At 30.0% G+C, this 72,089-nt stretch overlaps 4 protein-coding genes and 1 long non-coding RNA gene across 5 annotated transcripts; 3 read left to right on the top strand and 2 right to left on the bottom strand.

Moving 5' to 3' along the window:
* The first annotated feature begins 14,197 nt into the window (after positions 1–14,197).
* On the top strand, positions 14,198–16,176 carry LOC126679926 (uncharacterized). Its single transcript, XR_007641005.2, has 4 exons — positions 14,198–14,362; positions 14,571–14,703; positions 15,306–15,380; positions 15,942–16,176. It is a non-coding gene; the product is annotated as an uncharacterized LOC126679926 (long non-coding RNA).
* Positions 16,177–23,765: 7,589 nt separating this feature from the next.
* On the top strand, positions 23,766–26,566 carry LOC126682917 (probable inositol transporter 2). The gene is made up of 5 exons (XM_050378695.2): positions 23,766–24,088; positions 24,179–24,249; positions 24,620–24,955; positions 25,061–25,762; positions 25,858–26,566. The coding sequence occupies exons 1-5, from the start codon at positions 23,953–23,955 to the stop codon at positions 26,350–26,352; spliced, it is 1,740 nt and encodes a 579-aa protein (XP_050234652.1). The 5' UTR covers positions 23,766–23,952; the 3' UTR covers positions 26,353–26,566.
* A 552-nt stretch (positions 26,567–27,118) lies between these two features.
* Positions 27,119–28,383, bottom strand: LOC126679843 (50S ribosomal protein HLP, mitochondrial). The gene is made up of 3 exons (XM_050374849.2): positions 28,263–28,383; positions 28,028–28,119; positions 27,119–27,782 (listed from the first exon to the last, which is right to left on the bottom strand). The coding sequence occupies exons 1-3, from the start codon at positions 28,294–28,296 to the stop codon at positions 27,408–27,410; spliced, it is 501 nt and encodes a 166-aa protein (XP_050230806.1). The 5' UTR covers positions 28,297–28,383; the 3' UTR covers positions 27,119–27,407.
* Positions 28,384–45,276: 16,893 nt separating this feature from the next.
* On the top strand, positions 45,277–52,939 carry LOC126680957 (transcription factor TCP2). The gene is made up of 3 exons (XM_050376277.2): positions 45,277–45,487; positions 46,465–48,369; positions 52,652–52,939. Exon 2 carries the CDS (start codon positions 46,801–46,803, stop codon positions 48,346–48,348), a length of 1,548 nt encoding a protein of 515 aa, XP_050232234.1. The 5' UTR covers positions 45,277–45,487; positions 46,465–46,800; the 3' UTR covers positions 48,349–48,369; positions 52,652–52,939.
* Positions 52,940–57,605: 4,666 nt separating this feature from the next.
* On the bottom strand, positions 57,606–60,529 carry LOC126681295 (F-box protein At5g46170). The gene is made up of 2 exons (XM_050376812.2): positions 58,985–60,529; positions 57,606–58,028 (listed from the first exon to the last, which is right to left on the bottom strand). Exon 1 carries the CDS (start codon positions 60,300–60,302, stop codon positions 59,004–59,006), a length of 1,299 nt encoding a protein of 432 aa, XP_050232769.1. The 5' UTR covers positions 60,303–60,529; the 3' UTR covers positions 57,606–58,028; positions 58,985–59,003.
* Between the last annotated feature and the right edge of the window lie 11,560 nt (positions 60,530–72,089).

The raw sequence follows: 72,089 nt of genomic DNA on the forward strand, positions 1-72,089 counted from the left end.
AGGGATTGACAGGACAAGATCACACTTTCAAGAGACATCTGGGACGAATCAAGGCGATTAAATAGACAAGTGACTAGTATGAAGAAAAGATATAAAAAGTGTTACAAAAGTTAAGTATAAGAATTAACATGGATTTTTCACGAAGAATCAAGAAGTCTTAAAGAATGCGATAATAGGAGATTGAAGTTAGTTTCACTGACATAACAAATGTCAGTAATGGATGTATCTCATAAGTATAAGTGAATACAAATATATTGGATGGTAACGCGATTTAGAGGAAGTAACGTTTAAGGTTTTCATTAATGATTGGAAATGTAACAGCGAAAAGTGAAAAGTGAGAACGACGACAAAGGAGTATGTGAAAGAAATTACTAAAGTTACAAGAAAGATAGTACTAATGAATGAAATTAAGGGATATGAAAAGATGTAATGAGTTGCAATAAGAATAAATCGTGAATAAAAGTATTTATAAAGAGTTCAAGTACAAGGAAAAGTGTAAGAAGGAAACCAAGAATTCATATAGAGTGAAGCGAATGGTTTTAACAAAGGACGTGAATAGAAAAGAGGTAAATTACCTATCGAAAGTAATAGAGAGATGAATAACTAGATTAACTAATTAAGTTTAACACCTTCTTAGAACCAAAAAGTTAATGAAGGATCGAACCAGGAATGTTTAAGAATTTACAAGATCAGTAACGACATAAGAATATAGCAATGTGAAGATTAGGATCGGATTAACGTTAAGTGTCATTAGATAAGGAACGTCTAATGAAAACAAGAAGTGATTAAGATAAGAAACTGTTGAAAGAATATGAAAGAATAACGATACCTCGAGAGGTAGATCAAAGAAGCATGAAGAATGCTTGTAACTATTTACAAGAATAAGCTACCAAACTAATACACAAAGTTGGAAAATTGAAATAGAATCTCAAATGAAGGCAAAAGCTAAACATATCAAGTAATGCTAAGAGAGCACTCAACTTCATGAGATTAAGAAATCATGAAGTGTAAAAAGGAAATAAAGATTTAGATGATACAAGTTTGAGAAAAAGTATACGGACAGCACGATAAAGACAAACGTTCAAAAGAAATTTGACTTATGATATAAGATCATGAAGTCAATAAGCTAACCAAGCAGAGTGTTGATAAGAAATAAGGACATAGTATCATTTTCTCTCTACGAGCAACTAGAGTGAAATTGTGTATCATAAGAAGATAGATGGTAATAAAATAACAAACATAAGATTGAGAGTAGTAGAGCTACAAGTGAAACAATTACTGTGGATAAGTAATTTGAGTAATGCAAGCAAGGAACCTTGCTACAGAAAAGTAAGTAGAAAGCCGTCAAGAAATGACGATATACGGGACTTTAAAGAACACAATGGATTGCAAAGACGATAATGAATGGTAGTTGCGCAAGTCAATGTTATCAGAAAACTGTGATCAAAGTAGTAAGAGAGCGACCACGGTACGTTCTAAATGGAACACTTATTTCCAATAAGTGATCGGAACTACGCAAGTAAAAGGATCTACTGCCAAAAAGTTAGGAGGATAAGTGACAGTTGTATCCAAACAACGTCAAGTAAATGGAAAAGGAGTAGGCGTGCAATGCAACGGATTACATAACATTTGAACATATTTCCGCTAATAACAGATCATTAGAATGGCTAGCTAAGGACAGGTGATTCCGAGAAAGAGGTATTAAATTCTTCTCGCATAATTTAACCGCAAGCGATGGAAGTGACCAAAGAGCCTGTCATATGAAGAAAAATCAATAAAGATCATCAGTATGCAAGTATGAAAGTTGCGGATAAAGAAGGTACCTACGGTAAGAGCTCCTAGAAGAAGCTAGCCCGTAAGAAGAGTACACATGAGCAGCAGAAAAAGATATGAGTTAGAAATATTCGTGTTAGTTTATCTTAGATACGTGGCAAAAGTTTTAAATTCGAGGACGAATTTATTTTAAGGGGGGGTGAATGTAATACCCCAAATATTTTAGAATAATTAAGTCGTGCCACGTGTCGTGAATTTCGATAAATTAAGTCAAGATGGATTTAATTTAATGATATCGGGAATTTAAAGTAATTTTTATTGAACGGATTAGCGGGATTAAAGGAAAAAGGATTAGAAAATTAATATAAAATAAATTATATATCCCGAGATAAGAATTATTTCGCCAATGTCCGCGAAATATTTTATAATGTTTGTGATAAAAGTTTCGGGTCAATCGGAGACCTTTTAAAATTTGGACGCGGATGCGTTTAGGACTAAATTGTAAACTTTGAAAAGTTTAAGGGCTAAAATATAAATTAGCCAATTGAGCCTCGAGAATATAAATTAGAGGATTATTGACGGGAAATAATAATTTTAGAGTTGTATTATTTATTTGGATATAAATAATACGTATGTAATTGAGTTAAAGAAATAATTAATCGTTAAGTTAAAATAGAAAGTTTAATAGAGAATTGGTTTAAGTTAAAGAGTTCAAGGACTAAAAGTGACAATTGGCCAAGTATATATATAAAACCTTCAAGATGAAGGATTGTCCAGAACCTTCAAATCCTTTATCAGACATATTTCATTTCTCTCGCCATTTCCTACGGTTCCGTCGCACGATCTCCGTTTCTCGTCCGTTTCCGACGTTCTATAGCTCGAATTGATCGTATTCCAGAGGCGAATCACGGTAAGCTTGACGTATTCTCGTTTAAACGGATATATTTTGAGTTATATCGAGTTAAAGTTTTAGGCCACGAAACGACTTAATCGTTTTAATGGTTTTAGGATTGAGATATAGCGTTTTGATTATAGAGTAAGCGTTTTGGATGAGTTTAGGGCGTTTTTACGCTAATAGCACGTCGGAACGCCCCGGAAAACGATTCCGGGGATCGTGCACGAAACGTGCACACGAGGTGCACGAACGTGCACCATCAATGGTGCACGAACGTGCACCAAGGTGCACGAACGTGCACCTATGTGTGGTGCACGACCGTGCACCAAGGTGCACGAACGTGCACCAGCTGGACGTGCACGATCGTGCACCCCAATGCACGAACGTGCCCCGGACTTTGATACCTCAGCGATTCCGTTTTGATACTCCATTTATATTTACGTATCGAGACTTAAAATCAATAGATTATCGATTAATTTAAGACGTTAACCTAATGAGGTTAAAAAGGGAATTGATTTAGAAATGATGTTCGATCTATAAACGAGTTAAAAACCGTTTATCGGGATATACGTGGAAAGCACGACGGTTAATGAATTTAGCGTGTAATATCCCGAGTCTAGAGTCAATCTTAGAATAGGATTCTGGCGTGAGTCAATTACTTTTTTTAAAAATAGTTTTAGATCCGGCGAGGCAAGGAGCCGCTGGACCAGGAGCTCAGGAAGCTAGGCGTTTTTGAGTACCAGAGTATTTTTGGATAAGCGGTCACTGTGAGTTTATACGATTTGCTTTTAAAGTATTTATTTAAGCAATTATTTTATATTGCTTTATATTTGAATTGCATGTTTTATATGCGAATTCTTTTTATGAATTGCATATGGTTGATTTGAAACCAGTATTGATCCGATGGAACGTGCTACCTATTGGGCGACAATAGGACTGTGTGATCACCAGTTTTGATATAACTCAGCTGGGAGCTGATGATGAATATGAAATTTACGATTGGGTTATGATTTCGATACGCAGAGTGAACTCGGCTACGGTGTAGCCTGGAAGTCCCCATATCTAGTGGCTGGGCCACCAGCGAGTTGGACTCGCAATTGATATTTATGATTGGGTTGCTTGATTGATTATTAGTATGTTTGAGGATTAAGGTTTCATTCGGATCCTGTACTTGGCTGCACGAGGTTTGAACGTTATTGCATTGTTTTACGCTTTATGTTTTATATGGATACTTATTAGTAAATGTATAAACTCACTCAGTATATTCCCATATACTGACCCCTCACAGTCTTCCTTTCAGGTTAAAGCATTTTGAAGGACGGACTTCCTCCTTCTTGTTCTGGAAGTCCACAATAGTGAAAGGTCATGTTAAAGAACGTTTTCTTCGTAGAGCTGCAGTAGTCGGTAGATGTCTGTATGGGATGTAAGATTTATATTCAAACGGTTTATTTAAATGGGCAACTCTGATTTGAGATAAAAGTATATATACATTATAATTGTTTATAAAGAACGTATTTTAACCGTTGATTTCGTAACCAATTTCCATGAGTGGAATTGGTCAAGATGTTGATTAGAGATAGGGCAGAGCTGGACATGAGGTGTCGCTCGGAAAGACCCTAGTCTATAATAATGATTCGCGATGCTTTTCAGAAAGTAGTAAAGATGTTTTAGTATTTATAATAATAAAGTTTAAAAGGGTTTTCTGAAAATAATTTATATAATATATTTAATTCGCGAAAAATTCATAGTGGTTTTAGGCTTGCTACGGGTTCCGGAGCTACCACTCCCGTTCCCTAGCGCCGGTCTCGGCTCAATAAATTGGGTCGTGACAAAAGACGATTCAAAAACTTTAGAAATGCTTGCAGAATTAAAGTTTCTGTTATAAGTTAACTAACATGAATACTGACAGTAATTATTTTTAAAAAATGCAGGAATGACAACATTGAAGGTTGTTGTTTATTATAAGATCAAAGGAATTTTAATTAAAGACGATCCGGAATTCTGAACTCTAAAAGCAGTAACATATAAGGAGTTTTTAGAACAATTACCTTGACATCAACGGATTTCTTGACATTTTTGTCGTCTCCTCCGTGGCTTCATATCTGCAATTTTTGGACGTACGGCGGCAGCTTGGCAGCGGCGGACTTGAGACAAATAGTGGCTGACGGCTGCAGCAAAAGACGAACTCGGTGGCAGCCGCGATGGTGGAGGGCTTGCGTCGGAGGCAGGCTGAGAGAGATGAAGAGATTTCTCGGTTGGAGGTGGTTTTTTGGCAGCCCTTGTTTTTGCCATTTTCAGAAGATATTCAACCTAATTTCTAAACAAAATGGGAAATATTTTGTTAATTTATAGGAGTTACAGATTGAAGGCAAGAATTTAGGGAAAATATATGAGGAAAAGGAAAGTGCATAAAGATTGTGGGTGTTACTAGAAATAACAGCTATGTATTTATCAAATTTCAAAATCTTATTTGTGAGATAAATAACTTGTTAAATCAAAAAAAAAGTTTCCAACCGTAAAAAACTACATTAAATTTGCTGGCAGTATAAAATTAATTATTTTGACCCAAAACAGTATATGAGCTAATTTTCTCAATTTTCATCCTCTAAGAGATGGGTCTAAACTCCTCTTTGGGTAATACATGCAAGCCTATTATAACACATTACCTTGACATCAACGGATTTTTTGACATTTTTGTCGTCTCCTCCTTGGCTTCATATCTGCAATTTTTGAACGTACGGCGGCAGCTTGGCAGCGGCGGACTTGAGACAAATAGTGGCTGACGGCTGCAGCAAAAGACGAACTCGATGGCGGCCGCGATGGTGGAGGGCTTGCGTCGGAGGCGGGCTGAGAGAGATGAAGAGATTTCTCGGTTGGAGGTGGTCTTTTGGCAGCCCTTGGTTTTGCCATTTTCAGAAGATATTCAACCTAATTTCTAAACAAAATGGGAAATATTTTGTTAATTTATAGGAGTTACAGATTGAAGGCAAGAATTTAGGGAAAATATATGAGGAAAAGGAAAGTGCATAAAGATTGTGGGTGTTACTAGAAATAACAGCTATGTATTTATCAAATTTCAAAATCTTATTTGTGAGATAAATAACTTGTTAAATCAAAAAAAAAAGTTTCCAACAGTAAAAAACTACATTAAATTTGCTGGCAGTATAAAATTAATTATTTTGACCTAAAACAGTATATGAGCTAATTTTCTCAATTTTCATCCTCTAAGAGATGGGTCTAAACTCCTCTTTGGGTAGTACATGCAAGCCTATTATAACACATTACCTTGACATCAACGGATTTCTTGACATTTTTGTCGTCTCCTCCGTGGCTTCATATCTGCGATTTTTGGACGTACGGCGGCAGCTTGGCAGCGGCGGACTTGAGACAAATAGTGGCTGACGGCTGCAGCAAAAGACGAACTCGTTGGCGGCCGCGATGGTGGAGGGCTTGCGTCGGAGGCGGGCTAAGAGAGATGAAGAGATTTCTCGGTTGGAGGTGGTTTTTTGGCAGCTCTTGTTTTTGCCATTTTCAGAAGATATTCAACCTAATTTCTAAACAAAATTGGAAATATTTTGTTAATTTATAGGAGTTACAGATTGAAGGCAAGAATTTAGGGAAAATATATGAGGAAAAGGAAAGTGCATAAAGATTGTGGGTGTTACTAGAAATAACAGCTATGTATTTATCAAATTTCAAAATCTTATTTGTGAGATAAATAACTTGTTAAATCAAAAAAAAAAAAGTTTCCAACCGTAAAAAACTACATTAAATTTGCTGGCAGTATAAAATTAATTATTTTGACCTAAAACAGTATATGAGCTAATTTTCTCAATTTTCATCCTCTAAGAGATGGGTCTAAACTCCTCTTTGGGTAGTACATGCAAGCCTATTATAACACATTACCTTAACATCAACGGATTTCTTGACATTTTTGTCGTCTCCTCCGTGGCTTCATATCTGCGATTTTTGGACGTACGGCGGCAGCTTGGCAGCGGCGGACTTGAGACAAATAGTGGCTGACGGCTGCAACAAAAGACGAACTCGATGGCGGCCGCGATGGTGGAGGGCTTGCGTCGGAGGCGGGCTGAGAGAGATGAAGAGATTTCTCGGTTGGAGGTGGTTTTTTGGCAGCCCTTGTTTTTGCCATTTTCAGAAGATATTCAACCTAATTTCTAAACAAAATTGGAAATATTTTGTTAATTTATAGGAGTTACAGATTGAAGGCAAGAATTTAGGAAAAATATATGAGGAAAAGGAAAGTGCATAAAAATTGTGGGTGTTACTAGAAATAACAGCTATGTATTTATCAAATTTCAAAATCTTATTTGTGAGATAAATAACTTGTTCAATCAAAAAAAAAAGTTTCCAACCGTAAAAAATTACATTAAATTTGCTGGCAGTATAAATTAATTATTTTGACCCAAAACAGTATATGAGCTAATTTTCTCGATTTTCATCCTCTAAGAGATGGGTCTAAACTCCTCTTTGGGTAGTATATGCAAGCCTATTATAACACATTAATGAGCTCCGAAGCCCATGAGTAAACACAAATCAAATGGGCTGAATGGAATAATGCTGTCATCATTTTTGTTGTGTAATCTGGCTTTAGCCTCTAGTAAATCTGAATTTTCAATAAACGGAATAAATTTTCAATTTTAAAAAAATATAGATAAATTTATATAAATTAACTATTGAATTAAATTAAAAAAAATAAAAAAAATCTATTTTCGGATTGAGACTGAACTTGAAAAGGCTTATTCAAATGGGAATCTTTTTTCATTGAATCAAAAACTCTTGAGAGCTTTTAGCAAAAAGCAAAGTGGAAGAAGTAATCAAGAAAAATTGAAGAAAGAAAAAGAATGCCCCATGAGCCTTGACAATGACCCATTAGTGGGTAGTTGAAAAAAATATTATTTATATTTTAGACTTGATTAGTAAACATTTTATTATTTTATTATGATAAGGTCATCATAATTAGATGAAGTTATGAATGTTAATATTACACGTGTTATGTAGAAATTTACATTTTCTGTTGCATGTGATGTGATTAGATATTTAATTTTTATTATTAAGAATAATTAAAAAATTATGTATTCGAATTATGCATTTATACTGCTAGCTATATCTGAGACTACATTTATATAGTAACGTGGATTGTTTGACCATTTTAATAACTTGTATTATATGGCAAATCCCAAGTAAAACAACTAATTTGTGAATTGTTTATTTCAAAATTTTAAGGTTGTGAGAAATGAATTTGAAGATGTCACTTGTCATTTTAATTTTATAAAAATACAAAAACTATTGTCATTTTCTAAAATCTTAAATACAAAGACACAACACACAAAAAAAAATTAAAAATTAAAAATCCAATTTAATTATATTGCATATTTTAACATTTAAATATGTAACATAATACAAATAAATTGATAAAATAGCATTCTTTATTTCCAAGAAAATAATATTATATAGATATTGTTTGATTTCTCTCTTTTTAAAATTCAAGCTAAATTAAAAATAAATAAGAAAATCATTTTTAATTTAGTTTTTTTTTTTATAATTGAGGAGGGGGAGCGCTCGTGGGAGGAATCGAACCCACGATCTAGCAGTTTGCCGTCTAGCGCTTATACCATTTGAGCTAGAGCTAGAGCTCATTAGAATCCACAAAAAAATTTATAAACTAACTCTAAACTTAGTGCTTTACAGCTGAACACCAACTATGAGATTTTTCAAAGTGAATCTCTAACTTATAAGGGTTGAGTTTTTTCAAAATTAAACTCTAACTTAAAATGGTTAGGAGTTTACAAGCTTGCTCCAAAACAATAACAAATAAAATAATTAAATAAGAGTCTTGTTGTTTCAAGATTTTTAATCATTAACCTTGAAACACTGCAAATTGATTTATATTTATACCCAAATAACACTATAAGTAAAGCACCAACAAACAAAAGTTACTTTGCAAGAAACAGAAGCTTTGCGTCGCTACAGCTCCTTCGCGCCCACGACCTACTGAAACTTAAGTCAGACTCTTCGACGGCTAGTGCCACATGTTGACACTTTGGGTCTTCAAAAATATATCTGCTGGACCTTCAACGGTCATAAGATCGCGTCCGTGAAAAGCCTCTAAAAAGTTAGGGTCCATGGGAAGTATCGCGCTTGTAATGTGCAAAGGTCGCGCCCGTGACTATGGTTTTGCAGGTGCAAAATCCTATTGAACAGCTTGGAAAATCGACAACTCAATTTTTGCTAGAAGGCTTCAAATTGACCCCCGAGCATTCATATGTGTCCCTACACATTTATAAATAAGATTAGAACACTCATAATTAATTGTTAAAGTCAAAATAAAGGAGTATGAAAAGACAAAGGTCCAACATTCTCTCTCTTTTTGAATTTGACAATCAACATGCTAAAATGGCTAAATTAAGTAAGAGACCAACCGATTTTGTCTCCCCCCTCACTTTATGCACATAAGATAAAAATAAATTTAAGACATAAGTAAGAAATTTTCGAAAATACTTAGCAATTTAAGCATAGAGACTAATCCCCCTTTGTTAAGCACAAAAATAATAAAAGGAAAATGTTTGACATGAAAAGATGAGCTAATTGAAAGAAATTTTAAGACCAACTAAATCAAATATAAATTTCTCATTTAATGGAATCGCAAGACACCATTTTAATATGCATATTAAGGCTAAAATTCAATAAATTGAACTTATTGATTGAAATGATCGAAACTTTTAAACACTAATTCATGAAATTATACCAAAATAAAGTCCAATCATCAAACGGTTTTAAAGCATATTAAAATTTTAGGCGAATAAAAATAAAAATTTGATTCTCCCCCTTAAAACAACAATTTGTGAAAACATGGCATAAAAAAGAATCAATGTAATAAAAGATTGAAACTATTTTAAAAACAGATAAATTAACTTGCCATTTTCAAATAATTTTTTTTGGATGTTCATATAATGCATTCATGTTCTTTGACCATCCATCATATGATATTGAATTTAGTTTATTGGACATCAAATGAACCTATAAAGCAAATCAATTAGGTATCCAAGCAACTTTGCGTCCTCGAAAGTTAATGCTTGAATAGTTTCAAAGGGATTAAACTTAATTGTTTTTCTCACATAGCAATGATCTTTTTGTGACCATACTTCATGCAATAAAAATATTAAATTTTATATGGTTCATATGTGACTGCACTTGAGGTGGTTTGGCGCTAATGGTCTTATGAGAACAAGCACAAGCATGTGCACAAGTAGGAGCATGTGAAAAAGTATGAATATGTGAGTTCCTTTTGGCTTTTTTGTTCCATTTGCGACTATATGAAGAAGTATAGCCATATCTAAAGGGTCTTGTACCCTTTTTGCTCTTAGCCTTTTGAACAAAAAATGGCTTAGTCTTTCTAGCATGCACATGAGCCTTCTTTGCCTCAATTGATTTGACCAATTTAGGAGAAATTTCTATAAATAAAGTTTGACGCAAAGATACATTGGCAAATAATGTCACGTTTGAACTAGAAGCATTTTGATTATAGCTAAATCCACATTTAATGGTTGGACATTTTTAAAATATAAGAATTGTATCCAAAGTTTTCTTTCTTTTTTGAAATCTTGAAAATGAATTTTTTAATTCAAGAATTATATTATTTAGTTTGTCATTTTCATTAAACAAGTCATTAATATTTAAACCTTGTTTAGGGTGGATTTTAAAAATAACTTGAGATTTTCATTAGTTAATTTAAGCTCATAAAATTATATAGTTAAAACAAGCATTTCATTTTTAACTTTAGAGGCTTCATTTAAAAAAAACATCTTGGCATTATAATCATCATATTTAATGACCAATTCATTAATCATGTTATAAACATCATCATCATGTGATTAGTATTAAAGGCCTACTAATTAGACTCAATTAATCAATAACCTACATTGATTGATAACTTGAGAATGAGTTATGCATGCTAGGTTTCTTAAGAGTGTATTATTAGGCTATTAACATTGATTAAGTTGATTAGTAATAACATGAGAGTGAGTTACTTAATTAATTCAATTAGTTTTGATTAGTATTTGCTATTTGATAATTCAAGAGAGCGAAAATAGTGCTTGGAAATAGTGCGTGGAGATAGTGCGGATCACACACTATCATTGTACTCGTATATCATAAGTATTTAAGTATTGTCATACCCCAATTTTATCATCATTATTGAATCTTCTTGTTTATGTGAATCCATATCTTTAATTGGTAGTTTTAATATAGTTGATTATTTGTTGTTAGTTGATTGTTTTTATGCCAATTATTTTTAATTTACCAAACACAAAACCTTTCAATTGCTATTCAAATTTAGATTGATTAAATCTAGTGATTAGTATGTGTTTTTCTCGTGAGATCGATAATTTAAACTTCATATTTGTGAATCGTATATTTACAGAAATCGACCAACAACACACTCTCGCCTGACGATGAGTGAAACTCTCTTTCCAAATTCCATCAATCTGAAGATTTTTTAGTGCTATTTTTATAGTAAAATGAAAAAGAATCGAATTGAGACGGAGTATAAAAAATATATAAAATACAGAAAATTTAAGATCAACAAACTTTGTGATATCAAATACTAAATTGAAAATGTAATGAGTTTTGGTAATGAGTTTCTAGAACTCTAAATTTGACGGGATTAAGGATTCATCCAACCCATAAAAGCCAAGTTGTTCATAAGATATGCAAAAAAGGAGGGCACTTTTAGTTTTGGTATGTCTGCTAGAAAATACCATACCAAACCATGACATAATAATAAATGTAATGTAAGAAAGCATATTTAGCACATAGTCCCATAGAGAAATGTCCTAACATTTTGGTGCATCCTTTTTGGCCAAACGCATATTTGGATCCCTGCACTATACTATTTTTCCAACTTAGATCCCTGCATTCATAAACATTTATAGTAAATCCCTGCACTATGCAAAGTGATCATTATAAGTCCTTTCGTCTCATTCCGTTAGAGATTGAGACACACATGCTTATTTCTGAAACTGGTGGTTGTTTACACTATAAAATTTTGCCAATAAAATCCTTATATTATACATTTTTGCCAATTGAGTCCCTAAAATTAAAAATCTTAAAAATATTACCAAAAAATCCAATATTATGTCATTCACATTTTAAAATTAATTCAATTAGTTACATTAATTTTGTAACTCAAATAAAAAAAAATCTAATTCTACACTAGTTATTTTATGTATTGAATCAAATTATAAAAAAAAACACTAATTAACATTTAATAATGATTAAAGCCAACCTGCTCCCAACTTAATTCTACCCTAATTCTTACTGCTCCACCCGCCGCCCTCAACCCAGGAAGTTCAATTCTCAACCCAACCTAGATAATTGAGTACTAACTAACTAATTACCAAAAATAAATTAAACCCAAATTCACCAATGAATTGAAGAAAATGTAAACAAAAACTTAACTCTACTTATAACAACAAACAGAGGTATTAATTAGTGCACCCGATTTCTTAATTTTGATTTTGTTTCATTTTTGCTATGGCGATGTTCGTGGCTTTCAAGGCCCGGCAGGAGCAGCATCAGCGTGAGGCAGAAGCAGCATTGACTTGAGGTAGGAGCATCAGGCGGTGTACGGTGTTCGGCGTTGAGTAGGCGGCGTCTGGCAGAGCAGAAGACGGCGTTTTCTCGTTGATCCGGCGCCATTCGTCGTTCAAAAGGGCAGGCTTCGTTCGTCATTCCGCCGGCGCCGTTCGTCGTTCAAAGGGAGCTGACGACGTTCGACGGAAACAGCAGGCGGAGGGAGGGAAGGCGGCAGTAGTGGACTTCCTCCATCCCATATAATTTTATTTTGCTTTCATTCAAAAATTAGTGATTTGTAATATTGATTTGTATATCACTTAACGTCTGTTTGGTGCCTGTTTGCTGTCTGTTAACTCGCCTAGTCAGAGGGATTTATTTTAGCCGTTTTGGATACTCACTACAAGAAAGGGGATTTTTAACGACCAGTATATTGCGAGGGGCTACTATCCCGGTCGTAATTTGGGTATCAATTAGGACCGTGCGACTGGCCGGTCCTCAAATTAAATTTACACTTTATTTTGCGACCACTTTTATAATCCTTTCCTAAAAAGAAAATAATTCCCGTCCCAATTGTTAAAAACTAAGCCTAATCACTAACTTAATATTTCCAAATGCTTAAAAATAACAAAAAAATCGTATGAATCCTAAACGCTGCAGCCAAACCTAAACAATTGCTATCAACTGAAATCTAAACGCTGTTTCTAAACAATTGCTATCAACAGAAACCTAAACGATTGCTATCAGCGGAAACCTAAACGATGTAGCTAAACGAATTCGCTGCTGCTATCGACTGAAACCTAAACGATGACGATGCTGCTATCGCCTGAAGCCTTAACGTTGTCATCGACTGAAATATCTGCTAGTATGGATTTGCTTTGTTATTCTTTATTGTAATTAAATTCTAACTTCACTGTGAATTTTTGATTTCTTCTCAACCTAGGGTTTTGATTTTTGATTTCTTCTCAACTGCAGCAAATCCTCATCTCATTTTATTACCTGATTTCTAATTTCACTGTGAATTTTTGATTGAATTTTGGGAGAGAATGAGAGTTTGATGCAAATTGTTGATTAATTTCCCTAACATGCTCATTGATTTTCGTTTTACTTTTCTGTTTGTTATTTTAATATCTGTCATTTTCCACCGCAGACAACACTTCTCATTGTGACTATTCACTTACGTCTCCTGGCTGCAATCATCCTTACAATTTGGTAAATTACTTCTCTCAATTTGATTTTTTTAGATAATGTTTATCCATATTTTAGTTACTATTTTTCATTTTATTTTTGAAATGTTATGTTGTAATTGTTGGAGATCCAAAATGAGCTATACGCTTGAATATATAGAGACTATTATGATTAGGTGGAATCAAATTATGATTTATCAAATGAAGTAGTAGTGTTTCCATCATGCTCACTTGTTTCTAGGACATCTATAGAATAACATTTTCTTTAGTATTTTGGCCATAATATGTTGCTATTTTCTTCTATTAATGGTTATATATCAGTTACTAGATCATTTTCTATGATCCAGTGCCTGATATATGCAGCTTATGGAACCTTTGGTTATTTGCACATTATGGAACTTTCAGTGGTAGGGAAGTGTTCGCAGGTTTAATTCTATCTCGGTATGGTGTTTCTTATCGTTTTTACTTTGCTTCATTTGGTTTCCATTTTACTGTCATTTGAGGTTCACATTTCTTGTTTGACTACAGCTACCATGAGTCAACTTAACATTTAAATTTGCCTTTAACGTTACTTATGGAACCTTAATGTTATTTATGCTTGATCACTCAATTTGAGTCTACTTGCTTTTGTACTTTCATTGTTTTAGAAGTTCATATTTTATAATTTTGACTGATGTGAGAAATGACTACTACTATTGCATTTCTAGTAGGATTGACACGTGCTGTAGATACTGGTAAGACTCAAAGCCTTCCTGAAATGAATTTCATGTCAAGTTCTTTTATCATTGTTTTAACCCGATTTGATGACAGCAAAGGAAATTCTAGGATTGATGATTCAGACAAATGCAATGGTCATTCTTCTAACTTGATATATATTCAGGGCAGCTAGCAAAGGTCCCAATTTTGGCTTTCTAAGGTCATCTTTTATGCAGTGGAATTGTTCGTATTGTCGTGTTTATGTTAAATCTTCATAATCATTTATTTCAAAATTTAAGTCTTAGTTTAATTTCTATTTGTTTGATTTTATGTCCCCTTTTAGGTAAACTCTTATGTGATGGATAATGGAATTAAAGTGAGCTCAAATGTTGTTTTGCTTGCATATGATCACCTTCGCTTATTTGCAGTCAAAGGAACTGATGCTGAAAAGACCAACTCTAGCGGGGCTTTCATAGAAAATGGTGCACACTACAAGAAAACTAACAATTCTCATCGCAAAATCCAGCAGCAGAAGCAAGAAGATTTCGACCGAAACCTCAGGTAGAGTTTTCATTAACTGAATCTTCTCAATTTATGATTTTGATTTCTTCTCAAATTAGGATTTTGATTTCATAAACTGGAAGTGTACAAGCAAAATAATTTTTGATTTCTTCTCAACTTAGAGTTTTGATTTTTTCTTAAATTAGTACAAACTGATTTTCCTTCATTTTTCTCTGTTTCCAATCAGAATTAGCACATTAGAACTCAAAATTTTCTCGAAAAAATTTAGTTTGGATTAGTTTAAACATCAAGAATCAGATAGAAATAGCTAGAACCTCACTTGGAAGTAGGAACTAAAGATTCTAATTAGCACCTTCTCTTCTCAAATCTGTATAGAAAATAGTTCAAAACTTGGGGAATCAGTTTAAATATCTAGGTCGTTACGGTTTTGACATGCTAGAATATAAAAATATGTAATGCGGCACGAATTCTGTTTGATTTCAGTTTGAAGAATTGCCAAGGCTGTTCTGTTAAACTTAGCTGTTTTTGACATGTTATATTTTTTATCCTTTTAAGAATCGCCAAGGCTGTTCTGTTAATCAATTCAGATGGATTATCTTCTCCTTTTATGTACTTGTGCTTTGTTCTGTTTTTATTTCCAGGAACGAATTCAGGTCAGAGGAGTTCAAGTTCATTTTATAACTAGACTGATCAGACAAACATCAGCCATAGAATAGGTAATGTTCTGAGTATTTTAAACAAGAAACATGACTTAATGGGTGGATTTATTATTATTATTATTATTTGTTATTTTTTTTCCTGCTATCTTAATTTAAATATGCTACCAAAATAAATTTGAAAACATTAAACTTAAAATTTGAATGTTTACATGTTTACACTGTTAAGTTCATTATGTTCGTTAATATTTTTATATATTTTCTTTAGTATATATCATAATGCTCTACGATCTTACATAAGTGTTTTTTGTTTTAAACATATTTGTTTTCATGTTCTGATCTGAACCAATTTTCTTTGATTTCATGTGCTGATCTGAACCAATTTTCTTTGATTTCATGTGCTAATTTGATGCTTTAAAAGCAGAGAGCTTTTATTCATAAGTAGTTAAAGTGCATCCATGTGCTAATAGATTAACTATCTAAAATTTGCTATGACATCTGAAAATTATGTTTAAGAATGTAGGTTTTTCTTGCTATGACTTCTCTATGTGATCTGTATCGTGTAATATCTCTGCATTTTGCTCACAAGGTAAATTCTTAAATTAAATATCATTGTTTTAGCTATGAGAAGCTGTACATGGAGGAGGCAATGCAGAAATTTGATGAGCAACTAATAGATGTCAAAGTAGAGGAACTTACAGAAGCGATGACAACTTCTAATCCACAAACGAAGAAGCCAATCAAGCTAAGTAAAATATCAGCTGAGCAAAATTTGAATGTATTTCTTTTGTAGACAATGATAATAGTCCCTTTTTATATGAATATAATCCCTTTTATGAAAGAAATTCAGATTCAAATTATTACTGCTTATATTTTTGTTGCATATTTCTGCTTATAATTACATTATGTGGGAACTGTTGCTGTTTGTGTATTGAATAGTTATATTTTTTTGCGAAGGAGTTTTGGTCGCAATTGGTATATAGATTGTGGTCGCAATTGCTTTATTGATTAAACTACGACCGGATTTTTGGTCGCTATTAATGTTTATTTTAGCGACCGGAAATTTTCCCTTCGCAAATATATTACGACCGGATGCTTTATTACCGTCTCAAATACTTTTTACGGCGGAGCCTATTGCGACAACATACGACCGGATTTTTACCGTCCCTATAGACATATTACGACCGTAATTAATGAATTTACGGCCACTTTTCCCTTCGCTAATGAAGCAGTTTCTTGTAGTGACTGTAGGGACTTATTATGGGTGTTTTTGAGTGTAGGGATCTAAGTTGGAAAAGAGGACAAGTGCAGGGATCCAAATATGTGTTTGGCCATCCTTTTTCGCAACAACAACACATACATCCTGTTTGAATGCCAACTTTTGTTTTAGTACAAATATTGCACCTCATCACAATCGCTTACCCAATGTCATAATTATACGTTTTATTTTATTTGGATGTATAAATATAAAAATTGTGTACTTGATTCAAAAGAGTCAAGATTGATAAATCTCTAAAATCGTATTAATTTTTTAAAAAAAAACATATGAAATTTTCGAAACTGTATCGCAAATCAATTTGGTTCTTTGAAGATTAATTTTTTAGTTTTCTTTGAAGATTAACTTTTTTAAAACATATAGATACATAGATTCAATTCTAATAGTTTGGTATGGTTTGACACAAAAATCACTAGATCTACAAATATTATTTTATAAACCTATATATATATATATATATATATATATATATATATATATATATATAAATTAAAAAATAAAAAATAAAAAATAAACAAAAGATAAACACATTCAATAGATCGAAGAAGACGGTCGAAAAAAAATTCTGTTCGTGTAAGCGGGGTGTGGCAGATGATGGCGGCCGAGAATAGTGGCCAGAAAACGGTGAAGTGGTCAGTGGCGGTTAGAGGTGAAGTGGTTTGGTTGGATTTATTCGTATTTTTTTAATTTAATTTTTGGGATATTTTTTATTTATTGTGAGATTTTAGTTGACACTTGATATGGAGGCAGATTTTTGTTGGATGTAACATTAAAAAATTGCTGCCACGTCATTATTTTTTAAAAAAAAATTGACAATTTTTAAGTTCAGAGAATTAAACGAGTGTCGTCACAAAATTCAGGACGTCCAATAATCATTTAAAAAAAAATTATTGATCAGAGATCTAAATTTCAGGAGTTATGAGTGATTATCAGGCCACAAACCACCAAAAGGAATCTTTAAACGTAAATAGAGTTGAAGCAGATAGGATTCACATTAATTTCTATAACAGTCCACATTATATATCTTTTATTTTCAACATTGGCATATTATAATAAGTGACCAATGAAGTGTTGAATTTTGAAACAACCACTACTAGAAAATTGCATTTTAGCAACGGATTTTTCCGTCGCTAAAGGCTAAAATTCGTCGGTAAATTAAGTTTTCCGTTGGTAAAAGGCTAAAATCCGTCGTTAAATCAAAACATTTCCGTCGGTGATTCTCTGTTTTCTAGTAGTGAACCGCAACAACTATCCTTACACTAATTAAGAAATTGTTTATCTTAATTAATCTGTATTTATGTCCAAATGTAACTCTCTAGAGTTTGGACTTTTCTATGATTTTTTTAAACTATATATTATAAAAGTGACTAGGTGATGTCATTGATTTAATAATAATTTCAATACATTTGTCGTCATCAATAATGGATTATAGCACATTAATAAAGTCACACGCAAATTTGACTCTTAATATTAATTAATTAATGTTTATGTTTCTAGCTTATCTGCATGTCACACTTGTCCAGTCCAAGATTTCATTTTCTTCCTTTTTATTTTTGTTTTCATTGTTTACTTTTCATGGCCCACAATGTTTATCTTTCTAAAAAAACATTGTTTCACTTTTTTTAATATATGACCTATAAAATTTTCTAATCAGATTGATAATTTTAAATTTTTTATATTCAGATTAACTTTCATTCAAGCAGTATAGATTTTTTTGTGAGAAATAGATTTTAACCCTAAGTATTAAATAGTTGTATATATAAATACGGTTCAAACCTGCAATATCACTTAAATCAGAAAAATATCTTATCAATTCATTTGCGATTTGGAGTTAAAATTACTAACTTTCCTGTAATTTGTTTCTATTTTGACAGACCTATATTAATAATTAAAACAAAGCATGTGATGAATATATAAATTGATTGATTTTGGCAATTTAGTATAATCAAATAACTCATTATTAAATGAATTTATATCTTTATAAAGGATTTATGTGCTTCCATAATGAAGTGCCTGTCAAAATTCCATGTGCCCGAGTTCCATTTCAATTTGATTCACACTTAGACCCTACTGTCTAGCAAAATAATTGGTGCTATCTTTATTTATCTTTCTTTCTTTTTACCTTTCAAATGTATTATTTTTCAATCTATGATGAAAGTAATAATTTATTTTATATCTTACTAAACGACCTTCTTATACTTTATATTAAAAAAAATTAAAGATAATTCATTTAAAATAAATGGTTAATGTAAATTTTTAATTTTTAATAGATTTACTATTAATCTATGAGCATAAATTATATGAATTAATCAATAAATTGTTGATCAATTGGTTTAAGTGGTGGATAATAGTATATTAAAATCGTGGATTTATTCTCACAAGCATTTTTCTTTTCTAATCATAAAAAAAGTACGAATTAAAAAAAATATGATATATAATTTTAGAAAACTAATTTTATTTACAATTTTAATAAACATATAATTTTTGGCTAATTCTATTTTAATTTGAAAGGTTATATTACAGCTTTATTTGATAAACATTTAAGATTACTGAAATGATTTAAAGTGAATGGCTTGTGTATTTAACAAGATTGCAATTGCATAAAAATAAACTATTTTGACTATAAAATTTGATTAAGATGTGTGTATATAAATTTCATATATGTTCGGCACATAAAATAAAATGAAATTTAAATGAAATAGAATAATTACTTTATTTTTTTTATAAATAATATATATTCTATAAAATCAGGAAATAATATAGAATAACGATAGAATTTTTGTTTTGAATTGAAGAGTTACCAATAATAAAAACAACAATTTTTTTTTAATACATTGTGGATATAAATAATTTTACAATTTTTTACAAATAATACTTAAGTTTTAGTTTCTCTTCCAACACATACTTTGTACTTCAATTCATAATTAAAAGAATTATGAATTTTAAATTTTAGAAAAATAAAGTATTTCCTATAAATGTTTTTTTTTTTTTAAAACAGCATGACGATTATATAGATATATAATTGACAAAGAAATATAATTAGCATAATAAGTTATTTTTGTTGTCACTTCCTATCGTTCCTTTCTCATACAATTGATAAAGAATGTAATTAACATTACATAAAAAAAAAGAGTTTCACTTTTTTTATTAAGAGATTGTATTGTTTTGAATTATTGGGTGATAACAATAAATATTAATTAAGTATGTCTTCTGTGATTTATAAGAATTGTGTTGCATTGGTTTAATATTGTGCCTAACAATGTACAGAACTTCATATAAGTTGTAAAATTTTCCTTTTAAAAACATCATAAGTTGTAAAATATTCAGTTAAGTTTGAAATTCTGCATTGGATTTCATTGTTAATATATTTAAGAGAAACTAAAACAAGAGCACATCAAACTATAAAACAATGATAAATGATAAAGGAATTGTCGATATAATAATGTAAAACTGAAGCAATAATACATCATTATATCAAAAATTTAGTAATCTAAATTTCTGACAAAAATAAAACTAAAGCTAACTCCAAATCTAAGCTAAATTCCTAAAACAATGGTCCTAACCAAAAAACATAAAACAATAACAATGAACATAAATTAAAACATAAAAAAATTCAGCAAACATCAATCAATGGGTCCTGCAAAACTCAATTAGAGGAGGAGGCACCAACGGAGCCAAAATTCCAGGAATAGTTTGATCTCCATTAAAGCAATCCGCACCCCATCTTCTATACTCCGCGCAACACTGTGCACCAATTTCGACATTCGGAAAAAATATATTAACCGCAGCTCTTAACCAACAAGAAGATATATCAAAAGCAGTTGCCCAACATTGTTGATAGTCGATACCGGATGGAGGATTCGGAGGATGATAAGCTGATGGCGGCGGGTTTGGTTTAGGAATTTGAGGTGTTGACGGATAAGGGATAACCGGTTTAGGAACTTGAGGTGTTGACGGGATAAACGGGTTACCTGCTATTGGTGGTGGTTTAGGAGTAGGGTTAGGGTTTCCAGAATTTGCCAGGCAATCGCATGTGCAATAACAAATATCGTCCGAACCAGAACCGCGATAATGATTATACACTTTCGTGCAAGTTGGAGGACAATTGAAATTACATACTACTTCACATGGTAAGACATAGCTAAATGCTAAATCACATGTTGCTAACCATATAGTAATCAAAACCATGCATATTGTGACCGAATTCATTCTTTTCCTGCTTCTACTTGGTATATAATAAATAGTATATTTTTTTTGCTTTACATGCATTGAAATTATGAGACCATATTTATAGAAGAGGAATTTTGAACTTATTCAACTTCTAGTTGTTGAGTTTTATTTAAGTTCTATAGTTGAAATCGACTTTAAATTAAATTGCTATTTCTCCGTATTAGTACATTAATATACATCCAATCTAGAAGAAAGAAACTTATAGCATAATGGTTTCCTCGACCGTCCCTTGACCCTATAACATATCTATGGATAAATTGATGAACCAGCAAGGATATAAAATATCTTACCTATTATTCTCTATCTTAAAATATTTGCATTAATTTTGTTTTTCCAATATTGCAAAAATCTTTCTCTGATTCTCTTTTGGGATTATAATCCATTAATTAAAAAAAACAGAATCTTAAAAAAGTGACGATTATTAGTTTAAAAGGACCAGAAAATAAAAGCTTACTAGTATACTTCAACTTTTAATATTTTCTGAAAAAACTCAATAATATTATGTAAATTTAAATAAAATATCACTCAAATTAACTTGATTTTTTTTTTAAAATAAACCATGTGATTACTGTCATTGAATACATTAATCGGGGAATTATATTTTCTAAGGAAAGTAATTAAAACTCTCTGATACACTGAAATAGTATCAAAGTTTTTGTTTCTTAATTTGCCAATTCTCGTGAGCAAATAAAGAAACTACACTTTATAACGCTGCCTGTTATACTAGAAAAGAGCCTAAAAAACTTTTATTTCTCTATCAATTCTTTTGTTGCTTAATTGCCTTATCCATGGGTCCTCTAATAATAAAGAAAATAGTAATAATGTTATGAATTAACCGATTTAAGCAATATTTTTGTCGAGTTGGGTTAACATTTTTAATTCGGTAAAAAAAATTAAAATTAATCTTCAAAATTTTGGTTAATTGAACTAACTAAATATTTATCTATTTTAATTTTTATTAGTTTAACCAAATTAACAGAGTAATTTAATCGAGTCAATTTCATATTTTTAAAATTATAATTAATAGTTTTAATTAGAACTATTAATTTAGTCAATTTAGTTAAAGAGATAATATAATTTAATTAATATAATTTAAAATCGATCAATTAAAACCGAACCAAGTATTATATACACATATGTTCCTCTTTTACCCTTAATATAAATGGATATAATTTATAGAATATTGTGTATCATAAATACATATGTTTGACTATCTTACATTTTTAATGCAAAATTTAATGACTAATTCTTTTTTAATATAGTAATTCTAAATTAACTCAAGAATCAAAAAGGGTACAAAGGGAAGAATTTTTAGTAATTAAAGTTTTCTTAATATGTATGAAATTAGAAAGTGGACAAATAAAATGGGACGGAGGAAGTACATAATAACAATACTTCCTACATATATCTTTAGATTTATGTTATTTAATGTTTTTTTACCGCTTGATCTGATATGCAAACGAATAAATAAATAAATTTTTTTAGAACTTACACTTTTAAAAAGAATTAGAGCAAATAAAAATTTGACACAGAAAAAAATATAAAAAGTAGTACAAGTTGATGGATTATACAAATCATAATCATCACAAAAATATTTAATTCAATTTTTTTATACCAACGTATTTAAATTGATGTGATATTTATTTTTCATTGCACTTCTTATTATAAAGGGTTAATGTTAAAAAAAATTACGAACTTTACATGTTTTCTCATTTTAATCATGTAGTTTAAATTTTCTCATTTTCATACACGAACTACCACTTTTTCTCAAATTCATGCACGGTATTGAGGTGACACTCATTCATTGGTGTAAAATGACCTCCACCTCAGCTAATTACACCAATGGAGTCGTGACACCTCAGCACCGTATATGAATTTGAGAAAAAATAATAGTTCGTGTATGAAAATGAGAAAATTTAAACTGTGTGATTAAAATGAGAAAACGTTGGTGAATTTTTATGACATTAACCCTATTATAAAATGGTACTCATTAACTCGCATAACTCTTCTTATTATTATCATCATAATCTCCTAGTGCATAAATATAGCTCATGCAATCTGACATGTTACACAAAATTAAGGATTGATTATAGTAAAAAGATCAACAAAAAAGGATTGACTATAGTAAAGTGATTATGTTTAAAATCTTTTTTCCCATATAAATTTTCTTCTAATTAATAACAGGAGTAATTAAATACTGCCGTTACCTTTTTAACCTGCCACCAAAAAATTAGCACTATGATTAAGCGTCAAAATTTTCTTGAATACGCGTATATAAATAAATTACGTTTCTAATATAAACTTTTGTCTTAACAGTTTATGGCAAGTTAAAATTATAAATTCCTATATAAATATAGATAATAAATTTATTTTGAAAATTGCTCTAAAATTTAAAACTTTTTACTTTTACTTTTAGCTATATTTTAAAGGCTTTTATTTAATTTGTTGGCTTAAATATTTTTATTTATTTTTACGGAATTAATAATTACAGCATTGGTTATTTTTCAATTAATAATGAGTACAGATAGCATTAATAGGTCTTTTAATTAAAGTCAATTAATTATTTAAAAAATATTATAAAAATATGTAGCATTTGTATTTTATAATTTATACGCAAGTTAAAATGTGATGTCCTTTAATTTTATTGAAAAAGATGAACGTATGTAAAAAAAAAATATCTTAATTTTAGCAGAATACTGTTGAACGTTTATATTATTTATATGAAAAGAGGAACCGCTTATATATAATAATTTGGATAAATTGTCAAAAAAATAAAATTGGATAAGATGAAACTATTATTATTATATAAAAGAAAAGGAAATAATAAAATATATTAAGTAATAAATCTTTTTTTTTCTAGTAATAAAATAATAGCAATTAATTTCCTTATTAGAAAATAATTTAATTTAATCTCTATAAATATGGCTCCAAGAACGTTCTACTCTATCTCCAATATTTTCTTTTCTCTTTGTTTTTTTTTCTGTTCATCTCTTCAGTTTTCTCGGAAAACCCAAAGAGAAACACTCAACATAGCTCTGTTTTTTTCTTTTCCTGTAAATTCTGTTTGGAACCAAAGAAAGTTTACAAAAAAACATTTTTTTTGTTTTGGTTTGAGAATTTACTAGAATGGAACCTGGAGGACCAGCAAAAACAGATGCTGCTTCTTTAAAACTATTGTTTTCTATGATATGGAGAAACCCTTATATTCTTCTTCTTGCTTCTTCTGCTGGCATTGGTGGATTTTTATTTGGATATGACACAGGTTTTTTTTTTGTTTATTACAGTTTTTTTATGTTAAAAACATGAATTAAGACATGTGTTTAATGTTGATTATGTTGTTATATGTGTGTAGGTGTTATTTCTGGTGCTCTTCTTTACATTAGAGATGACTTCAAAGTTGTTGACAGACAAACTGAACTTCAGGTTAGAATTTTAGAATTTTAGAATTTTAGAATTTTAGTTTTGCAATGCAAAGTTTTAATCTTTTTCTTTTTAGTAAGTACAATTATGGTGAAATTAGTAATAAAAAAGATGGATTTGTTGTGTTTAGATATTGGTATATTAATGATTTAGTGGGTTTTGTTTATATTTTAGGTTTCAATTTAAATAAATTGATGGGTCCTTTTTTGCTTCATAATTTAAGAATCTGAATTATGACATCAGAATTTTTAAATAAATCTAAGAGTTGGGGTCCAACTAGTTCATAATTCAATTATAATAATGTAGCATCTTTTTTAAATGTATGCAAAAGTTTTGGAAAAAAGTGTAGTGAGTAAATTTTATGTGAAAACAGGAAACTATTGTGAGCGGTGCAGTTGCCGGAGCGATTATAGGAGCGGCTGTTGGTGGATGGGTGAATGATCGGTTTGGACGGAAATATGCATTAATGACAGCGGATTTGTTGTTTTTAGTTGGTGCTATACTGATGGCTTCTGCAAATGGTCCGGCACTTCTGATCGTGGGGCGAATTTTTGTCGGATTTGGTGTTGGAATGGCGTCAATGACAGCTCCGCTATATATTTCGGAGGCTTCTCCTACTGTAATCAGAGGTGCCCTTGTTGCTGCTAATGGTGTTCTTATTACTGGGGGCCAGTTTATTGCTTATCTTATCAACTTAGCCTTTACTAAGGTACTTTTACAACAATAGATAACAGAGGTCTTCCATTTAGTCTATAAATTAATTAGATGGTGAAGTAGTTAGCTTATTATGTTTTGTTATGTTTTTTTTTTCTAGGTTCCGGGAACATGGCGATGGATGCTAGGAATTGCAGGTATTCCAGCTATATTGCAGTTCGTTCTAATGATATTCCTTCCAGAATCCCCTCGTTGGCTATACCGAAAGGGCAGAGTAGAAGAAGCAGAGGCCATTTTACGGAAAGTTCACGAACCTCAATATGTTGAACAAGAAATTCAAGATTTGAAAGATTCGGTAGACAAGGAAATCATGGAAGATGGAAAATCTGGGAAGATTAACATTATGGACTTGTTTAGAACCAAAACAGTGAGAAGAGGACTAATCGCTGGTGTCGGCCTTCAGGTTTTTCAGCAGTTTGTGGGAATTAACACAGTCATGTACTACAGTCCTACTATTATTCAGTTGGCTGGGTTTGCTTCTAACCAAACTGCTCTGTTGCTGTCACTAATAACTGCTCTTCTGAATGCTGTAATGTCTATTGTCAGTATGGCATTTATCGATAATTTTGGACGTAAGAAGCTTCTTATCTGTAGTTTGATTGGTGTAATACTTTCCCTCGGTCTATTAACCGGAGTATTCAATGTGAGCGCTAGTCACGCTCCAAAAGTTATGCCTACTGATTTGCGCTATAGAAATGCTACATGCCCTGATTACAGTTTAGCTTCAAATTCCGGTTCTTGGGACTGTATGACGTGCCTCAAGGCAAAATCGGATTGTGGATTTTGCGCAGCGAGTTCCAAGGTAAAAGAATATACTCACATTACATTATCTTTCAATACTGACTTATATATTTAATATCTTGCTTGTTTCCGTTCTAACTAGTATTTGAATTGCAGCTACTTCCCGGGGTTTGTGTTTCCGCGACAAATGCAGTGAAGCACCTCTGCAATGGGGACCATAGAGAATGGTTCACTAGAGGGTGTCCGAGCAAATATGGAGGCGCTGCAATTGTAGGACTGGCAGCATATATCATTTTCTTCGCTCCCGGGATGGGAACCGTGCCTTGGGTTGTGAATTCTGAGATATATCCATTAAGATTCAGAGGGATTTGCGGAGGAATTGCTGCTACGTCAAATTGGATCTCGAATCTCATTGTTGCTCAGACATTCTTAACCTTAACAAAGGTCCTAGGAACATCTTGGACGTTCTTTATGTTCGGAGTTATCTCTGTCGTCGCGTTGTTTTTTGTCTTGGTCTTTGTTCCTGAAACCAAGGGACTGCCAATAGAAGAGGTTGAGAAACTTTTGGAGGACAGGCCTCTGCATTACAAGTTTTGGAAAAAGGAGTCTGTTCCCGGAAAATCAACCGATGATACGAAACCTGAACCCTGATAGTAGTGGGGACTGAGTGTGATAAATTTAAGGAATCCTGAAAATTTGAGAATTGGGAGTCCTGATAGTATAGCTTATTGAAGATTACTCCATGTCTTGTTCTTGATAGATGATCTAGACTGTTTTGATGTAGTTGCCAGGATTATTGTTTAAACCTTGGTAACTCTAGGATGTAATTGATATGAATAAATAAAATCTTTATTCATATCATGCATACATTGCCTAAGCTTTTTGTTATTCAGTGATTGAAAATGGATTTATTCGAATTGCAAAGAATTCTACAGAACGATCATCTAAGTAGTATGGAAATTGATACCGAAAAACTTGGAAAATACAAAGGATGTGAAACATGGAAAAACATGTAAATAATTAAAATACAGAAATATATATATAAGCATAATGACTTTTCTGTTCCTGCACTGTTCTGTTTTAGACATTGGATCCCTGCTCTATTAGCCAACATTGAGTTTCTACACTATTAGTAGACATTGAGCCTCTTACATTCTTCATACAAAAAGTGTTAACAGTATTAATCAAAAAACAATTGAATAACTTAATATCAATAAAAAGTGCGGGGGCCAAATTTAATAAAATTAAAATAAAATAAAACAACTAAAAAAACTTGTCTCAACCACACTAACCGTGTAAAGTACATATTTTCGTGACGCTAAGGTTTACAAAATTAAAAGTATAGTAACTCAATATTAACAAATTTAAGTGTAGAGTTTCAGTGTTAGAAAATTGTCAAAAAGTGAACAAGTGCAGAGATCAAAAAATGTTTTGCCTATTTATGAAGATGAGTGCTGATATTATCCTTTGGTATGTGTTCATGTAAGATAATCTGAACATATTGTATTTCATTGCTCCTGAAAAACACCAAATTGTGAGCTAAACATAAAGGGTTTCATCTGGATCCACTAAAGAGAGCAATCTTTCCCAAACCCTCAAACAATTTGTTCCTCATCTCAAAACTTCTCCTTCAAAATACAATAGAAAGCGGAAGCATTCAAAGACCATCGAATACGACAGTTACTTTTATAGCAACAGATTACGCCTCAGGCGATATGCTGTGCAAGAGTAAGGATCTTAACATGCTTTTTCTTCCGTAGCTCATGCGGAACTGGCCCAAATACTCTGGTCCCGATTGGCTGACCTTGCTTATCAACCAGTACAACAGCATTGTCGTCAAACTTGACCTCACTCCCATCGCAGCGGCCACGCTGCATTGCAGCCCGCACCACGACACCATACACGACCTTTCCCTTCTTCACTTTCCCATTTGGCATAGCTTCTTTTACGGATGCAATTATCGTGTCCCCTAATCTCGCCCCTTTCTTCCCTTTCAATGCTTGTATACACATCACCTTCTTCGCACCAGAATTGTCAACAACTTTCAGAACCGTCCTCATTTGTATGAACGTTCTTAGTTGCTGCAAATGAACAAACAGAGATCAAGGTACTCTTTTAAAACAGCATATAAAAATTACAACAGCAGCATTAGCAGAACAATTTGAAGATCACATCAATTGTGCTACACGGATACGGAGAAACAGGACACTTGGACACACACCTCAAAACGGCGTTATTGTAAGGTTTTCTATGTTAAAAATAAAGCGGTTTTGCGTCTGAAACGCCAAGTTTCGACACATTTCCGTAACGGAAACACTGAACTAACCTGAGACATAAAATTACTGGAAGTAATTTGATTTGAAGTACCCATTAAACCAGAAAGATTGTTGCCAAGTCCTCCCAACAATGAACAGCCAACTAGTGATATTAACACATAATTAAAAGCAAAATTACAATTAGTCAATAAACCACTGGCAATTAATCACAAAAAACAAAACTAAATTATCATCGGTTAATTAGACTTAAAACAGATAATGGGTTAATTAGAGTGAAATACATACCTCGAGAACATTTAGAAACTAATCTTGAAGCCATTGATCTGCTAATAGTGTCCTGATCACTGAAAAAAAAAACTTTAGCTATCGAAGATTGAAATGCAGAGCGAAACCCTAATGCCTGAGAAAGACAAGGAAGATGAATTAATAATGGGCCGAGTTACATGTGGAGAATTTATGGCCCATATAGAGGCCCAACTTTTTCTTTTCTTGGAAAAACTACAAAAAAACAAATCATAAATTCATTAAAAAAAAGTAAAAATATAGTAATTTTTTTCCAAAATTTTGCTTTGTATCTTAAAAAAGAGGATAATTATACAACACAACCGTTGCTCCATGTTATTTGTGCAACAAACTAATTGCGCGTTAGCCATGTGGAAAATTAAATGATAAAAAAAAAAGCAACTAAAAAATTTCTTATTGCAAATGCTGATTGGCTTAATGTAAAAATGGTGTGGCGAAACTGTTATATGGGATAAACACTCCTTAAAAAAATACTTTATACGCTATGTATGAGGGTTGTATTGGTGATCTATTTTTGAGATATAGCTAAATAGTACACAATTTAACGTCTAGCTAAATAAAAAGTGGAAGTCGTAGGAACTTATAAGTTGAACTCGTGTTTTGAGAATCATAGCGGACAAATTGATCCAATCGTTTTGATCTCAAGTGTAAGGTGAGCCTGAACGATTTTTCTTAAAAACCGAAAATGTGTATCAACAATTTTGAACTGGAAAAAAAAAACATAAGAGTGGGTAAATTATTAAGCTGTTAAGTAAAACCGATCAATTTTTATAAATTTGATTTAATTTATTTGTTTTTTTTTAAACTACAAAATGCATAGGTAAGGTTTACTTATTATATTTTCATTAAACAAATAGTTTTTTTTTTATAATTTTGGAAGGGGAGCGCTTGTGGGAGGAATCGAACCCACGAACAGTTTGCTGCTTAGCGCTTATATCATTTGAGTTATAACTCATTTGTATTAATTAATAACAATCGGATTGTTAAATATTTTTAAAAACAATTTTAACAGCCGGTCAAATTTGAGACTTTTGACAATTATATTGAACAACAAAACTGAAAGGTTTGTATTCATAAAAATAACATATCTTTCATCATTTTATTTTATTTTTATGATAAACAGCGTATATTTTTTAAAAAGTTAGATTTTTCTATAATGACATAGATTTTCATAAAATTAGATATATAAGTTTTTTAAAGGCCAAATTTATTTTAGGATCCCTAAATTATACTGTTTTAGTTCATCAGATTCCTCAATTTTTATTTTGCTTCCTTAAATATCTAATTTTTTATTTTTTGGTTAATTAGTTCATTTATATCTTTAAACGGAGATCCATTTAAGGATCTAATAAACCAAAATCATATATTTTAAAAATTCCAAAACATATTTAGCCTTTTTTTAGAATCTAATAACTGTCAATCACAAAAGATAAGTTAAGTGACTGAAATATTTAGGAAACCCCAGGAAAGTTGAGGAGATAGTTCACTAACACTATTTTGATATGGACATCTATTTGAATTTCAAAAGAAAAAAAATATGGACATCTTTTCATTTGCAGAAGGCCTAATTATTTAAAAACCACTCACCTTATAACTTTTTTTCATTTATACTACGATTTAGAAAAAATTTAATTGTACTCTGTTTTCGATTTTTATGTTTCGTTTGTACCCCAAGAGTAATTTTTTTGATAATTTAATTAATTTAAAGATGAAAATATTAAAAACAAGATACATAAATGATTAATATTAATATTTTATTAGAATATAGGTTAAAAATGAAGGATTAATTTAAACTTTTTTTCAAAAAAAAAGGTCAATTCAACTCATTAGGGTAGAGATTAAACATAAAAATCAAAAATAGAGTATAATTGAAAATTTTCCTAGGTCATGGTATAAATGAAAAAAAGTTATAAGGTGGGTGGTTTTTAAGTAATTAAGCCTTTGCAGAATCCTACCAACACTATTTTGATATTTTCAAAATAATATCCAGTCATAATAAGGATAAGAATAATAAATAATTATCAAATTAAAATACTAGATATTATAATATTCTTTGCTATATGCTGGTCAAACCAAATAGAACTTCATTGACCTATCTTAATTAGAATACAAAACATAATATAATACAAATAGAACAAAGGATCACTTTACCCCCTCAATTTGTATCAGTCTAACAAAGTATTAAAAAGTCCAAATTAACAAAATCGTATCACTTTTATTTCGAAATTGACAAACCCGGATCGAAAACACCCCTTCCCACTCTCAACTCAGAGAGTGAGACATACTCTTCAGTTTTTATGGTAAAAAAAGTTTAAAATGGTCCTAAACATTCATGTTTCAAATTAGGCATAAATTCACCAAAAATCACTAAATTTAGCGTGTTTTTGGTATTTAACACAATCTTTTAATTTTGGCAAAAAAGTACATGAACTTTCAAAAAAATTCAATTAAACGGCATCGTTTTGAATGTAGAACGACGTCGTTTTAGATTAAACGGTGTCGTTTTGGATGTAAAATGACACTATTTCTCAAAGTAAAACACACGTGGTCTTAATTGCAAAAAACTGGAAAGTTCATGTTAAATATGCCAAAATAAAAAAATTTATGTTAAATAGTACAAAAAACACGCGAAAGTTTGTGATTTTTGGTACATTTAACCCTTCAAATTAACACATAATAAATAAAAAAAAACAATTTAATGGTTTTTATCCTAATACTCTTTATATCAAATTAATATTAACTAAAAATACAGAGGATTGTTACACCCAAAAAAAATCTGTTCTCAGACGAGAAGACTCGCATGAGAAGGAGCTGCTGCTCCAATCGGAAGTTTCACCAAAGCAGCAGCTCCTTGTTTTTGCGAGGAGCGATCTGCTCCTCATTGAAGAACAGACTCGCTGGTCTGTTCTTCGCATGAAAAAAAACGAGAAATCTTAAAGAACAAAGAAAATGAAAAAACGAAATTTATGTAAGCTCTGAAAAAAATTGCAAAAATAGAATAACGAAGAAATGAGGAAGGAGACACATATAAATATTAAAGCACGATTACCAAAAATAATGATTACGGTTAGAAAATCGAAGAGTCGAATCCATATGAAAGACAACATGTAGCAAGCACATTGATAGATGTCAAAGATCGAAAGCTCCTTGCTAACACGTGTCCAAAAAATACAGAAGATGAAAGATTCAAAATAAATCGCCTGAATCTACAAAGACTCGCCTCTAGTAAATAAAAAAGATACACAAAGCTAAAATATCAACGAGCATGAATACTCTAAACATTAGCTTACCTATCGAGGCTAATGATGAAAATATGTTTTATCAAGACTATAATGATAGACCGAGTACTATGACGGTCTGGTTAAAGAAACCTACCTCGAAACACCTTAAAGTAAATTGGCGATACGAAACGACATGGCCGAACCTTAAGAGATTCGCCCACTTTAGTGCATGCTCACACAAACTACGCCCAAATAAATATTGACGAAGGAATCGGCCAAAATTAAAAAGACCGACCTCTAAAGATGTAATCTCAATAAAAGATCGAATTTAAAGTCAACTAATGTGATGATTATGAAGAGAATATAGAAAATAAAATCTTCTAAATATATCAAAGATCATCTCCTAAACGGATTCAAAGACTAAATCAGAAAGATATATGTTTAGTACTCTTCCTTAAATAAGAAAAGCGAAAGGAACCGATTACGAAGTATGAATTTCTTTCCTATTTCTATTTTATTTTCTAAAGAAATCTTTTTTTTTTCTAAAACTCTAACAGGTCAGAATTTATTATTAGGTACACTTACACATAACATTCAATACATCATTTTTTTTCAGTTTAAGTTTAAACTGACTTAAACATTGGAGAGTTAGTCGGACCATTATCGTCCGATTAACCATCTATCTTATTTTGCTGGTTAAATCTCTCAATTGGAGCTTACCATCCATCAGTAACCAACTAATTGCGGACTCAGCAAAAAGTACAGTCAAATAACTAAATACACACTCAAATTGTGTTTACATAAGTTAGTTATATTATGTAACTGATTTGTTAGCTAATTACATCCTTTTTTTTTGTCAACACTTGGTTAAATTAAAACTGCTTAAATTTGTCTGAGATTTAAATTCATTTTCTTAAGGGACTAAAGTTGTTGTCGACCATTGAAATATGTTTTCAACGAAGCACATTGCAAATAAACAATCTCAAGGTGCAAATGGTGTTCAATGATTTTCAGTACTTGAATTTACTATATTAATAAATTAATTGCTCTATTTAGTTTAAATTTTAAATTTTTTATATCAATTATTTTATGACGTATTTCAATATTTATAAATATTGTTTAATATAATTTTATTTATGAATTTTTTCTCTTTTTCCCATCCGCACTCCACCTTTCAGTTTAATCTCTACAACATCCAAATCTTTAAACTTTGTCGGTTTGATTTTGAAATAGAAAATGAGGCACAAATGCGTTGAATACTGACCAGAATGTCATATAATCGACACATCATAAAAATTATAAGATGGGAGATCATATGTGTTAAACTGAAAGATAGTGAAGTTAGATGTGTGAAAGATTATACAATCTCACAGGAATCACTTAATGTTAACAAAAAAAAACTATAAATTTATATTAAAAATAAAACAAAATCAAACTCAAAATTAAATATTGGTAGCATATTTTCTTTATAATTTAAGAATTATAAACTAAATGTTTTTTTATATCGATTTAATTTTATTTTTTATATATAAAAATAAAGTTTAAGTTTGATAATAATAAAGTTTTGATTTTCTTCATTTATACTTTATATTTTTAATTTATTTTATTTATTTATTTGATACTAAAAAAATCTTAAAATCTTAAAATAATTTATTTTAAAATTAAAATAGTTACTGATTGGATATAAAATAGAGAGTTAAATTTTTATATTTTTATAATAAAAACTATATTATATCAATTTTTTACAATGGAAATGTATGTGGAAGATGGAAAGTTAGATTAGTAAAATAGTAGAAATTTAAGAATTAAAATATAGATGATTCTTATTACCCGTCAGTTCAAAATATGTAAGATCCATTATTTACACATCTTTTTTTAGTTTATAACCAAACTCTTTTTCCTATGGTGATAAAAAGAGGTCATGTAACTATAAAACTAGGGGTGTAACCGAGTCGAGCTGAGTCGAGTACTGAGAAGATTGAGATTGACTCGTTTAATTTCGAGTCGAGTTTCGAGTTAATTTATCGAGTATTTATCGAAAGCTCGCGAGCTTAACGAGTTTAATCGAGTCTTATTATTATTTAATAAATTTCAATAAAAATTTAATAAATTTCAATAAAAAATAAAAATTTAAATACTATATTTCTTTTTATATATAAATAAATTTAGGGTTAATTACATATAAAATCACCACCTTTATACGAAATTGCAAAAATAACACGACCTTTAAAACGTGGCAATTCAGGGCACCACCTTTCATTTCTTTTCAAAAATAACACGGGCACAATTTTAGTGGCATTTTTGCTGACGTGGCGTGACACGTGGCACTCTCATCGGGTGTCCAAGTCAGCAAAATTTTATCAAAAAACGTGTCCATGTTGTTTTTGAAAAGAAATAAAAGGTGATGCCCTGAATTGACACGTTTTAAAGGTCGTGTTATTTTTGAAAATTCGTATAAAGGTGGTGATTTTATATGTAATTAACCCATAAATTTATATTACCTATTTTATGCATATTTCTTAACGAAAGATATATAAATTAGATATTTAAGGTTCAAAATTAAAATATCATCATGTCAAATTAGCATAGAAATATATAAATGAGCTTACTCGCGAGCTTTCGAGTCGAGTATCACTGAGATTGAGATTGACTCGTTTATTAAACGAGCCTTAAAAATTCGAATTCGAGTAAGATTTATCGAGTCGGGTTTCGAATAGCTCGCGAGCGAGATTGACTCAGTTACACCCCTATATAAAACTGTCAATTTCAATAGTTAAAATCCACAATTTAGAAATTAGGATGTCAACAAAATTAAACTGAAAGATGAAAATTCGGGATGAATGAACAGAAACACAATCAAGAATCAAATGATTCATTAAACTAAAAATACTACTAATAAAAAAAATAGAGGACCAATTCACTTGTAAAGTTGGCACAAAATATTAAAAAGATCAGTTCTGAGCTAAACAGAACCTTTATCATATATAGTACTATGAAGCACCGATACGGGTACGGGTACGGGTACGGACACTGGTACGGGTACGGGGAACGGCATTTAAAAAAAAAATATGACACGGGTACGGCGGGGACACGGCAATTTTTTTGTTTTTTTAAAATATATATTTAGTCATATATAAGCTTTCAAGATGCAAAAACAATGAATCTTATGTTATAAGATGCATAATTAATATGTAAGTTAGTTAAATAATTAAAAGGAGGTTACTGCTGCTTTCTTTTTTTTACATCAGGGGCTGTTTTTCTTCTTTGAAAGCAGGTTACTGCTTCTATTTAGATATAGGGGCTGCTGTGTTTTAAAAAAAAAATTAAAAATAGGGTTTAGTTTCACTTACTATCTAATTGTATTTGGGTTTGGGCCCATTTAGTTAAATTTCTTATTAAAAAACCCATACTAAAAAAAAACTTAAAATTAACTAAATGCCACTAGAAGTGTCCCCCCAAAGTGTCCCCGAAGTGTCCCCAAAGTGTCCCCGACGTGTCCCCCTCTTTGACCAGTCAAAGGTACGGGGACACGCCACGTGGCGTGTCGGGTACGTATCCCCGGCGTGTCCCCGGCGTGTCCCCGTGTCCCCAAAGTGTCCCCCTAAATACGGCACTCCGGGGAAGTGTCGGTGCTTCATAGATATAGTATGATGCATTAAATTAAAACTAATACTAATAAAAGAGGATCAATTCACTTTTATAATTGGCACGAAATATCAAAAAAATCAATTTTGAGCGAAAAAGATCACTTTTATTCTATACTTAACAAAATCAAATCATTTTCATCCCTTCAACAAAAAGAGAGAATAAGCTACATAGTTAATTCTAACTAATTCTATTTACATTTAACTAAAAATCTAATTAACTTTAATTAAAATTTCAATTAATCTTACTTGAAATCCTAATTAAGTAAACCTGTAGTTAATTCTAATAACTTCATAATTAATCAAAATTAACTTCATAATTAATCAAAATTAACACTAATCCTAATTAACCACCAATCCACCCAGACCCTGACCACCAAAATCCAAGCGTCAACCTTCCACACCAGACACGACGCAATTAGATTGTTCGCCAACTCTAGATCTGTCGCTACTGCTGTTGTTGGAGTTGAAGAACGGTGACGATGATTGATTTCTTTGATGCGATAGCTTGAAGCTATTGTCGCCGGACCGATAATAAAAAAAACAAGAAAAAATGAGTGTGGTGGTGACGAGATCGAAAAGAAAGTGAAATGAAAAAGTGCAATAAAATTTCTAAATTTTATTTTTAATTTGATATTGTCTCCATTTTTAATCATTTGACATTTTAGATTTATGCATAATGTAATTAATGTGTGTATGCAAAATGATATTAGCTTTGTGATTTTCCAAAAATAAACAAGGGCAAAATAGAAATAAAGATAGTTAAAATACATTGGTAGTTTAAAACATCAAATAAATTGAAATAATATTTTTAACTTAAGACGTCAAGTAATAGAAAAATGAAGGGAGTATAATTTACAAACTTTTAATTTAATTGATGTAAAGGACATAATTAACATATAAAATTATCGAAGTGTCAATATAAAAAATGAGATAAATATTAAAATTGTGGTGATCGTGTTTCTCTTTCGGAGATGAAATTAAAGGAGTGGAAGTTGATACGAAATGCTAAAGGTTCAAAAAAAAATTCAATACAATTTATAGTACAGTCGACCCTCTAATAGTTAATATTCTATAATTTAATAATTCTAATAATTAATAGAAAATTGAGAGAACCAACTTCGTTCCACGTCGGATAATTAATAATTCTATTATTTAATAATTAATAAAATTTAAAATATATTCTACATGAATATTAATTATTAGAGAGATTTTTTTAAAGAAATATATAACAATTGATGGTTTATTTGAGGCAATACTAATCTTAATTCATAAAATGTAAATTAAAATACCATCAAATTATGATTTTTTTATTCTTTTGAGGAATTTTAAAAGAAGTTATTAGATAAACAAATTAAAGTAAGTAAAGTATCTCTAGTATTAAAAATATTAAAAATTATTTTACTTTATAAATATAACTTTTTAATAATTATTTTTTAGTTTGATATCAATTGATATTTCTTAAATTGAATATAAAATTATTTCTTTTAAATTGAGTGATTGTAAAGTGCATTTAGTTAGTTTTTTTATAATATAATATTAATATTAGGTCTATTAATGTACATGCTTTAAAATATATTTTATAATTTTTTTTCTATAAATTCAATAAATTAATACTTATAATAATTAATAAATTTTTGATCTACTATGTGTGTTAATTATCAGAGGGTCAACTGTAGTTGTTGATTTCTTATATTTCGTGCTAATTTGAAGGGGTAGATTGATCCTTTGACCAAAACAAATTGCACACGAAAAAGTAAAAAAATGGTATTAACAGTGGTAAAGTCAGATTTTTGAGTGAGAGCGAGCATGACCATGACACGTGCTGTGGTCTGGTCATCGAGAAGTCTGCAAGCCATACGGCGACACGTGCCTCTGCTTCCTTTCTTACAAAATAAAATGAAAAATAACCTAACTTCTCATACTGTCTTGAACCACTCAATCAATACCTACTTTTCCCATTTTCCCACTTTACCTTTTTTCTTATCATAAAAATTTCAATTTCTGGCAAAACAAAATGAATAAAAAATTTAATTTACTTTAATTTAATTGATTTATGAGAAATATTGAAAAAATAAATCTCAATAATTCACTTTTTTTAGCAATTAGAATATAATGTTCAAAACGTTTCGAAACAAATTTTGCATTTTGCAGCTTGATTTTAGATTCCGGTTATTTTGTCATTTTTATGCTATATTTTGTCATTTTTATGCTAGATTCCGGAGTAAAAAAATGCTAAAAGTTGACATTCTTTTATAAAATTTTAAATTTAAATTTAATATGCCAATAATATGACTGCCGCATATGTAAATAATTGCATGAAAAATGGTTTGACTATAAAATGAAAAATAAGATTTATTTTGTCACATTTTAAACGTTAAGTTTAAAATGTTAAAAAGATAAAACGTTAGAATTTATTTTGCTAATATCTCATTTATAAAAAAGTTAAAAAAATTAAGTTATTTTGATTTAATTTGATTTAATAAGTGTCGATCCATGTGGTTAACACTCTTCAATGTATTTTGAAAATTTCAATTTTAATTAAAATATAAAAACTCAACTACGAACTATTAACATAATTAAATTTTCTTTTTATTTTAAAAAATTAATAATCTAATTAACGAATGACACTCCTACAGTCCTGCTCTTATTCATCGATAGCTACCTCCCCTTCTCATGAGCTTCTTTATGGTTTTTTTATTGCATTGTGAATATTTATTCCATATAATATATCGTGCTATGCTATATTTGTAACAAGTTAATGCATATTTGCAATAGGAATTATTAATTATTACTTATTCTTTTAATTATTAAAAATTTCACATGATTAATACACAATTGATTTAGTGTACGAATGATATTGCACAACGATTATATTGAATAATTTTTCTTTCATTATATTCTTTTCTTAACCCGTGATCAATAAAATTGTATTTAGATTCGGTTTATAAAAATATCAGAAATAATATTATAAATTTAATTAATTAGAGTATTTTAAATCCAGTTTTATATATGTGATCCCACTACATAGAATTAATTAAATTTTATCCTACATGTAAAATTTTACTATTCACATTTCTATAAAAAATTATTTTATGTATTTTTTTATTTTATAAATTATTTATTTAATCCATTAATATAAATTTATACAATTATATCTTATAACAAAATAATAATATTAAATATTTTACTTCTATAATTTTTGTATTTTTTATGTATGAGTTGTAATACAATTAAATAATAAATTAAATAAAAAAAATAAAATAATTTACAAATTTAAGAATTAATATCACATATATGAAACAAACGATAATATTTTTTCTAGTATGTGTATTTATATAAAAATAAATTTCAATTTAAATATTAAAAATTTAAAAATTTATTTGAATGTATCAAGTAAAAATTAATTATTTTAATATTTTATATAGTAAAGTATATTATTTTAATTTAAAGAACCTTATTTATTTTATTTTGACCACACATGCATATCCATGATGCATTTGCTATGATGTATTTGCGGTGTTTTTATGGTATACACCATAAAAATACTATAAGAATGCCATAAATACACTAAATATACACTATTATTACGCTATAAAAATATCATAATTATACTAAAAACAGAATATATACACTATAATACATAAATATTACACTAAAAATACGAATGAAAAATACCAAAAAAAACCTATAAAAAAGAATTAATCATAAAAAGTGAAAAAGGTATTTGTGATATAATAAAAAGAAGGTATTTTTCGTAAAAAAAAAATTAAAAAGTAAAAAAACTTTACGTTTAAAAAAAATTACGTTTAAATAATTTTTAAGTAATTAATTAAGAATAAAATAAGGAAAAAAATAGGAAAATACTCACTTTTTAAAAATAATATAATTTTTACCTCAATAAGGAAAACATAAAAAAAATATCTCACCTTTTTAATATTGTTATTTTTTCTTAGACCTAATCACTTAAAAACTTCTTACCTTATATTTCTTTTTTGCATTTACACTCTGATCTAGAGAAATTGTCAATTATACCATATTTCGAATTTTCAGGTTTCACATCTACCTTAATGAGTTAAACTGACCTCTTTTTCTTTGAAATAAAAGTTCAAATTAATCTTTTATTTTTATCGTATATTCTAATTAAATGTTAATGTTTTTAATATTTCAAAAACACCATTTTCTCAAAAAAAATAAACTAATAATATTTTTTTATTTAATTTATTCAATAATTTTTAAAAATTAAAAGACGTAAAACAAATACCCTTCATAGAAAATAAAATCAATTTATGTTTTTCTATTTTTTTTCTCAGGGGTGGAGCATCAGCTCCTCTTCTCAGGCGGGGAGGAGAATTTCCTCCTCCTCGCCTGAAAATCGAGAAAAGAAATTTATTTTTTTTGCAAAAATCAATTATCGGGCTTCAGTGGCGGATTCGTAAATCAGATGAATATGGTGGTGGGTCGGAATTTATTTGTTTGTTAATTTATTTAATAATATTTTAAAAACCAATTAACTTTTAGGATTTATGTGAATATTTTTAAAGTTAAAGGACTTGTTTGTATTTTTTCAAATAGAAAAAGTATGATATAACCCTTTTATTTAATTGTTTTATATGTTTTTTTCTTTAAACTAATTAAACTGCCAATTCTTTTTAAAATTGGCGTAGAGATGAAACCTGAAAATCCGAAAGAGAGTATAGCTGGCAATTTTTCTAGGTCTGGGTGTAAATACAAAAAAGCTATAAGGTGGATTTTTTTAAGTGATTAAGCTTTTTTAACCATAAAACATGTTTTAATTATTATAATATCTACTTCTTTTTATTTTTTTTACTTCATACGTATCTTTTTACTCTCATCTGTCACTTTCAACACATATTACTCTTTTTTTTATCTCTTTGTTTCTCTATTTTTCTCTTTCTTCTCCATTTTTTTCTATTTCTTCTTTTTTCCTCCATTTTTATTCTTTTCTTCTTCATTATTTTTCCGTCGTGACTTTGCCGTCGTTTCTCCATTCTTTGACATTTAATTAATCGATTTTGTGTTTTTTATGATTTATTTTAACTTATAATCCTAAAAAAATTAATTTTAATTTTTTTTTTAGTTTTCAAATTTGAAAATTTGCAAAAAAATAATTTTCAGCTAAAAAATGATTTTCTGCAGAAAACAGTGTTTGATTATCATGTCGTTATCACTGTATTATCATACGTTGTTATCATAAACACTATAGAAAAAAAGGATTTTCTGCAGAAAATAATGTTTGATTATCATATCGATATCATAACATTATTATGTCGGTATCATAACCTTATCACATGATACTGAGATGATAATGTTTAATGATATATATATGATAATATTATATTAACTAGATGATAATATCTATAATAATGTTGATAAAATATTTTCTGACTATCATGTTGGTATCGTTATATTATCATGTCGTTATCATAGTATTATATTATCATAGCATTACAATATGATAATGTTATGATAACTAGATGATAACAGAGTATGATAAGGTTATGATAATTGTATGATAACGTACGTAAAAGAAGTTACAAAAGGATTTGTAATAATACTATGATAATGTTATGGTAACTAAATGATAACATAGTAAAATTATAATTATTTTAAACATTCAGAGTAAAAATATAAATCTGAGAAAAACCTGAGATATTTTCTTTAATTTTTTCGTATTGAGGTAAAAAGTAAAAATATTTTTATTCTAAAGATAAATACGTAAACTTATCTAAAATAAGGACACTACACTTTTTCATTTCAAGTCTTTTTGTCATTTTTCAATGTCTCATTTACTTTATAATAATTTTTTGTATTCTTTTTTTGTTCATCTTAATAATTAAATATATTTTATGAAACAATTAATAATATGTATAATTTAAAATACAATTAATAAGGAAAAAATATATACATGAAAATTATTGTTTACATTTTTTGAATTAGCATGTAAATTGACAAATAGAATCTATAAACGAGACAAATGAACTCAAAGAAGAACTTTATAAGACATAAAATGATTTTTTAAATGCAGCATATAAATAATTTAAATTTTATACAATTAAAATTATTTTTTACCCGTAATTATATTTTTATATGGAAGTGTTTCATTAACAATAAAAATGGACAATTATTTGTAAATAAAATATCAATTCAACCCCCTCGAGTTGGCACGAAATATCAAAAACATTAATTTTTAAGAAAATCAATCCATAAAATTCGAACTTTAAACCCTAATCAGCCTTCTTAAATTTGGAAATATGGAATGGAAAAAATGCAAAAAATTCTTAAATTTTTACTTAAAAATTAATATTGAAGTTCTAAAATAATAAATTCATAATTAAAATTTGAAAATCATTAAGTGTCAATTAGGTGTGAGCATTCAGTCGGTTTGATTAAAACTGAATCGACAACCATTAACAGAGTTAACAATTCGACTGAATAGCGAAGCCAAATTTAAGAAATTTTAACTGAATATCGAACCGATCGAATAAAAAAGGAAAAAATATTCAAAATTAAACCGACCGAATAGGTAGTTTAATTCGTTTGGTTCAGTTAAAACCGACAAAATTATGAGAAAATTTTAAAAAGTTCAAAAAGTTAATTTTTTTTGGTAATTCGGTCGGTTCAATTAATTTGGATAATTTAAAATTCAAACCGATCTAATATCCAAAAAAACTGAAAATAATCTAACCTAACCGAACCGACAAAAATTCATTGGTTCGGTAAGTTAGTTCGGTCGGCCGGTTTTTTTGCTCACCCGTTAATTTGAAGAATAAAATAAAGGGTTGTGTTAATTTTTTTGTCATTTTGTAATGGTGCATGTGTTTTATGCATGAAGGTGTGACTGGGAGAGGGGATATGATATTAAATGGCAAAAGTTGAGTTTTTTGATCAATTTTACCAGAAATTATGTTTTTTGATATTTCATGCTAATTTGAGGAGGTGAATTGATACTTTGTTCAATTATTTATTGAAAAAATATTGAGTGACAAAAGAGTTGCTATTTTGTATGCCAATTGCCAGCAAAGGAATTTTTGTTACTTCATAGCACATCAGTATGAGAAGCAAAGAGGCACATCATTACTAGTACGGACAATTTGATTTTATCACATTAATTAAATCTTAATTGCTCGCTTTTAAAACAAATCAATAAAATATTAATTAATCATAATTTTTTAAAGTTTCGATTAGTTGAAAGAGTAAGTTCTCAAGTGGACATTTGGGTTGTAAAAGAATACTAACTTTTTCTTTTATGTTCCTTCCGCAAAGTAACCCTTATGTTCACTTGCAATTACTATCTTGCCATTAAAATTAGGAGTATTAACGCATTAATTAATCAAGGATTAAGTTGTCATTTTTTTTCTCAAAACGTAATTGAAATCTTTTTAGATATAAAAAATTATCAACTTTACACCCATCTCACTCTTTAGACGATATCAATATTATATTTAACACGTAAGCTTTTGATTAAAAAGAGTAATATTTCTTAAAAGCTAGTGCCCAAATTGATCCAAGTATTATGAATAAATTTATACCAAATGCAAGTTTGATTTAGAGTAGAGCTTATAATTAAGTAGCAACAATTCATCAAAAAAAAAAGTAGCAACAATTGTTTAATGATGGATTAATATTTGAATAATTTTTACTAATTAATACTGGAAATATTATTGGGGAAATCCCGTATTATTTAAAAAAAATTGTTTAACTTTTAAAAATACGCTTTGAATTTTTTCATTTTATGCATCTTTATTTTAATATATTAAAATATCTCATATATATAAGATAACTTTTTTTGACAATATATAAGATAACTTGAAAATACAGTTTTAATATATCTATAATATGAAACATATAAAGTGAAATACTTGTAGGTTTTGTACAAAAAAATTAGATATAAAGTGAAAATTTTTAGTTGTATAAAAAGATAAAAATGACAATTTTTAGATAGAAAAATAAAAATGAATTTTGATCCATTGTAAGTTTTTTTTTTTCACAATTTTGTCAATATTTTATTAACCATGTGACTGAAAAAGAGGGGGGCATGTCCTTAATATAGGACTGTCAGTGGGTAGAAAATGCCCAAATCACTGTCATTGCCTTAGTGGGTTATGGCCCATATACATGTATACATTATTTTTTGGACATTGGTCCTTTTCTTGCTTCTAATCTAATCTAATTCACAAGATTATTAAATGAGATTATGTCAATTATACTTTATATAGCAATTCAATAATTTGATATATATATATATATATATATATATATATATATACACTCTATTTATAATAATAAATATGAATTAATTAAGAAAAAAATAATATTATATAATCAATTATCTACTAATAAATAATTAATTATTTTCCATTTAACAAAATAAATTGTCAAAATTTAAACAACAATCATATTTTTGTTACACTTCATATTTTTTGTTGAATCAAACATTAGGCTTTACGTCAGCTAAAAATAATAATAGTTACAGTTCTAAATTTAAAAATTTATAATGATATGTCTGCTCTTCATATTTATAAATAACTAAACATAAAAAAATAATTAAATATATTTATTGTAGTGTCTGGGCTAGGAGTTAGTAGGTGTTTAACTCCTCCTTCCGACTTCTGTCGCCGATATGCACCTTGGGCTAGTTTCCTTCTAAAGAAGGCGACCAACAAAAGCTCGACTGGTTGGAGAGAATTTGAAGTTGTCATTCGGCAGCCTTTTACCCCATCGTACTTTTTCTCATATCTTCTGTTAATAGAATTCTTTTTCAAATGAAAATCTTTTTTCATAGTAACGCAATTTAAAATTTTAATTAATTAAACGCACAATTGAAACAATAATATAGTTATTAATGCTCTCATTTTAAAAATAATAGTTTACTTTTAAAAAATTAAACTAAACAAATTAATAATAATATATGAACTTTAAACCTAATCAAACCGGAATAGGCGATTGATTTTTCTTGTACTAAAACCTATTTAAATATTTTGAATGTTTAAAACCAAACCAAACTACAAAATAATTTGTATTATAGTATCAAATCAATGTAAGCAAATGTATCAACTCGATGCACTTATTTAGTTTGGTTATATAACCATCTTCAAATAATTTTAATTAGATTTCTTCTTCTAATGACTATTTCCCATTTTTGTAACTTTTCCTAGCTACATTCAAAAATCTGGAAAGCAGCGAATAACTTATTAGAATTATTTCTCAAAAAAAAAACTTATTAGAATTAAAAGAGCGGAACTGCAAAATAATAAACATGATAGTAATAAATCATAATACAATATTGGCAAATTGTACTATGATTAACATTAATTTGAAATAAATATAGAATTAAATTCAAGAGAACTACTAATAGATTGTGCTTAGCCTGGGTTAATGACAGAAATTAAATAGATAAAGTACAATATGAACATCTAATGAGCTTTTAAGAAGGTTTGTTTTGCATCATCATTGAGTCCGACGCGTTATATGTTATTTCCGACATCCGGATGCCGCTAAAAGCAGGAACCGATTTGTTGATCGATGGCTATGTTTTGTTATCAAAGTAATTTTAGCAATTTTTGTTTAATTTTGTAAGACGGCATGAGAACGTAATGACATACTCTTTAGCGCAAGCTTCACGCTCTATACTAGGTCCGTAATAGCAATTTGATAATTTTTTTGAATTTCTTATTCGTTTAATTATTTCTGATCTGGTCTAATAAGATGACATCAAAATTTCAAATAATATTAACTAATAATAATAAGAATACTTATAATAATCATACAACAAGAATATTTCCCATAAATCCTTTATCAATATTGTCATCATAGGAAAAATAAAAAAGAATTTTCCAAAAGAAAAACAAAATAAACATTTTCATTTAATTCAATTCAATTATTTAAAGCATAATTTTTTCTAATATAATAAAAAAATTATATATATAAAAATGAGAAATGAAGAAGAATAAAAACAAAAGAAAGTGAATTATTGCACTACTATAGATAATAATAATTACATTTTTCTTACACAATGAGATATTACATAATGGCAAAAAAGTAAATAAAAATACAAAAGAAGGGCAAAAAAGTAAGAAAAAGAAGAAGATATATTACAGAGAGAAGATTAAGGAACGGCGCTGTGCGTATAGTTTCCCGATAAGCCCGGTTGTTTGCTCGAAAGGGTATCATAAAACCTTCAACTCTTCTTCATCTTCATCTTCTTTAAACTCGTTCAAGCAACTCACTTCTCAACTCACTTAACTCACTTCTTAACTCACTTTTCCACTCCCATTTCTTTACTTTTCTTGTTTTTTTTTCTTCCATTCTCAACCCTAACGTAAGTTTTTCTTTAATTATTCATCACTTCTTGCTCTTATTACTTCTGTCTGAATTCAAGATTAATCTTCAATGGTCATCTGAGTTAACTCGTTTTTATCTTGTTCTTGAAAAGGGTTCATATTAAGCTAATTTAAACATGAAGTTAATGTTTTTTTTGTTCATTTTCCCCAGCTGAAAATTCTTTAAAAAACCAAGTTTTTTTTTTGTTATAAATATACACTTCATGTAATAATCTTGAGCTAAAATAAAAATAATTTGGTTCTTACAAATTATGAACTTGAATTGTTTGATTTGTGAAAAATATTTAATCTTTTCAATATGATTAATAGATCTGTGGCTTGTGGATACTCATAAGTAAAGATCTATGAGCAATTAATTAGTGAACAAGAAACTAAAAATTAAGATAAAAAAAATCTAATAAGAGCTTGACACCTGTAAAAACTATAGGCAACATTGTTTCAGTGTAAGCTAAATTTATTTATTAATTTATTTGACATTTTATCTTTTTGAACTTAATATGTCCCCTTCTTGTTGCTTGTTGGTAATTTTGAAACACAGTTTTAATTAATTATATTTTGTCATTTATTGTTCTTCTTGGTGAAAGACGCAAGCTTTTCAATGCAAAATCAAAGGGTTTGCTCAGATTAGTTAGCTATGCAAAATTTTTGATTCTTTCTCAAATTTGAAGCAGAAAAAATGAAGAGATCAAGGTGTTAATGTGGATAAAATATGTGTAATTTTTGAAGTTTTGATTAAGCTAATAGTCTTTAGGTTTATAAATAGGTTAGCTATAAACATAAATTGTACACTTAAAGTCAGATCTTCAGCCTATTAACTCTATATATGTAGTGGTTTGTGATTAAAGCAGATGTATGACTGTGTTAATTTCTTTGTGTGTACATATTTAATATTTTCATTGATTTTCCTCTCTCTTTTACTTAATGCTTAGAGTTTTTTTTAATGTTTTTTTTGTAGGGTTGAGTGAGACTGAGGCTGAGGCTGTAGGCTGCAAATTTCAAAAAAAGCTTAAAGAAAAGAGAAGCTGAGTTTTTTTGGTTAATTTTTGGGGTTTTGGGCTCATTTTCTGACTTAAGAGAGTGATATTTCGAATCGAAAAGATAAAGTCTTTTTTTTTTTTCATCAGTAACTCAGTTAAAGTACTGTCTGAATTATCATCATCAATACATAGGACACAGTTAACCCCACCTTCAACACAGCAACCCCACCATTTAGAGTTCATTAGTTCTCTCTCAACAATTTAAGGTGGAGATTTTGAGGGTTTGTTTTGACAAAAGGAATGAAAGTGGTGGTATGGAGGTGGATGAGATTCAGGCACAACCACCACCTTGTAAGTTCTCTAGAGTTAGCATCAATGGAGGAGCTGACTCTACCAAAATAGGCCAAAGACGTAGCACAGATACTAACCACCAATACCCTGATGAAGAAGAACATGTAGAGCTCAACAAAAGACCTAATCTTGGTGGTACTAATGCCGCCGGAGGCGGCGGCGGGGATGGTGGTAGTGCTAACAAGCTTCGTGGGTGGCACCATTCTTCCAGGATAATCAGGGTTGCTAGAGCCTCCGGTGGAAAAGATAGGCACAGCAAGGTGTGGACTTCAAAGGGTCTCAGGGACAGGAGAGTGAGGCTATCAGTAACCACAGCTATACAATTCTATGATCTGCAAGATCGGTTGGGTTATGATCAGCCTAGTAAAGCTGTGGAGTGGCTGATTAAAGCTGCTGCTGATGCTATAAATGAGCTGCCTTCACTTAATGGTTCGTTTCCTGATACACCAAAGCAGTTGAGTGATGAGAAGAGGAATAGTGAGCAAGGGTTTGATTCAGCTGATGTTGAGCTTGAAGATCCGAGCTTGAACCAGAATAATCAGAATCAGAGTCAGCATTTGTCTTTGTCTAAATCTGCTTGTAGTAGTACTTCTGATACAAGTAAAGGTTCAGGATTGTCACTGTTAAGATCTGATGTGAAGGTTAATCGTGTTAAGGCTCGAGAGAGAGCTAGAGAGAGAGCTGCTAAAGATAAGGAGAAGGAGAGTGAGAATGTTCATCAGCATCATCAGCATAATATGAATCATCCTATTTCTGAAAACTCTACTTTTACTGAGCTTTTGACTGGTGGGATTAGTAGTGTGAGTAACAACAATAACAATGCTGCTGCTACTGGTGCTTCTACTAGTCCTTCTGGCTCTGAGGTTAACTTGTTTCATCACAAGGCGGCCGCTGCGGCGAGGCAGTGGCCGTGGATTCCGATGGATTATTTCGGTGGGACGGGGCTGTTAGGCCCGTCGTCGTCGGGGAGGGCAACTCATCAATCCTTTTCAGGGCAAATACAGTTGGGGAATTCAGCTTCAAACTCAATCCCACAAGCAATGACAATGTCAATTCCCCAGTTTAATTTCTCAGGGGAGAATCACCACCACCACCACCATCAGCACCACCAGGAGCAGCAGCAGCAGCAGTTGCAGCATTTTCCTTTTGTTTCCGATCAGTTGATTCCAGTGGCTACAACGCAAGCTTCAGGTCCTAATAGTGGGGACTATAATCTGAACTTTACAATTTCTTCTTCAGGCCTTGCTGGTTTCAATAGGGGGACCCTTCAGTCCAATTCATCATCACAGTCTCTTATATTGCCTCATCTTCAGAGGTTTTCATCTTCTAATTCTCCTTTAGATGCCTCAACTAATGTACCTTTCTTACTCGGTGCTGCTCCTGCTGCTTCTGCATCACCTCCTCCACAAATGGAGAATCACCACCATCATTACCATCAGTTTCCACCTGGATTACACCTCTACGGCGACGGAAGCCGGCAGTCTGACCAGAAGGGCAAAGGAAAGAGATGAACTTTTCCCATCTTCATCCTGGTAAACCATCAAACTTTCCATTTTCTAGTACTTTATTTTATTACAATTACTATTAAAATTTACGTATCACGAACATTTTATTCAATCAGCATGTTCCGTTTCGGAAACGTTTTTGGACCCGAAAACCTTAGAACAACACTGTTTAGCTATGTTCGTGTTCAAGTGTTCCCTTTTTCCGGGACTGTATCCGTGTCCATTCTACCTAGATTAAAACTGAGCTATATTAATTTGTTTCATTGCCTTGTTCTTTGTAATGGATTTTTCCATTTCCATTTCCATGTTTCTTGAAATGATTTTTGGGTCTTAGTGAAGTGCATAGTAATCCAAACCCTAAACAATTGTTATTTTTTCTTGGTAGTCATAAAGTAAGTTAGTCATTGGGTGTATTTTTATGAGTGTTATATATGAAAACTGTCTTTTTTTTATGATTCCTGCATGGATTGGAGTGAATAGGAATCGGCAGGTTGTCTCCTTGTTTGTTCTCTTGTTCGGTTTCCTTCACCCTAACATCTATATAGAGCCATAGGCATGGCCAGGTGTTAGTTTTTATGTGGCCAAGTTATAATTTCTTTGGCATTGAGTGGAATAAAAGTGAAACCTTAATAAAACTTTAGCATCCCAAGTCCTGTTTTTTTTTTCTTTTGCCACATGATAATGGATTGGCGTTATGCAGAACTAATCTTGCAAGGTTTTTAGGGTTTGAGTTATTTAAATTTGGTCAAATCAAATGAGTAAATTAACTTAAAATGCTGCTTTTGTAGATGGTAAAAGCCATGCACGTATGGCCTGACTTAGCCTACTTTTTCATACTTAAAGATCTATATGAAGTAGGAAAAAGATGCATTCATGAATAACTTATTATGCAAGGATTATGTAGGGCATGCTTTGATGATTCTTTCTAGGGGTTAGACGTGTCAACTATGATAAAGGCCAGTAAAGCAATTTAATTCATTTGTTTAATCAAATCCAATAAATTACATAAAAAAATTCTACCATATTATTCGTTGACAGAGCCAATAGTATTATGATAAAATCATTTAATGATAGAGATTATATAATGTAGTTTATTAAATTTTTAACATATTAATGACGAGTTATATTATAGTTGATCATGTCCACAGATAACATGGTGGATATAATTTGTAAATATTTTATTTTAATTGAAAATATTGATCGTATATATGTGATAAATAATTAATATTTTCCTGTTACAATTAAAATTAACAAATTTGATATTGGACTAGTACAATTATATTAAAAAAGATTACATTCAAATATTAATATTAAATTTATTCTTACAAAAAAGCAATTGTTGTTTTTTCAAACACAATTTCTACTTTTTTCTTATATACCATAAATTTTCATGATACCAAGAAACATCCATTTTAATTGCATAGAGAACCGAAACAAATTTGGTGTTTTTAAAATATTGAATTAAATAAATTGAACATATATAATCAATTAAGAGCATACTAGAAAATTAATACAAGATAATCAGTTTAACTATTATATTTTAATTCTTGTATACACATTTTTAGTCAATTTTTATGGAATGGAAAGAATAGTCTTTTGATCCTTGTTAGCTCTAGCCATGGTTTGTGAACCAGCAGTTTTGGTTCAGAACTGCCTGTTCACAGTTCGACATAAACAAAACCGCTGGTTCTGGTTCATGGTTTCGATTCTTATAAATTTAAGAAAAACTTTCTTTTTAACTAAAATTAAAGTTCTTAAAACCAAATTAAAATTAAATTTTAAGATAAATAATTAATTCTATTAAAATAAAGAAATTTAATATAATTTACCAGGTTAAATAATTTTCTCAGCTACCGAACAATTGTCTTTTTATAAAATGGTTACTGAATTATAAAAAATTACAAATGGTTACCGTGCTATTATTTTTCTAAAAAAAATTTATGAAACTATAAAAAATTATAAAACAGTTACTGAATTATATAGTTTGTTTATAAAACAGTTAACCAATTATAGGGTGAACAAGTAAAAGTTGTAAAAAATATAGTCGATGATAGTTTTTAAATTTTTTATAGTTTAATAACCATTTTATAAAAAGATTATAGTTCGGAACTGCAAAAATATTTAACCCATATTATTTTTACAATATTAATTTTTATATATGTAGTAAGATGCAATCAAAGAAAAAATTGATGGTTAATATATTAAAAGAATGTTAATTTAATTAATCTTGTATATATGGTACTACATAATACTAAGAAATGAGGAGAAATAGATTTATGGTTAATATATGAAAGAAGTGATTTTTTTTGATAATTTATCTTGAATATAAGCTAGGATATAATTGTGAACTACAAATGGAATGATAAACGGAAACATATTTTTAATTTTTTTTTATTAGATGATGATTTATTAAGCTCGACCACAAGAAGTGAGGGGCAAAAGATCCAAAACTGGATTAATCCAAATGAATCATAAAAATTGTCCAAATATTTAAATACATCATTTCCAGAAAACGGGAAATCTAGGATGAAAAGAAACATAATAGTAATAATTATAGTACTAATTCTATTATCTAATATTAAAAAGTAAATTGTTAAAATAATTCTAAAAGGTAATTTTAAATGAAGTTTATTATTAAATTTTGTTTGACCTGTTATCTTCACATTTTTATTGGTGTTATATTTAGATCATATGTATATACTAGTACAACATTTGCTTAAATATATTTGCCAGTACATAATTTATATTTTGTTAATAAATATTTTTCCATGTAAAAAGTTAAATGAATAAATAATTTTTTGAACTAGATAAATGATCTCAATTCCCTATTCCATGAGTGATTATTCGACGCCATGATTATGCCACGAGCTAATAAAACATTCAATTTTTATTTATTTTTTATCATTAAATATTTTAATATTTCAAATGTCTCATTAATTTATTGTATAAATGACGTGACATAAGTGTTGTGTTGAATAATTATTCCTAGTTCAATTAAACAATCAGGACAGTTGCATGAGATTATAAACCTCTACCTATACTTAACATGAATAAATAAATATTACAGTAAGAAGAGATACATTTCCTGAACATGGGATGTATTCCACTTTATAATCTCATATCAGAAACTATGGAAAAAAATTCCGCTCAGAACTTTTGGCTAAGCTGCTGGCATTGTTGAGCTATAGGTGAGTTAAAAAAATTGCACTTACTCAACTATAATAGTTTAAAAAACAATTATCATCAATCCGTTGGTTATATTTTAATACTCGAACTATTATTTTTACATCAACAGAAGATTATTATAACAATTCAAATTAAAATTTGTTTATGTGGCCACATTGGATGATTAATTAAATGCTTATATTCTGATATAAGCATTTTTTTGGCCTAAATTGCTACAATAACCTCTCATGCTCTAAAAAAGAAGTTAAATTTTTTAAAATATAAATGAAATGATGGTAATTTTTTTTTTTGGAGCCATGGATTAGTAAAGTTGAATATAATGTAACTCTTGGAATAAGATTCAAGTTTCTTGTTTGGTGCTTTGCTAGGAATCTGCTTGCTTAGTTGCATGATTTCTATTTTGATATTCCTTGCATAACATACTAAATTCAGCATTTTCCATATAATCAGCTCTTTTTTCTTTAATTTTACTATCGGCCACTCTATGTTCGAAGCAATATTAATTTGATTATCTGAATTCTATTTGTATTAATTAAAAACCTTAAGCTTTGAGCTTAATGTTAAAGGTCAGATTATTTATAGGTGGGCCATTGGAGGATGTGAATTATATTTGATGAATAGGATTGGTTTGCATGATGCTGTCTTTGAACATGAACCATCAATTAATGTGTGGTGAAGTAGAGAGCTTGTACTTGGTTAACTTGAAGGGAATTGGTTCAGATTAGGGTGTCAAAACAAGCTTGCGGATCATATTTAGCATATCTATTTATAACACGTTGGCTCGGATTGACACGACATAGCATGTTTTTAGTCATAGCATAAACAAGTTGAATGAGTTCACGTATCAACTGGACACAGCATGTTTTAAGCTGTGTCATAAACGGATTTATGACACAAACACGTTAAGTCCTCGTGTTTGGTGAATCATTTTCGGGTGTCATGACCCATTTTACACCCCTAGTTATAAATGTTTGCTGCATTTTTAGGACAAATGAGGACAATGTGTTATATATCTAATTCATGGGGATCAGATGCTATAGGTTTTAAGTCTTCACATTGTCTCAAGTTGTCTAAACAATACCCTACACATCACTTAATTCCTGTGCATGAAACTTTGATGCAGGCTGCAGGAACATGAAGATGGAGGAAAAAGCAGCAAAAAAGGGTAAACCAAATGCAAATGTGGCTTCACCCTTAAACATTAAGCTGCTGAAAAAAAGTGTTGGTGTTGAGCTTTTTCCATTTTGAAGTCCTTCAGTTCAGTTCAGCTCTCTCTCTATATATATTTATAATGTATTAAATCATGCGTGCCAAGGGTTGTGTGTTCTTTTCGGAGAAATATCGTGTCAAAACTATTCGATTTTCGAGTTGATTCTTTTTCCCCATTGTCTATGCTATGATTATTCTGCAATCTTTTCTTCAAGTTCAATTTTTCCAGAAAGGGCTAATGTATCATTTATAGATTGTATGCAACTTAGTAATGGCAGCTAGGGGTCATTGCAGCTGATATGTATGGAAAAATTTCCACTTTGAGAAGAGCTCAAACTCATCAGCATCTACTTGAAAGTTGAAACTAAATTAGTATAGTCTCAAGTCATTATCGCTAGATGTGGATAGCATGGCTCGTGCATATCTGAAAAAAATTGAGAAAAATTAAAATTAGTGGCGATTTATAATTTAAAGAAAAAAGGGTCATTTATGCCCCTAAAATTTGACTACAGGATCAAGCAAGTCCTGAATGTTTGAAAATATTTAAATATACCCCCAACGTCTTAAAAAGTGAACAATGAGGCCCTCATTTTGACTTATAAATAAGATGTTAGGGGTCTGATTGTCGAAATTGGGGGGGGGGGGGGGGGTTAGTTGTTCATTTTTCAAGACGTTGGAGGTATATTTGAACTTTTCCGGACGTTAAGGGCTTACTTGATCCGGGAGACAAATCTTAGAGGCACCCTTTTTTCAAGTTTAAAAGATTTGGCATGGCGGCGTTTTGGGCATTCCGAGAGTTAAATTTTATGAGAAATGGACTAACAAGCGATACTCATGAGATTTGTTAATTATCTATGGTTCTTTTCGATTAATTTTCATCGCTTTTCTTTTAGAATGATTAATTTTCATCACTTAGACCTCTAAAATTTGGCTTCTTTTTTATTTTTAGTATTTATTACTGTTTCAGAAAAAAAAAAACACTTAGCATTATTCTATTTTAGCAAGTAAAATTGGATTTTTGGCAGCTTTAGAAGTTTGGAATAAATTGTAACCTTTAAGGCAACTTATGATTAATTTAAATTTGAGAAAAATGTTTGTGTTTTTAGTATCCCTAAATTCAATAGATCGTGAAAATATACGGCTAATAATCATGCGCGATTAAACAGTCTATCAATATTTATCATTTAAATTGTAATGTGTTAACTTTTCCATTAAATATTTCTAATATATCCCAACAAGTGAATACTCAATGAACGAATAAATAGTTATTTTTTTTATATTTACTTAATTAAATAGAATTATTGTTGCCATTTTTTTTTAACAGAGATAGATATTACATACTACTAGGGACGAAGCTAGGATTTTCTTTTGGAGGGGCAAAAAAATTATAGTTTTCATTTAAAAATTATCATAGAAAATTAAAAATTTATTAATAATTTGTAACTTAAATTTAGGCCAAATGTCGTAAAAAGGCCAAACCTTTTATAAAGGTTTCACAAAAGTCCCGACCTTTCAATTTTGTCGATTTTGACCAAAAATAGATTATTTGGTTTCAATTGTGGCCAACTTTCAATTTGATTTCAATTTGCCTATGTGACGCCTATGTGGCATGCACATATATTGAAAGGTCATGACTTTTGTGAAACCAAATAATCCATTTTTGGCCAAAATCGACAAAATTGAAAGGTCAGAACTTTTGTGAAACCAAATAATCAATTTTTGTCCAAAATCGACAAAATTGAAAGGTCAGGACCTTTGTGAAACTTTTGTAAAAGGTCTGGCCTTTTTACGGCATTTGGCCAACTTAAATTTATAAGCATTGTGCACCAAATTGTTAGATCGTGAGTTCAATTTCTCCCACAAGCGTTTCCTCCTTTCTATTATAAAAAAATAAAAATAAAAATAAATTTAATTTTATTAATAAAAATAATAAAGTCTAATTCAATATAAAAAAATTAAATATTAGTCGTGTAGTTCTACACGTGTTCTTTTCATATATTAATAAGAGTTAGACTTAGTTGACTTTTTAATTAATTAAATAATTAATTAGATTAAAAAAATTGTATTACCTAAATTTATATATGCATATGAGTTTTATTGTATTGAAGTTGTGTAAAAAGGTATTATTCTTATAATTTTCTATCACTAGACTAAATATAATTTGGATAATTTGGATTGTTTGGAGGGGCAAGTGCCACTGCCAACCCCTCCCTATCTCCGTCCTTGACTACTACAAACAAAGCTACAAATCTACAAAACTACAAACAAAGATATATATATATATATATATATATATATATATATATATATATATATATATATATATACATACTACCCTTTTTATAAATATGTGCAAATTCGCCTTCACGCCATCCACACCGTTTACGTAATGCATCGCCGAGCTCGCCAAGATGACGGAATGATGCCGCAGCCGCTGCTTCTGACGCTTCTGACGTGTGAGCCTGCTCCAGATGTCTTTTCCATAAATCTTCTTCTTTTTTCTTCCTTTTTGTCCGCAAGGAAATTCGAACCCAGGACCTTTGGGATTTATGCCTCACTCCTTAGCCAATTGAGCTAGAGATCATTGGCTATTGTTGCCATTGGAGCTTTGCAAAAGAAATTAAGAACCACAATTTAATTATAATACCATCAAACTGATTAATTGGATGAATGATCCACCTATACCATTGTGTCTTTACCAAATATCCAAAGAAGAATTTCAAAGGTTGTAGATGTGCCACATCTTTACCTAAACAACCATTGATCATAAAGAGAATTATATTTCAACAAAAAGCTGAAATAGCAGGCCATGTTTCATACACACTTCCTTTTTATATACCAGCCTTTCAGATAACATGAAAACAACCCATTAACTTTGCTTAATTGCACAAAAGGGCCCATTTTCTTTTTCTTTTTAAATAAACTATTCCAATAAAGCTAAATGGCCAAATTAATCGATCGAACCGATGACTTTCGGTCCGTTCAGTAGTAGATTTGGGTTCGTCAGCTCTGTTTTGGTAAAAAAGAAAGGCAATTTCTGGTTATCGGTTCGATTTGAACTTTAAATTATTCAAATAAAGCAAAACGATCAAATAAATCGAGAATTTAAACATTTTCTTTATTTTTGTGGGTTCTTATAAAGAACCACTGAATTTTCGATCTATCTGGTTAGATTTGAATTTTTTTTCTTCTTTTCTTGTATTGTCAATTACGATTACAATTTCTTACGCGGTCAGTTTGGTTTTGAATATTTGTACGATTGTTTGGGAATATGAGTTTGTTTTCCACCGAATCGACCGGATATTCACCCCGTAGACCAATCAAAGCTTGGATAATTATAAATAACTCAAATCCAGCCTTAGATTTTGTGGCCTAAGGAAAAGAGATGTGGGCACAAACAATCATGAAAACAAAATAACATGTATGTTTTGCAAATTATAGTACAAATTTGCTTTGCTTAATGATATTTTTATGATAATTATAATTTCCACTACTCCACATCTTCCTTTTTCTAGTGACAATTGCCTGCTACTAAATAAACATGTGGGCCTTTCTATTACCATACCTGTCCTTACTCATATTATATGCTCACCCAACTGTGACATACCCAATTATGAAAGCCATAATTACTTCCAAAAATATATTTTTAAATTCAATTTAGCATCTTAATTAAGATTAAATGAATTATTAGAATTTCACTATATGAAAAAAGCCAGTTAGAGGAAATGATAATAGAACAAAGTCAAAAGGAGTGTCACGTGGAATGTATCAAGCTGAGATCTGTCATGTGATCAACAGATAAAGGGAGTGTAGAACCAGCTAATTACTTCAAATAATAGTGAACAAAGAGTCATCGACGGTCCCTGAATTTATAAGTCACGACTAATTAACTCATATTTAATAAATTTCATCAATTATGGGCAATACTCTTTAATTTTAGATAAGTTAACTCTTAAATTGGGTCATCGCTTTCGGTGGATGCATTGGTTTTACACAATTTAAGAGCTAATTGACATAAGATTAATTCATTTGTTTCTAATCGATTAAAATTGTTAAATGTAAGTTAATTGATCATAATGCACAAATTTGAGAATCGCAATAACCATTTATTCAAATATTAGTCATGCACACAGAACAATAATAATGGCTAAAGAGGCCAGCAGTTCTAATTAATAACAAATAATACTCTTTGATTTTAGATCAATTAACTCTCAAATAGAATTATCATGTTCCATAAACTTATTCATTTTATACAATTAGGAGATAATTGTAATAAAATTAAAATCTATTATTCCTAATCCAAATTACAAAATATAAATTAATTGATCCCGACACACAAGTTCAGCAACCATAACGACTCTTTATTTAAATAATAATCATGCACACACAAAAATAATAGTAGCTTAATAGACATTAGAATGGTTGTGGGTTGAAGAGTGCAAAATCGAACCACAATCATGAAATTTTTCAGTGGCTGAGGGCCCTGCAACCTGTAAAGCACTTTAGAGAGAAATGCCAATTCTCAAAGATTCATTTTTGGCCCTTTGCTATTATATATATCATCATTTTCATATATACTATCAAATTGGCAACTTGTGCAACTAAATAATGTAAAATCTTCATAAAATATATAATAATATTGGAAAATAACAAAAAGAGCCCTGTTTGTAGTAAACTCTGATGATAAAAACATCCTTTCCTTTCTAATTCGGTTCAGTTTTGGTTCAATTTCTCGAGTGTTTAAAACCAGTCGATTCAGGACCGACCGGTAAACACTCCTTGTCTTGCACACATCAAAACCATCTTCATGCCCTGAAAATGATCCACATTATCATCATCCAGCATAAAATGCATAAGCCAAGAGAGAATTGGGGTTAAATAAAAACTACATTACTCAATGTAGTTCAAAAGTGTAATATAAGCACAACATATTCATACCTACACTTTTTTTTAACATACAGAGATTATAGATATTTAAGAAAATGGCTACAAGCTTGAAGCTCTTACAACATTATCTAGTTTCATGACTGCAACCCCTCTCTTACAAGCATATGCCTTCTATAAAAACAAGCAGCAGATGCATTTTAATGATCAGTTTAAGCACACAACTTTGACTACTTGCATTGCGTAATCGACCAACGGTGGTGGGTTTCTTAGCGGCAAAGCAATTCAGCAGCTTCCTGGTATTTAAACCCACTTCGGGTCGAGTTGTAAAAGCAAAATTTGTTTCTGACTTTTCATCCCGAAAGAACTTGCACATTCACCTTCTCCCAAAACCAATTGGGATTACCCTGAAAATCCCATCACAAAGTGTTTATTTGAGTGAATAAACAAAGAAACTAAAACAAAAATGAATTATTGTAAATGCCCTATAGACATCCAAGTAAAGAATATGCATGGCCAGGCGATCAAAAGACAATTGAAATCATAATATAGATCACATAGATTCTACAAATGAATTACCTTATTTTATTAATCACACTCGTAAAGAGTGGAAATGAGCATTACAGATCAACTAAAATGCACGATAAAGTCGGCAAATAAAGCACATAAACAAATTGCATATATAAATGACATGTCTTCATTTCCGCTCCCACATACTGATATATGCTTAAGAACAAATACATTAAAGCTACTAACCAATAATTTAAGATAATAGATAAACTATTAACCAAAAAAAAGTGCACACACATCCACACATTACACATAAATGGCAAGTTTTCAATTTATGCTATCTACAGGCTAATATATATGCTTAAGAACAAGTACATTAAAGCTATTAATCAATCATTTAAGATTATAGACAAGCTATTAACCAATCATTTAAGATTATAGACAAGCTATTAACCAAAAGAAAAGCAATATACACATCCACACATTACACATTAATGGCAAGTTTTCAATTTCCGTCCACTACAGGCAGATATATATGCTTAAGAACATATACATTAAAGCTATTAACCAATAATTTAAGATTATAGACAAGCTATTAACCAAAAGAAAAGCATACACATCAGCAAATTACACATACAAATGGCACGTCTTCAATTTCTGCTTCCACAGGGAATTATATGCTTCAGAACAAATACCTTAAAGCTATTAATCAAAAGAGAAGAGTACATATCAACATATTAAACATTTAAACGGGCACGTCTTGAATTTCCGCTTCCACGGGCAAATATATGCTAAAGAACAAACACATTAAAGCTATTGACCAATAATTTAAGACTATAGACAAGCGAATTACCTCAGCTCCAATGCTGAAATCAAAACGAGTTCATCTCCAAGCAGTAAGTCCTTCTCTTAACAAGCATCTTAGCAGCAGTACCATAAGGCTCCTCAAAAGCAGTAGAAACCCAAGAAGCATCACAAATCTCTTTCTTAGAGGCAGACTGCTCACTAGGTCTAATCGCAACCAACGTTGCACCTTTTAACACAATCCCATTGGGCAATTCCAGCTGAGGAGCATACCAAAGCCGCATATTCAACGCGGGAACAAGCGTTCTCTTTGACGCAGAAGAAGCCGATAATGGCTTAACTCTCAACTCCTCAAGCTGTTCCCTGTTCATACACAACACTCCTTGCCCATCAGCATCAGTTAACACCAAGCTATCCAGCGTCTTATGCTCAGCGATAATCGGCTGGAGCAAATAATGCCTAGCAGAAGCCGCGATTAACGAGCTTATAGTCCACACAACTCTCAATTTCAAGCCCCCGTTCGTGTAAAACGACTCGGGTATGCTACCATTATCATCACCATTGCCAACACTGTTGGCAATGGTGGTGTTAACATTACCATTACCGTTGCCGCTACCATTATCAGGTGCGGTTTCTTGCGACAGAGATGAACTTTTCACTTGGGAATTGTTGATAATCACAGAAGCAGCACCAAGAATCACACAATTGTCAAGAGTAGATCCAAAATCAGCCCTCCATTTCAACAGCACACCATCATCAATACCTAATTCGCCACTGGGCAATTCGATCCGTAAAAACCGAATTTCGATAAAATTCTTCAAAACCTGAGTTGGTGAATGATGAGTAACACCACCCTGATCGATCTCTCCATGACCTCCATTATCATCTTCATTATTATTACTACTATTAGCAACAGACAGAGCAGCAGAGTTAGACAGGAGCCCATTTCTTGAAGACAAGTTCGTGTAAGGATTTAACATATTGTCTCGTCTACTGGGTCCGAGCAGCTGACCTAGAGCTTGAAAGGGTTTCACAATACCCCCAAAAACCATCCGAAAAATCGACGAAAACCCGGAAGCCGAACCCGATCCTCCGGTTCGAGACTTCTCAGACGAAGAAGAAGGAGACGTGTCATCATCAGAAATCACACAGTCAACACGGACAACAACGTTGTCAACTTGGGGAACCAGAGAGTGAAAACGCCGTGAAACGACACAGCATCGGCCCAAAGCTTTGACATCTCCGATTTTGTTGAACACCAGAAGGAGAAGCGAGTCGGGTAGCCGGTCAAAATGGTCGACAATCGAGGAAAATTCCGGTTCTGGGTAGATTCTTGCGGTTAGATCTAATCGGAAAGACGACGCCATTCTTGAAATTAAACGAAACTTTCGAAAAAGTGAGATCTGGGTTTTGTTAAGGACGGTGGGGGATTGAATGGGTAGATCTTGAATTAAACGGAGGTGAGCGGTGGAGGAGATAGATCGAGGGTTTGGGTTGGGTTGGGAGTTTTAGAGAGAGAAAGGGAGGAGAGAGAGAGATAAGACAGAGAGACGATGTTGATTTATGAGAGAAAGAAAATGAAAAATAATTGTGCGAAATGAAGATATGTGCGTTTTGCGTTGTTTTGTCGTGTGAGTGAGTGAGGCACATATGGTGAGGGATGATGCTAATAGTACATGGAGAAAGAGGGGGTTTCTTGAATTTTCTTTTTGTTATTTGGGGGTGTTTGGTAATTTTTAATTTTGTAAATTTTAATTTGTTTAACTTGATTTTAGAATATAAATTAATTTAAATTGTTGAAATTTATGTTCTAAATTTTTGGTGTTTTTCGCCGTTTTGATATTTATATGTTAATCGTGTATTTGTGTTGTTGCTTTCATGGTTTCGTTTAAGATTTATCGTTTTGGGCGGTTACATGTCTTGATTTTTGGTAAATTTTGTTTTATTTATCAAACTTTCTTCTTGTGGTTTAAGATTGTTTGTTATATATTTATATAGATTTCAATAGTTTTTGTGACGTTTCAAGTTTACCGGATGAAATTTTTTTGAAGAATCGACTTTGTATTCAACTCCATCGCAATTATTCACCTATTATAGGTTTGTAAGGTAAATTTGCGATTGAATCACATATCTCTGTTGCATATGTCATTTTTTTCGTTGTCAAATCGACAATTTACACTGAATCTTACAATGTAAATACATTTATTCCGAGTTAATATAATTTTTTTTATATTGATTCAAAAACAAAAAAAATAAACATCGTAAGTGAAATATAAACATGTAGATAATACATAATCTAAACAGTGAGCGGTTTGATTTATGTGAAAGGGCACAAATACAAGAGACTTAGGGGCGTGAATGCGACCTGCATCCATATATGCAATGCGGAAAGCAGCATTTGCACATTGTGTTGTTTGTTGGATCAATTTTATAATTTAATATTTGCCGAATAATTTTGAACTTTGTTGTAAATATATCGATTTGATAATAATACTAATATTGAATTAATACACACCCTAATCTTACCAAAATATTTTTAGTTTTGTAATTAATAATTTCATTTTACTATAGTAAAATGCTAAAAGAGCTCCTTATAATTTTTTTGTTATATAGTGTGGTAGTATGTACAATATGCGTCCACAAATGCAACGTTGAAATAGCTAAACTCGCACAATGGAATACACACAAGCTGAAGTAGAGAAATCCTCTTTCTAAAAAATTATGCTCTTCTTTCTTTTTAAAAAGAAAGATTTTTTTTGTCATCTTTTTAAAGGTGAGAGAAAATAACTTTTCCGTTTAAACTGAAAATTATTTTCTCCTTCGCTCATAATACTATTTATTGAGATCTATTGTTCTTGTTTCAATAAGCTTTTTTAAGATTTTTGTTTAAATTTTTTTGATTGAATAAATTTTTAAGAACTTTTCACACCTCTTTAATACAATGTTTAAATCGTTCACGACTTTTTAGTGTCCGTTCGAATTTTAAATCCATATTCTTATAGATTTAAGAATTGGGAGGTTGTAGATTTATCCTTTTTAGAATTCTATTGAAGATGAAAACCGAAAATATTAGACTTCATCAGATAGAGCGGATTCCTTGTCAAATCGAGAGAAGAATGATCTAAGTATCCCGCTCACCCTAACGTAGTTTTTGTTGTTATGTTACATTTACGGAATCCATGTCTTAAATATTCTTACTTTTGATTTATTTTTTTATTACTTATCTTTGATGATAGCTTAATATTTAGTGATTCAAATATGAAAGATCATATTACGTTTTTTTGTGATATGAATTTAATTATTTATAATTTTATTTTCATATATGAATTTTTCTAGTTTGAAAAAAAAAATACATACAAGCTTAGCAAAGCATTTATTTATTGTTATTAATAATTTCATTTTATTACAATTAACTACTAAAAGAGATTATAATAATATTTTGGCTTAATTGCGTAAAAAATCACAAATTTTAGCGTGTTTTGCAAATTTAACATAAACTTTCAATTTTGGCAAATTAATACACAAACTTTTAAATTTTGGCAATTTTAGTACCGATCAATTTTTCGTGAAAAAAATGCTGATGTGTACACCGGAATAACCACTATTTCGGCGTCCACATCAGCATTTTTCTCTATTTTTTTGAAGGAAAATTGATTTGTGCTAAAATTGCAAAAAATTAAAAATTTGTGAATTAATTTGCCAAAATTGAAAATTTATATTAAATTTGCAAAACACGCTAAAGTTTATAATTTTTTACGCCATTAAGCCTAATATTTTTGTTATATAATGTGATGAGTAATATAAGCAAATATCATCAAATGCTCATTCTTGCTTGTCAATTACACATGCTACTGACAAAATTTGTGAGACACCATGTATCATTCTATAATTGAGATGTTCATTATTCTATATTTTTTGTGAAATAACAATTGCAAGAAAATAAAGAAAAACAATCTAATTAATTTTAGATACCACCTCTTTATTCCGACAAAAGGACAAAAGAAAAAAAGGTAAAAAGAAAAGAAATGAAAGTGTTTAGATTTTGGTAATGAAGTAAATTTAGCTTAAGTAGGATCCTTAATTGAGTGTTTTACCAATCGATTTAAAATTCGAGGTTGATTCACTCACTAAAGGGCAAAAAAAAATTGAAAACTCTAATCAGATTGGGGTTGACTGATTTTGATGGTTGAACCAGTTAAATAAATTAAAAAAATTGTTTTTAGTAAAGAAGAATAAAAAAAGTATACATTTTAACTTGTCGGTTCGGTTCGACAGGTTGAGTCGATAAAATCGATCGAACTGTAACTGATGATCTATTCGGTTAAGCTACTGGTTAGATGTTTCAAAGCACCGACTCGGGATTCTGGCTCTGATCAAGGATCATGATGGATTACTTAGTACCATGCCACTGATCACTAGTCACTGTTAATCCAGGATAAGTTGGACTGGGCTTATTCTTCAAACCCTCTACAACTAGAGTATCTAGGTCTAAGCTAATCAGGCCATATTTAATGGGAGAACTATCCAAAAAAAATCACTTAATTTTTAAAGTTACGCTATAAGTGAAAAAAAAAACCAATCTTACTTCAATGGTTTAATTGCGTAAAAAATCACAAACTTTAACATGTTTTACAAATTTAACATAAACTTTTAATTTTGGCAAATTAATACACAAACTTTTAATTTTTAGTAATTTTAGCACCGATCAATTTTTCGTGAAAAAATGATGACGTGTACACCGGAATAACCACTATTCCGGCGTCCACATCAACATTTTTCTCTATTTTTTTAAAGAAAAATTGATCGGTGCTAAAATTGCAAAAAATCAAAAATTTATATATTAATTTGCCAAAATTAGAAGTTTATGTTAAATTTGCAAAACACGCTAAAATTTATGATTTTTTACGCCATTAAGTCTACTAAAAAAATGAGCCTTTTTTGACATTTAAATTTTTTTACTGTAAGAAATGAACCGTAGATATATATTTGATATCTCGTAGATATATATTTGATATCTCGCAGATATATATTTGATATCTCAAAGATACACTGCTAATACATTTCGGATACATCTTTGCTATGAAACATACAACGCGAAAACTTATAGTTACTGAGTGAATTTTTTTAAATATTGAACAAAAATCTTTTTCGGAAGGATGTATTTTTAAATTTTTTGGCTGTCTTTTGGATTATGTTTTATAATTTTTTCATGTTATGTTCATGGTCTGACAAACTGCATGTCTTAATTATTTAATATAATTTTTTTGGAAGTTGTTAGGTCTAAGTTGATGACAATATCTAAAACATGGGGTGTAGACCAATTCTATTTTAGCTCCCTAAAAAAAATTCAGATTTTATTCAAAAAATCTGTATGTCGCTTGAACTCGAACTATTAAAATTCGATTTTGAATCAAATTTGAATAGCAAATAAAAAACTCGCAAGGCTCATGCATATGCATGCATGTAAATAAATTGATTACATATAAAATATTTTTTTAATAGTCATTGTTTATATCTTTAAATTTAGGTACATGTCATTTTAATTGGTTATAGTATATAATGTAGGCTTAAATGCATAAATAATTTGAGGAACTATCTGATTTTTTTATTAAATTTGATTTTGGTATTTAACATTACATATAATTTTTATTAAATTTGCCAAAATTAAAAGTTTATGTAATAATAATTGGTTATAGTATATAATACATTACATATAATAATTTTTTTATTAAATTTGATTTTATTCGAGTTGAGTTTGAGGAGTTCAAATATTATTTTGAGTTCAAACTTGAACCTAAAATTAATTTTTTCGAATCCAAATTTATATATATATTTGAGTTCAAACTTATATAACACATTCTAACTCAAATTGAAGATTGATATAATTCAAAGTCATTGGATTACACCGCTTAATTTTCTATTCTCCAAATTTAGACTAGCACAAAATATTTATCATAACAATAATATTATTTTAATGCATCGATTATTTCTATAGAGAAAAACAAATATTTAAAAGGGTTTAGTTTGTTTGTTTTAATAGCTACCAAATGCAAAAGGATGAATAAGTTAAAAATAAAAAATATAACAGGACAAAGGAAGAACACATGATCATAAAATAATGATAGAAAATATGGATGCGTGATAAACTGCAAGTTACTAGCATCTAAGCAACAACTTCCAACTGTGCATATTCCCCCAATATATGCATATTCCCCCAATAAAAAATTATTTTATTATATGGTTTGTAATAACTAAAATGGAGTTAATTAACTACCAAATGGACAGTTCTAACTTATGCATAAGGATAAAACAAATATATCACTATAAACCGAATATTTCATGGTGTTAGAAAGTCAATTTTTTTTCCAAATTTTTATAAATTGATTCAAAATATTAAAATTTGTAGATTTATCATAATTTAGTAATTTTATTATAATTTTATCTTTTTCTTAATTAATTTGATTGTTTAAAGTTTCAGTTGAATTTCTTTAATAATTTTTTAGTTAGCAAAATTTGTTTTTTAAAATTGTAAAATTTAACTAAAAAATTAAAAACAACAAAAAAATTAATTCTAAATTCTACATCTTTTAATGTTTGAATAAAAAAATATTGGTTTAAAGTTCAAAATGAAAAAAATAAAAATAAATAAGTATTTAATAAAAAGTTAATGATTGACACAATTAAATTAGTTAAAAAATTGAATAAAATTGTAGCGAAATTTAAACTGAATTGATTTACAAATTTAATTTTTTTAAATAAATTTATATAAAAAACAAAATTATTTGATTGATTAGGTCTAACCTAATAAAGACTAGAAGCCCACCACTGATTGGTTCAATTGATTATAAGTGTGGACAGTAAGTATGAGACTTAAAAGAACTTAGGTTCGAATTCCATATCCCACAAAATGTGACTTATTGGAAGCGTGGATGAGTTGTTAAAAAGCCCGTATTAAATGGGAGGCCGGGCCAGGTGGTGGGATGCCGAAGCTAGCCTTCCCGAAAGTTTATCCAGATGGTCGGGCTCCGCCCTTAAGGATGGTCGGGCTCCGCCCTTAAGGGTGGTCGGGCTCCGCCGGGATTCCCTCGTTACCAAAAAAAAAAAAGAACTAAGAACTAAGAGACATGATTAAAGATGAAAATAAAAAATTAATCTTTTGTTTTTGACTGGAATCTGCCTCTATTTTAAAAGAAAATTCCAATTAATCGTGGATACGAAGGTGAGAAAAGTTCATTCTCCATCCACAGGAATGGAGAGGAGACGAATAGTATAGTCTGCATCCCATATAAATTCTCATCCCCGTCTCTATGGGGCACCCTCGTGTATTATTATTAATTTATGTATATATTTTAAGTTTTAAACTTTTATTTAATTTAATTTTTACTAAGATAAATTTAATTATAAAAATATAATATCATATATAATTATATAATGATCAATACCACTGATCTTTGTTTATTGTGGTTTAAAAATGTTAAAATGTTAAAACTTTAAGAATTAAAAGTATATTTTAAAAATACAGTTCTTTCCAAAGAATTAGGGTAATTTTTAATTACATTGATTATTATTAAAAAAATTTAAATACTTAACCTAAAATAATTGTCATATTAAAAAGTTAAATGAAAATGGAGATTCCCGTGGGCAGGGGTGGAACCGAGACTCCAACTCAGGAGAATCAAAATTCTTACATTCGGCTATTTATAAAAGTTAAACGGTTAATATAGTGTAGTTGTGGTAATAAATACTTGTATCGCCCCTATATGACAAAAAATCACTCCAAAACCAGAAAAAGTGTCACAATTTTTATATTTTTTTAATTTTTTTTTCCGGTAAGAAGGATCGGCCCTCGACACCCCTGCCCGTTAGTATCCGTGAATTAAAAGGGGATGAGGATTTCTCATAGAAGCAGGGTGGGGATAAGAATGACTTCCTCTTTCCCACCCCGCAACATTACCATCCGTATACATGATGGACGTAAGATTGTTTCATACTAGATTTAATATCGGCCGTCTTCAATTGTTTTTGACATTATTATATTTTTAAGCGTAATTAATTATTTTTCTTTGTTTCATTTTTTTTTAATTATTTCGGTAAGACAAACGGTGTCAAATATCATGTGGAATTTTGCATTAAAGTTAGATCTAAATTAAGGAACCAAAATTAATAACTTGTCAAATAAGAAAAGAGGAACCCACACGTTGTGGCATGTGTTCTTGATTAATAAATATACATGTTCTAGGGTTTCCCGGATCTTTAAGCAAATTAAAACAAATTAAGGACGAATCATAAAACACTAATTAATTCAGGCTCGTGTAATCATGTCCGTACGGTGTGGAAGTACATACACAAAGGACTTGGATCAAATTGCCTCTTTGCTTGTAAATTTTGCAACTTTTATAATTTCACATGATTTTATTTCATTTTTAAGCTCTAATCAAATATGTAAAATGTACTTTAATCAACTTAATTTTGTTTAAATTGGTAAAGTTAAGGTACCTTGAAATGGGATAATCATTTATAAAATACAGATAGTATGATTATATAATTCTTTTTTACAGGCAATGAGGTTTCTGAACGTGTCCCAGCTACGAGACGTCACTTTTAAGTCTTCCATATTCTGAGAAATCACCACTCGAACTGTGTAGATCTCTTGGGAAAAGCAAATTCTAGTCCCAAGTTTTAAACAGTTGCATGCATGAGTACGATTCGAATCCACAACCTCATTTAAGTCAGCAGAGCGCCTTACCAATTCAACTGCATTTTAGGATTTATGATCATACAATTAAGCATACATGACAGAATGAAATTAAATTAGAACGGACAAAGAATCAATATAGTCATTTAGCTTATAATTTGAAATTATGTAATTTGTTTTTGTCCGTTTTGATCAATTAGATCCTAGATTTTCAAAAATAAGGTCAAATAACTCCTTATTTTTATAAAACTTGTGCTTGATGCACACAATGAATATGTTGGAAGGTGTTGTTTGACTTGATTTTAGAGAGTTAAGATCTAACTGATTAGAAGGGTTAAAAGTAAATCATTTCACTTTGAACCACAAATTCAAAGATCTGATTAATTTTTCAAATTAAAATAAAATTTTATTTCATTAATCAAACTTTATTTTCAGCATGCCCGGAAGAAAGCTTCAAAATTAATGTAAAAGTAGGTTTTCTAAAACATAATCACTTAAATGAATGGATCAATATTGAATCAAACTAGAATTTTAGCTAACATCTTAAACTATATCAAAATAGGTATTTAAGCAAAAATAAGTATTTGTATTCTTTTTAACCCATTTGATACAGTGCCATTACCACATGCAATTCATGAGTACTTAATAAATGTTAGTTATAAAGAGACAAGGGTTTATTTTTATTTTGAATAGAAAGACAAATATTTATGTTGCTCAACCACATGATCTAAACAACCCCTGATTTTGCCTAGGGAATCTGTTATCGGGTTGAACCATCACCATCCTCCATGGGTCATGGTTTGGTATTAAGTCATGTCATTTGTAGTTGGGTAGCTAAATCGGATCATTGGTCAGGTTCATATTAGTTTCGTTTATAGTTTTTTCCTCTATATACTAGTTTCATTGTCTATTCTAACCTCAATAGTATAATTCATTCAAAGAATATAAAGGAGGTTGAATTTTTTTAATTTTTTATGGTGTAATTGAATCTAATTAAGATAATCATATTGAACGAGAAATATGTTTTTCTTGAATAGTGCTAGTATATTTGATGTAATTTTTTATTATTTACTTATCATAAATATATGATTATTTCTCATAAAAATAAATATATGATTACTTTTGGACTTTTATAAATTCAATCTCTTTCAAATTTTAATCATGACAATTACCAATTGAGAAATACTTGTGTGAACCAAGTTCGCCATGTAGGATTATGAACTATCCATTAAATACATGACACATGGCGTTGTTAAATGTCGTATCCAATCAATAAATATCTCATTAATTATTGATATTTTAATTATAATTAAATGCATTTTATTGATTGGATACGACATTTAACAACGCCACGTGTCACATATTTAATAGATAGTTTATAATCTCACGTGGCGAACTCGGCTCACACAAGTATTTCTCCAATTATCAAAGTGTCTTCTAAACATTTTTTTTAAGTGTATAGAAACATACTAAAACTCTTGCGAGGTTTATAGTAATCCTCTAGCAAAAAGTCATTTTTTAGATATCGTTGAGAAACAACAAGAGTTCGCACTTGTGAGCCCCAAGGCTTGCAGGTGCAAACCATGTATCGCTCCCAAGAGGAACACTGGCTTGAACTTGTTCATTGCAATTTATGGAGGCAATATTGTACTTTTGCCTTTTGTGATATCTCTTATTTTATAATTGTTGTTGATGACATCTTCGCAAAGTTTAAATTTTCCTCTTATAATATAAGCAAAAAGTGAGTAATATGATTTTTTTTGCGGATCGCCGATTTAACAGAAGATTAAAACTTTTGGTAGTAATAATTAAACTGAATTTAAACATCTAAAATCTTCTTTCTTCTAGACAATGCATTAAATATAAAACTTTTTATCGAGGACACTCAGTAAAATGATAGACTGGAACGCAAATATAAACACATTCATATTTTGGGGTGAATTGTTTCCAACCACTAGTTATTTGATCAATATGAGCCCCTTTAAATATTGAACGAAAAAACCACATTGAAGATTTTATATGGTAAAGCCCCTACTAATGACCACATCCATATTTTTGAGTGTTTATGTTATGTGCTTGAGGGAGGTGTCAGGCGAATAAGTGATAGAATATCTGACGTAATTTTTATATTATTTATTTATCATAAATATCTAATTCTCAATAAATTTTTGTTAGAATTTTTTTATAGTATATGAGACCTCCTCCATAAATAAAAATAGGGTTAATTTCATATAAAATCACCATCTTTACGTGTTTTTTCATTTTAATCATATCCTTTAAAAAGTGGCAAATAAAATCGCCACCTTTTATTTTTTTGCAAATCTATCACGAATGTGAAAATTCGGTGTATATTTGTTGCCTTAACAACCGGAATCAACAAGAAAAGAATAAGAGGAACGTATTTTGTGTGTTAATAGGGCATTAGTCAAATTAAAACATCTATTTGGGAGGAAAAAGACATCGAATTTTACTCATCGATGATAAATTTGCAAAAAAATGAAAGATGGTGATTTTATTTGACACTTTTTAAAGGACGCGATTAAAATGAAAAAATGTGTAAAGGTGGTGATTTTATATGTAATTAGCCCATAAAAATATACATAACATTTTCTAGATATTTTTATCAACTATAATTATGCGCTAAAATATTACACTAAAAGCATAATAATGATTACCATAAAACTATCTGAATAATATTAATAATCAAATTCACTCAATTTTTAAGGCGAATATGAGATAGAAAGGTGTTTTTTGGTTTAAGTGAGGTAATATATTCACAACGTATTCATATATGTATATGTTTAGGATATAAGGATAGAAATTTGCTTTCTACAAGGAATTTATTCAGCTCGAATGAGAATTAGTCTAGATATATGAGGATTAGATGTGTCATTTCATAGTTAAAATTCTTTTAATACACCTCATAATTATATAAAAAAAAAATCAAATTCAATCACTAAATTTAAATGAGTATAAAAGTGACTTTAATAAGATAACATGAGATTGTCATAATTATGATCGATAAGGATTTGATGGGATGGAGAAGTGGAAATTAATTCAACAAAATAGCATTTCTTTTTGTGTTACAAAATTAAAAGGTGCCCGATCATGTATGGATGATGTGTATTGAATTTGAGGTGCAAAAATACTATTTTTACAATGGTAAAGGTGTAGGGAACTAAATATCTCTTTCATGCCTAAGAACATAACCGCAATTGAAGGCTGAAAGGAAGCATAGAACTTCATAATGTAGAGGGATATAAATAAATTTAATGCCCTAATCAAATTAATAAATATGATCAAATGCCTCTTTCAATCTTCCTACCCTTGAGCCTTATTTAAACAGAAAAATATGTGTTTAGAAAGATAGGTTTAAATGATAAGAAAATTCACTTTATTTTTATAATTCTAACTAAAATTTTACGATTTTAGCTCGATTTCAAATGTTTAAGACAATTTCAGCTAATTTATCAGGTTAATTTATAATAATATATTTAATTTTAAAATTAATTAAGAACTTGAGATATTATTTGTATGTATACATTTAAGTAAATTTATACTTAAAAAATTATATCGAAGAATGGACACATACTAATAATTCGAGGTGAATTGACTAATATTATTGCGAACATTTGAGATTGAGCAAAAGTTATAAAACTTTAATTAAAATTGCAAAAGATTTGAAAACTTTGAATTTTTCTTGTCCATGAGAATAAACAGAAAAATATTAAATTTTTGGAGGAGATTGTTACTTTTGTAATTTTAGCATGTGCAATTCTTTTTCTTGTTTGATCGTCGGCATGTGCAATTCTTACTAACTAGAATTTAATATACTTTTCTCCTTTTCATCATTTTTTTTAGATATTCTTTTGGGTTAATTACATATAAAATCACCATCTTTACACGAAATTGCAAAAAACACGACTTTTAAAACGTGGCAATATATGGCACCACCTTTCATTTCTTTTCAAAAACAATATGGGCACAATTTTAGTGGCGTTTTTGCTGACGTGGCGTGACACGTGGCACTCCCATCGGGTGTCCAAGTCAACAAAATTTTATCTAAAAACTTGCTCATGTTGTTTTTAAAAAGAAATAAAAGGTGATGCCTTGAATTGACATGTTTTAAAAGTCGTGTTATTTTTGCAATTTCGTGTAAAGGTGGTGATTTTATATGTAATTAATCCTATTCTTTTTCATCATTTGGAATTGAATGAGAGATATATTTTCATGTTTGCGAGCTGATTTGATCCACATTTTAGCCCAATTTTTTATTTAAGTAATAATGATCTATTTAATTAAAAATTATTTACTCCCTTCAGTTTATAATATTCATTGTTTAATAGAATTATTTTTATCTATAATCCTTATCACTTTACAAATTTAATGAAGTATTTATTGCTAATTTTTCATATTTATTTCTATTAATAAATAATTTAATGAGACTAAATAGACTAAT

Source organism: Mercurialis annua, linkage group LG5, assembly GCF_937616625.2.
Source record: "Mercurialis annua linkage group LG5, ddMerAnnu1.2, whole genome shotgun sequence".
Classification (NCBI taxonomy): Eukaryota; Viridiplantae; Streptophyta; class Magnoliopsida; order Malpighiales; family Euphorbiaceae; genus Mercurialis; species Mercurialis annua.

What these genes read in the sequence shown, in the direction of transcription:
- LOC126680957 (XM_050376277.2), top strand. Translation starts at nt 46,801, where the DNA reads ATGGAGGTGGATGAGATTCAGGCACAACCACCACCTTGTAAGTTCTCT.
- LOC126679843 (XM_050374849.2), bottom strand. Translation starts at nt 28,296, where the DNA reads ATGGCTTCAAGATTAGTTTCTAAATGTTCTCGAG. An exon ending in AGTTTCTAAATGTTCTCGAG is followed by an intron (nt 28,120 to 28,262) that starts GTATGTATTTCA and finishes TAATATCACTAG; the next exon opens with TTGGCTGTTCATTGTTGGGA. An exon ending in CCAGTAATTTTATGTCTCAG is followed by an intron (nt 27,783 to 28,027) that starts GTTAGTTCAGTG and finishes GTTCATTTGCAG; the next exon opens with CAACTAAGAACGTTCATACA.
- LOC126681295 (XM_050376812.2), bottom strand. Translation starts at nt 60,302, where the DNA reads ATGGCGTCGTCTTTCCGATTAGATCTAACCGCAAGAATCTACCCAGAA.
- LOC126682917 (XM_050378695.2), top strand. Translation starts at nt 23,953, where the DNA reads ATGGAACCTGGAGGACCAGCAAAAACAGATGCTGCTTCTTTAAAACTA. An exon ending in TTTATTTGGATATGACACAG is followed by an intron (nt 24,089 to 24,178) that starts GTTTTTTTTTTG and finishes ATATGTGTGTAG; the next exon opens with GTGTTATTTCTGGTGCTCTT. An exon ending in TCAACTTAGCCTTTACTAAG is followed by an intron (nt 24,956 to 25,060) that starts GTACTTTTACAA and finishes TTTTTTTTCTAG; the next exon opens with GTTCCGGGAACATGGCGATG.